The sequence below is a fragment of the Bufo gargarizans genome, chromosome 8, assembly GCF_014858855.1.
Source record: "Bufo gargarizans isolate SCDJY-AF-19 chromosome 8, ASM1485885v1, whole genome shotgun sequence".
In the NCBI taxonomy this organism is placed as follows: domain Eukaryota; kingdom Metazoa; phylum Chordata; class Amphibia; order Anura; family Bufonidae; genus Bufo; species Bufo gargarizans.
The window spans coordinates 151404877-151466035 of NC_058087.1; the positions used below are offsets into that span (position 1 = coordinate 151404877).

General features: G+C 46.2%; 1 protein-coding gene across 1 annotated transcript; it reads left to right on the forward strand.

The window, feature by feature from the left end:
* The first annotated feature begins 27595 nt into the window (after positions 1-27595).
* LITAF (lipopolysaccharide induced TNF factor) lies at positions 27596-56367 on the forward strand. Its single transcript, XM_044304020.1, has 4 exons — positions 27596-27692; positions 49477-49711; positions 54286-54442; positions 55400-56367. Exons 2-4 carry the CDS (start codon positions 49483-49485, stop codon positions 55506-55508), a joined length of 495 nt encoding a protein of 164 aa, XP_044159955.1. The 5' UTR covers positions 27596-27692; positions 49477-49482; the 3' UTR covers positions 55509-56367.
* Positions 56368-61159: the final 4792 nt, after the last annotated feature.

Below are 61159 nucleotides of genomic sequence, written 5' to 3' on the forward strand. Positions count from 1 at the left end.
ACACTTAAAAAATCTGCCTATTTAAGTGTGAAAGGGGCCTAAGGCCTCTTTCACACGAGCGTGACGGATTGGCTCAGGATGCGTTCAGTGAAACTCGCACCATTTCGCAAGCAAGTTCAGTCAGTTTTGTCTGCGATTGCGTTCAGTTGTTCAGTTTTTTTCCGCACAGGTGCAATGCGTTTTGATGCGTTTTTCACGCGCGTGATAAAAACTGAGGGTTTACAAACAACATCTCTTAGCAGCCATCAGTAAAAAACGCATTGCATCCGCACTTGCATCCGTTTTTCACTAAAGCCCTATTCACTTCTATGGGGCCAGGGCTGCATGAAAAATGCAGAATATAGAACATGCTGCGTTTTTCACGCAACGCAGAACTGATGCGCGAAAAAAAACGCTTATGTACACAGACCCATTGAAATTAATGGGTCAGGATAGAGTGTGGGTGCAATGTGTTCACGTCACGCATTCAACCCGCGCGGAAAACTCGCTCGTGTGAAAGGGGCCTAATAGTCCAAACTCCCTTTAAGTGTGAAATCTGTGACCTTGTTTAAAGGGAATGTGTCATCAGAGAATGACATTGTTTAATTCAGATTTTTCTGTAAAACTTTTTTTTTTTTTGCATTTTTGGTGATGTTTTTAATTTTACAGTGTCACTGTCTATAATTAAAAAAATGTATATAATCCTGCAATATCAGATCGGAGAAGGTCCGACTTCCGGCACCCCCACTATCAGCTGGGATCTCTTCACTGTTTACCTGCACGTTGTCGATATAGGATGAAGCAGTTGTAGTTAAACAGCACGGCTGCTGCAATTATGTTGACGGAGTAAAGGTAACAGCGATTGCACGAGTGTCACAGGAGTTGGACCCCCACTGATCAGACACTGATGATCTGTCCTGAGGAAGATGTACATGAAGCAAGCAACTACATGAGCATATCTGTAAAAACCATAGTAATCCTGGAAAACCCCTTAGGCCTCTTTCACACGAGAGTGTCCGGATAAGGCCTCATGCACACGACAGTTTTTTTTCACGGTCCGCAAAAACGGGGTCCGTGGGTCCGTGATCCGTGACCGTTTTTTCGTCCGTGGGTCTTCCTTGATTTTTGGAGGATCCACGGACATGAAAAAAAAGTCGTTTTGGTGTCCGCCTGGCCGTGCGGAGCCAAACGGATCCGTCCTGAATTACAATGCAAGTCAATGGGGACGGATCCGTTTGATGTTGACACAATATGGTGCCATTTCAAACGGATCCGTCCCCATTGACTTTCAATGTAAAGTCTGGAGTTCTTTTATACCATCGGATTGGAGTTTTCTCCAATCCGATGGTATATTTTAACTTGAAGCGTCCCCATCACCATGGGAACGCCTCTATGTTAGAATATACTGTCGGATATGAGCTACTTCGTGAACCTCAGATCCGACAGTATATTCTAACACAGAGGCGTTCCCATGGTGATGGGGACGCTTCAGGTTAGAATACACTACAAACTTTGTACAAGACTGCCCCCTGCTGCCTGGCAGCACCCGAACTCTTACAGGGGGATATGATAGCACAATTAACCCCTTTAGGTGCGGCACCTAAAGGGGTTAATTGTACTATCATATTCCCCTGTAGGAGATCAGGGCTGCCAGGCAGCAGGGGGCAGCCCCCCCCCCCCCTCCCCAGTTTGAAAATTGTTGGTGGCACAGTGTGCCAACCACCATCGGCCCCCCCTCCCTCCCTCTATTGTATTAAATCGTTGGTGGCACAGTGTGCCAACCACCATCGCCCCCCCCCCTCTATAGCAGTAACATTGGTGGCAGTGTGCGGTCTCAACAGTAGAAGATTCATACTTACCGGCTTGCTGCTGCGATGTCTGTGTCCGGCCGGGAGCTCCTCCTACTGGTAAGTGAAAGGTCTGTGCAGCGCATTGCTAAAGAACTGTCACTTACCAGTAGGAGGAGCTCCCGGCCGTTCACAGACATCGCAGCAGCAAGCAGGTAAGTATGAATCTTCTACTGTTGAGACCGCACACTGCCACCAATGTTACTGCTATAGAGGGAGAGGGGGGTGGCGGGGGGGGGGGGGGCGATGGTGGTTGGCACACTGTGCCACCAACGATTTAATACAATAGAGGGAGGGAGGGGGGCCGATGGTGGTTGGCACGCTGTGCCACCAACGATTTAATACAATAGAGGGAGGGAGGGGGGCCGATGGTGGTTGGCACACTGTGCCACCAACGATATTCAAACTGGGGAGGGGGGGGGGGGGGTCTGCCCCCTGCTGCCTGGCAGCCCTGATCTCTTACAGGGGAATATGATAGTACAATAAACCCCTTTAGGTGCCACACCTGAAGGGGTTAATTGTGCTATCATATCCCCCTGTAAGAGATCGGGTGCTGCCAGGCAGCAGGGGGCAGTCTTGTACAAAGTTTGCAGTGTATTCTAACTAGAAGCGTCCCCATCACCATGGGAACGCTTCTGTGTTAGAATATACTGTCGGAAATGAGTTTTCACGAAGTGAAAACTTAGATCAGAAAAAGCTTTTATGCAGACGGATCTTCGGATCCGTCTGTATGAAAGCAACCTACGGCCACGGATCACGGACACGGATGCCAATCTTGTGTGCATCCGTGTTCTTTCACGGACCCATTGACTTGAATGGGCCCGTGAACCGTTGGCCGTGAAAAAAATAGGACAGGTTATATTTTTTTCACGGCCTCGAAACAAGCCGAGTTTTCTACGGCCCCATTGAAAGTCAATGGAGCCGCAGAAAAAAACGGAAAACGGCACAACGGCCACGGGTGCACACAACGGTCGTGTGCATGAGGCCTAAGGCCTCATGCACACGACCGTTGTGTGCATCCGTGGCCGTTGTGCCGTTTTCCGTTTGTTTTCGCGGACCCATTGACTTTCAATGGGTCCGTGGAAAAATCGGAAAATGCACCGTTTTGCAGCCGAGGCCGTGATCCGTGTATCCTGTCCGTCAAAAAAATATGACCTGTCCTATTTTTTTGACGGACAACGGTTCACGGACCCATTCAAGTCAATGGGTCCGTGAAAGAACACGGATGCACACAAGATTGGCATCCGTGTCCGTGATCCGTGGCCGTAGGTTGCTTTCATACAGACGGATCCGAAGATCCGTCTGCATAAAAGCTTTTTCTGATCTAAGTTTTCACTTCGTGAAAACTCATTTCCGACAGTATATTCTAACACAGAAGCGTTCCCATGGTGATGGGGACGCTTCTAGTTAGAATACACTGCAAACTTTGTACAAGACTGCCCCCTGCTGCCTGGCAGCACCCGATCTCTTACAGGGGGATATGATAGCACAATTAACCCCTTCAGGTGTGGCACCTAAAGGGGTTAATTGTACTATCATATTCCCCTGTAAGAGATCAGGGCTGCCAGGCAGCAGGGGGCAGACCCCCCCCCCCTCCCCAGTTTGAATATCGTTGGTGGCACAGTGTGCCAACCACCATTGCCCCCCCCTCCCTCCCTCTATTGTATTAAATCGTTGGTGGCACAGTGTGCCAACCACCATCGGCCCCCCTCCCTCCCTCTATTGTATTAAATCGTTGGTGGCACAGTGTGCCAACCACCATTCGCCCCCCCCCCCGCCCCCCCTCTCCCTCTATAGCAGTAACATTGGTGGCAGTGTGCGGTCTCAACAGTAGAAGATTCATACTTACCTGCTTGCTGCTGCGATGTCTGTGAACGGCCGGGAGCTCCTCCTACTGGTAAGTGACAGTTCTTTAGCAATGCGCCGCACAGACCTTTCACTTACCAGTAGGAGGAGCTCCCGGCCGGACACAGACATCGCAGCAGCAAGCCGGTAAGTATGAATCTTCTACTGTTGAGACCGCACACTGCCACCAATGTTACTGCTATAGAGGGAGGGGGGGGGGGCAATGGTGGTTGGCACACTGTGCCACCAACGATTTAATACAATAGAGGGAGGGAGGGGGGCCGATGGTGGTTGGCACACTGTGCCACCAACGATTTAATACAATAGAGGGAGGGAGGGGGGGCCGATGGTGGTTGGCACACTGTGCCACCAACGATATTCAAACTGGGGAGGGGGGGGGGCTGCCCCCTGCTGCCTGGCAGCCCTGATCTCCTACAGGGGAATATGATAGTACAATTAACCCCTTTAGGTGCCGCACCTAAAGGGGTTAATTGTGCTATCATATCCCCCAGTAAGAGATCGGGTGCTGCCAGGCAGCAGGGGGCAGTCTTGTACAAAGTTTGTAGTGTATTCTAACCTGAAGCGTCCCCATCACCATGGGAACGCCTCTGTGTTAGAATATACTGTCGGATCTGAGGTTCACGAAGTAGCTCATATCCGACAGTATATTCTAACATAGAGGCGTTCCCATGGTGATGGGGACGCTTCAAGTTAAAATATACCATCGGATTGGAGAAAACTCCAATCCGATGGTATAAAAGAACTCCAGACTTTACATTGAAAGTCAATGGGGACGGATCCGTTTGAAATGGCACCATATTGTGTCAACATCAAACGGATCCGTCCCCATTGACTTGCATTGTAATTCAGGACGGATCCGTTTGGCTCCGCACGGCCAGGCGGACACCAAAACGACTTTTTTTTCATGTCCGTGGATCCTCCAAAAATCAAGGAAGACCCACGGACAAAAAAACGGTCACGGATCACGGACCCACGGACCCCGTTTTTGCGGACCGTGAAAAAAAACTGTCGTGTGCATGAGGCCTAAGGGTGCAATGTGTTTTGCACGCGTGTGATAAAAAACTGAATGTGGTACCCAGACCCAAACTTCTTCACAGAAGTTCAGGTTTGGGTTCGGTGTCGTGTAGATTGTATTATTTCCCCTTATAACATGGTTATAAGGGAAAATAATAGCATTCTGAATACAGAATGCATAGTAAAATAGCGCTGGAGGGGTTAAAAAAATAAAATAAATTTTACTAAAGAAGAGATGCCGTCTGCGCAAACAAGTGGATTGTAACCCCTCCAGCGCTATTGTACTATGCATTCTGTATTCAGAATGCTATTATTTTCCCTTATAACCATGTTATAAGGGGAAATAATAATGATCGGGTCTCCATCCCGATCGTCTCCTAGCAACCGTGCGTGAAAATCGCACCGCATCCGCACTTGCTTGCAGATGCTTGCGATTTTCACGCAGCCCCATTCACTTCTATGGGGGCTGCGTTGCGTGATAAACGCAGAAAGAGGAGCATGCTGCGATTTTCACCCAACGCACAAGTGATGCATGAAAATCACTGCTCATGTGAACAGCCCCATAGAAATGAATGGGTCCGGATTCAGTGCAGGTGCAATGCGTTCACATCACGCATTGCACCCGCGTGGAAAACTCGCCCGTGTGAAAGGGGCCTTAAGGGTATGTAGAGAGGCACATTTTCCTGCAGGTCTTTGAGCCAAAGCCAGAAGTGAATATGAAAGGAATTGGAAATATAAAGGAAGGACTTCTACTTCTCCTTCCTGATGGTTCCACTAATGTCTTTCGCTAAAAAAAACTCAAAAACCTCCTCCAAAAATCTTTGTGTGAATCTACCCTTAAAGGGTTGTCCAGCTGTTAATATTGATGACCTATCATCAGAATAGGTCATCAATATCAGATCGGTGGGGGTCCGACACCCAACACCCCTGCCGATCAGCTGTTTGAAAAGGAGGCATCTTGGAAGTGCAGTGTCATACAAGTAGTCGCTCCATTTAAGTGAGTTGCGTGATTGCTTGTACACAGTACACTCCACAGGAGACGAGGCGTAGTGTGAAGACCAGGAAGCGGCGTTTGCATGGACCGCCACGTCCTCGTCTCACAGTTGATCGGCGGGAGTGCCGCAATCAGATATTGATGACCTATCCTGAGGACAATATCAAACAAAAGTTGAGGAGCAGCACCCACGAACCTTATCGACCAAACCGGAATGCACCAGCTCAACCACGACCGCAGATCCTCAGCAGTCCACAGATCAGCAATCAAAAAACGGTCACGGCAGCAGGTTTTGAGAAGAGGAGGTGACAGAGAACCCATCCTTAGACAAAAGAAGCTTAAAGGGAACCTGTCATGTGGATATTTGATTATAATCTAACTAATTATATACAATCATTAACTACTAAAAAGTGCCTTAGATGTATTCACTTACTGGTGTGACAGATGGTTACCTCATAATATACACACAAAGATGCCGCATGCTAATGAGCTAATTGGAGTCCAGCGTGATGTCATTGAGTCCAGCGTATATTTAATTCAGAGCTATAGCCACTCCCCTGCCCACCTGCTGCTGATTCCTATGGAAAATAACTGTCAATCAGCAGCAGGTGGGTGGGGAGAGTCAGGAGCTCATAAATATTCAGGACTCATCATTATCAGCTGGAGCTTTTCAATACAAGGTGTTGGCAGATTGACTGGGTCAATTAAAGAAAGTGACCCAGCATTTTGCTAAGAGAATCAGTCACTTATTTATGTTGCCCTTAGTTAGGACACCATGAAACTGGTGACAGGTTCCCTTTAAGTGGATCTTTACCTTGAAGTCATTACAACGCTTTGGCCTTAATATAGTTCAATGGGAGTGGTATTGAGTAATACACAGGATAGAGCAATATATCGTATATGTCCCATTCAGTATAGAGCCTATATCATGATTTTATACTGTTTTTAATTTGTCACTTATTGTTGTTATATTAATCTCTATAGATGGTGTGTGACATCTGGTGGTCCTTGGAGACATCTGGATTCTGCTGATAACTATAGAGGCGGTAGGAATTATATATGGATGACAGTTGAGACTAATTTTTTACCCCTATGTGTGTGGGTGATAATCCCATAGTGGATTGAGTTCTGCATTTGTAGGATTTTGCCCATATAGATAGTGCGCTTTTGTTTATTCACTCTGCCCTAATAAGCGTATCTCCATGGTTATGAGGACGCTTGATAGCCGATGGGCGGGAGCTGGATAGGGATCATGTGATCTCCATGTGATTGTCACGTGACGGAGATGCATGACGCGATACTGTGTGCTGCTGAGGAGCGGTGCGCACAGCAATGAGCTGTTGGACATGCGCAGCTGAGATAGAGGAACGCCATTATGTAGTCCGGATCTCTCCATGTGGACGCCAGGATGTGTCATCACCTCTTCTTAAGATGTTTTTAGCACATGTAATTACAACTGATTTGAGATTGTGGGAGGTTATGTGAGGGATTGGTTAATCTGATCACATCTAGGTTTTTGGGGGTTGTGGCACCCGGTGGATTGGTCTCCTACAATAAGGAGAGGGGCTATATTCACTATATTAGGATTGATATCATCGTTTGTTATTAGCTTGAAGGTTACCATGTAGCCGAAACGTTGCTGCTTGGCGTGTTTGTGGACACATTCTTTTAAAGTACAAAGAATAAAGATGAAACTGGAGATGCTGCCGTGACCATTGTTTAATTGCTATCCTGAAGACAAGTCATCAATATTAAAAGCTGGACAACCCCTTTAATCTGCTCTTGAACTGAAAAGAAGCTCCTTTACTAATATAGCCAGTGAAGGCCAAAAATGACATCACTGACTTATTTGTGCATCTGTTTCCCCCTGCTTGCTCACATACTCTTCATGGAAAAATGGCCCAACCCCCATTAACAGATCAGCTCAATGATGGACAGCCAAATTTGCTCAATACTAACCCATTAATATTGAATTACTTGATCGGGCTCTGCCATTCCCTCCTGGGTATTGCATCTTTGCCTTTTCTTGGTTGTAGGGCTCTAGAGAAGCAATCAGTAACATATTAGGGAAAGACTACATAATATATGAAGCATTAGTAAAGAGATGAAGTCACTGAGAAATAATCTTTGAGTTTTTTTTTACTTTTGACTATTTTGGAGCTTGTAATTTTGAGTAGAAATAATAAAGGACATGTTTTAGAATCTGCCGCCAATAGATGAACAGGAAATAGTATTAATCGGAAGCCAGTTTAATGTAATAAGTAGGTTTCACATTGCCTATGCGTCTAGTGATGATACCACACCCGCTATACCATATTTATTAGGTGCGCCAAAGTAAACCTATACTATAATTAAGTACTGATCTGCACCAGTAATAAAGGATGGCAACCATGTCCTATATCCTGCCAAATTCATAGTACAATAAGGATCCCGTATCCAGCTGTTGAGTCCCTGCTTGTAGCCTTAGTGTAATAGGGGAGGGGTTCCTAATGGCTTTACCCCTTTCATTCCCTCTACATGCTGAAAATGCCTTAGAGAAAGGTGTTGTCCAAAGTACCCTGAACACTCAGAACATCACTTTGCAATCATTCATCACCCTAACACCTTATGCCAGGGGGCAGCTCTATTTGGTAAGGAGCCAATCCTTAAACGTGGTTGTCCAAAATGTTGATATTGATGGCCTATCCTCAGGATAGCTCATTAATATCTGATCACTGGTGGTCTATCCTCATCCGCATTAGCTGTTTGCAGCGGCCATGGTGCTCTGGTGAGCACTGTGGCTTCTTCCTAGGCCAGTGACTTCACATTCATTGTCACATGGCCAAGAAGCAACTCATTCCCATTCCACTGAATGGGGCTGAGCGTGAGACCAAGAACAGCCACTATACAATGGACGGTGCTGTGCTCGGTGAGCTGCAAGGAGGTTGCTTGGTAAACTGATCGGTGGGGGCGCTGGGTGTCAGATCTCCGCCGAGCTGATATTGATCATTTATCTTCAAGATGCGTGTGTGCGTATATATATATATATATATATATATATATATATATATTGTATTAAACACCCAGAAAACCCATTTAAAGGATGCAATCATGTTTGGTTATGTGGATAACAGCTGTATTAGTCTTCACCTCTCAGCCTTGTGTCTTGCAGGTATAGTTTATAGTATGAGCCCTATCTATCTCATATCTACCTCTAGCTATCTATCTATAAATCTCTAAGCAAAGTAAATTGTTAATGGAGCAATCATCAGGGGGAATAAAATGGCCGCCGTCCTATTAGTACACACAGAACCTGTCCTAATCACACAGGATGACAAGTTACTTCCTGCTCTCTGCTCTACTTGTCCGGGATTATGATCTGATGAGATCAGGTGAATCTCTGCAGGAATGGAGCTCATGAGGAGACATGAAGTACAGAGAAGAGGGTGGGGATGTGGCAAAAGAGCAGCAGCACTTTTATCCAGTCTACATGACCACAGTCTGTCCTGTCCTTCCTCTCTGTACTTTATGTCTCCTCATGAACTCCATTCCCACAGAGATTCTGCTGAAGATCTTATCAGATCATAATCCATGACAAGTAGAGCAGAGAGGTGGCTGAGGCAGCTCTTTAGCTCATCTGAGGGGGTCAAATGTCCATTGCAGCTATGGTGCCTTCTCCGCTCTGGGGCGGCATCCATCTTTAAGGAGAGGTCTTTCCCTGTACATATATGGTACATGTAATTAAGTGGTTAATATGAAAGGGCTAAAACTTCAGAGAACGCGGAAAGTTCACGCCTACTGATATCTGTAAATGTACTGTTTATTCAAACGCTGCTTGTAAATACAGATAAGTTCCATGTGCAACATGTGGTATGCAGACAAGAAGCTAAAGAGATTCCAGAGGTTCCTCCAGTGCTGCTTGTAGGAAAGAAGCTTAGCTAGAAGTGAGGTGGAGGTAGCAGCTTCACCTGCCACACATAAAAGAGCATTTAAAAATAACACATGATGAGGGGGAAGGGTGGCTTGTTACAAATTGTGCATTGAGGCCCAGAACCTTCAAGGACCACATTTAAAACTTATGTTAGCAAATGTAGGGACTGCATGTTCTTAGTTATTAAAAGGGGTTATCCAACCCTTTACGAGTGATGGCATATCCTCAAACACTAGAGCTACTGGAGGTCAGCTAATCGGCGGGGGTGAAGAGTGTCAGACCCCTGCAGATCATATAGGAACCTATCTTTGAGATAAGAGTACTTTCACACTAGCGTTTTTCTTTTCCGGTATTGAGCTCCATCACAGGGGCTCAATACCAGAAAAAACTGATCAGTTTTATCCTAATACATTCTGAATGGAGAGCAATCTGTTCAGGATGCATCAAGATGTCTTCAGTTCAGTCCCTCTTAAGTTTTTTTGGCCGGAGAAAATACCGCAGCATGCTGCAGTTTTCTCTCCGACAAAAAATACTGAACACGAATACGGCATTAATTTCCATTAAATTGCATTAATGCCGATCGGGCCCCAAGTGTTCCGGCAAAACTGATCCGGTTTTGCGGTCTGGATATACTGGATCCGTTTTTCCGGATGACAACTGGAGAGACGGTTCCGGTAATGCTATGCATTTGTAAGATGGATCCGGATCCATCTCACAAATGCATCCGTTTGCGTCCGGAACTGCCTGCTGGAATCCTCTGCTGCAAGTACCTTAAGTCATCACTTATACAGGGTTGGACAAATATCCAATAAAAGGTTTAATTTCAACAATTTTATGTTGTTTTTTTTACAATATTCATATGTAATAGTAAATATCCCATCTCAAAACACAACATATCACGTGTGGGAACTGAAAATGTCATTGCAAACTTGAAACCTAGAGACTTTATCTAATGTCTATTGACGCTGGGTTCAGACCTGAGCGTTCGCGATGGAGCTCTCTGTATGGGCGACTGTACGGGCGTTTGCAATCGCGCATACAGAGACAAGCGAACGCCCATTATCGCGCGTTCCCGCTGAAGTCTATGTACGGGAACGCGCGACAAGACGCCCCAAAGAAGCTCATGTACTTCTTGGGGCGTCGGGCGTTTTACAGCGCGATCGTACGCGCTGTAAAACGCTCAGGTGAGAACCATTCCCATAGGGAATCATTGGTTCTTGCCTGTTGAGCGTTTTACAGCGCGTAGGAACACGCTGTAAAACGCTCAGGTGTGAACCCAGCCTTAATGTCAGGCTTAAAGGATGTGATAGGCCACCCTAAGGCCTAGTTCACACGAACTTATGGCTTTTATAGTTTTTTGCAGTCCGTTTTTCACGGATCCGTTGTTCCGTTTTTGAGTTACGGTGTGTTTCCGTTTCCTTTCCGTTTTTCCGTATGCCATGTACAGTATACAGCAATTATATAGAAAAAATTGGGCTGGGCATAACATTTTCAATAGATGGTTCAGAACGGATACGGAAGACATACGGATGCATTTCCGTATCTGTTCCGTTTATTTGCGGACCCGTTGACTTGAATGGAGCCACGGAACGTGATTTGCGGCCAAATATAGGACATGTTCTATCTTTCAACGGAATTTAAAAACGGAAATACGGAAACGGAATGCATACGGAGTGCATTCCGTTTTTTTTTTGCGGAACCATTGAAATGAATGGTTCCGTATACGGACTGCATACGGAACACAAAAAAACGGCCCGTACACTCGCAAAAAAACGTTTGTGTGAACTAGGCCTAAAACTGTGGATGTCGTAAATTCATTTATTGCTTGGGGTAGAGCATTTCAGAGAACTTGTGCAACTCGGTAGAAGTTCTGGAGACAGGAGTGAGAGATTCGGATTATGGTAGGTGTTAGTCTTAAATCACTTGCAGAGCTTAGAACATGGCTAGGATAGTAGACCAAGAGGAGGGAGTAGATGTAGGGGGTACAGAACTGCGGAGAGCTTTGTGGGTGGGTGTGAGAAGTATAATTGAATTCTATACTGTATGATTACCCAACCAGTGCAGTGACTGGTACAGGGTGGAAGCATCGACGTAATGGTTAGACAAATAGATGAACCTGGCTGCTGCATTCAGGATAGATCAGAGAGGGAAGAGTTTAGTGAGAGGAAGACCAGTTAGCTATGAGTTACAGTAATCAAGATGGGAATAGATCAGGGCAACAATGAGAGTTTTTGTTGTTTCCACAGTAAGAAATAGATGGATTCTAGAGATGTTTTTGAGGTACAGGTGGCTTGAGGGGGCAAGAGATTGAATAAAGGGGTGAAGGAAAGATCCGTGGTAAACATAACATCGAGACAGCCGGCGTGCTGCCTAGGCGTGATGGTAGTGCCACACATTGAGAGGGAGATATCCGACAGAGAGAGAACATAATGTTAGAGATGACGGACAGTCACTGGTGGTCTGAAGTATGGCAGGAGTGAGGTTTTGGGATGAAGTGTGTAGATGGGTGTCATCAGCATAGAGATGGTATTGAAAACCAAATCTTCTGATAGTCTGTCCAATAAGGGCTGAGTAGAGGGAAAAGAGGACAGGACCCAGGACTGAACCTTGAGGAGCCCCAACAGGAAGAGGGAGAGGAGGGGAAGTAGAGTCAGAGAATGATACATTGAAAAAGTGGCCAGAGAGATAGGAAGAAAACCAAGAGAGAACAGTGTCCTTAAAGGGATTCTGTCCCCTCTTTTTACCCTATAGAGATGCGGACATGCACGGCTAGATCGCCGCTAGCATGTCCGCAATATACCTGTCCCATATCTCTGAGTGGTTTTATTGAGTGTCAAAAATGATTTTATAGATATGTCAGCCTGGTAAGGAGCCCAAGGGGCTGCACTAACCGTTCTGGAGCCCAGCCATGGCCCCCTGTGAAGGAGCCCAGCACCGCCTGTATCCACGAATATCCTCCTTGCTCACGTCAGATTGCCGTAATCTCGCGGTGCGCAGTTCCTTCCCTGAGGCTGATGCCAGCACAGGGAAGGAACACTATGCCGGCACTGCACGAGCTCGCAGCAATCTGACTTTGTGAGCAAGGAGGAGATTCGTGGATACAGGCGGTGCTGGGCTCCTTCACAGGGGGCCGTGGCTGGTCTCCAGAACGGTTAGTACAACCCCTTGAGCTCCTTACCAGGCTGATTTACATATATATAAAATCATTTTTTACACTCAATAAAACCACACAGCGCTATGGGACAGGTATATTGCGGAAATGCTAGCGGCGATCTAGCCGTGCATGTCCGCATCTCTATAGGATAAAAAGAGGGGACAGAATCCCTTTAAAAACAATAGATTGAAACATGGTGAGGAGGAGGACATGTCGGTCTACACTGTTAAATGCTGCAGAGAGATGTAAAAGAATAAGTAGAGTAGTAACAGTTGCATTTAGTTGTCAGGGGGTCATTTTTCACTTTGGTGAGGGCAGTTTCTGTAGAGCATTGAGAGCAGGAATCAGATTATAAGGGGTCTAGGAGGGAGTTAACCGACAGATATCAGATGAGGACCAAGCGCTCCAGGAGTTTAGAGATGAAGGGGAGATCAGAGACAGGTCCTGTAGTTAGTTGTGCAGGGTCAGAGATATTTTTTCAGTATCGTGGTTATGACTGGATGTTCGAAAGAAGAAGGGAAGATATCAGAAGAGAGAGATTGTTAGGTAGTTAGTTAGGTAGTGACAGCAGGGGTGAGACACTGGAGGAGATGTGAGGAAAGAGGGTCAGTAGTGCAGCTAGTAGGTCAAGAAGAAGAGAGGAGCCTCAAGATTTCTTCTGACGGTCAATGGTAGAAAAAGAACCAAGGGAGTTGTGGGAAGGAAGGGGATCAATGATGCTTGTAGACGTCCTTGTTTGCATCAGCTTATTATACAGGCCGATGCCAATGTGGGAGAAATGATCGCCACCACAGTCCTTCCCCCCTCATCCAGTTCTACTGATTATCGGCAGCACATCCCCGATTACACAGGCAGATGTGCTGTGATTATCATGCATTGTCCATCCTTATGGAAAATGTCATCCAGCCATCAAGTGAGCGATTTTGAGGTGGGGATTTTACATGTCAATTTATTCTGCAGATTTCCACTGCAGCGCAAAAGTTGAAATCTGCAACATATCTGCAGTTTCAGCACAGAAATCTGCAACCTGCAGGTTTTCAAGCGCTGTGTTTAAATATACCCATAGAGTGTTTTCACGTGCAGGTTTCTAGTGACATTTTTCTGCACCTTTGCTGGGGGGTTTTTGCAGTAAAAATGCCAACTCCAGATTTCGGTTGAAGGTACGCGGCAGTACACACATGCGCTTCTTTGCTATGGCGTTTTTGTTAATAAGCTGCAGTCTTTTGTCTTTCATGCTTCTTTTCAAAAACACAGCATGCTGGAGCTCTAGCGTTTTTTCCCGGCAATTTTGCATTTCCTAATCTATAGTAGAAAAAATGCCAGAAAGAAAACGCCAGTGCTAAGACACTCTGCGGGAGATTTATCAAGGCCAGCGTTTTCAAGGCCGGTTTTGATATCCCCTGATGTGCTTCATTTATGATGAGGTGCATAATTCATCATAAATGAAAGGGATTCTCTGGGATTTTGATACTGATGGCCTCCATTAGCTTTTTGAAGAGGCTGAGGCGCTCTATGAGCACTTAGGCCTCTTCCTAGGACATGGGTTGTCGCATTCATTGGTCACATGGCTTAGGTCAGTGATGGCGAACCGTTTAGAGACCGAGTGCCCAAACGGCAACCCAAAACCCACTTATTTATAGCAAAGTGCCGACATGGTAATTCACCCTGAATACTACAGTCCAGTATAGTGTATCTTCCATGTACTTTATCATTTAGCTATAATAGCCTGCCTACATTCAGTGCGCTGCCTGCGCTGTTCTTAGTGCGCCCTGCGCTGATGAATGGCAGGAAAGGTCTAAGGCATATTGGTACACCATGGACTTATTCCAGGATGTGGGTGCCCACCACTGGTCTAGGTGCAGCTCAGTCACTTAGAAGTGAAGGAGGCTGAGCTGCACTACCAAGCAAAGCCACCATACAATGTACGGCACTGTGCTTGGTAAGCCGGAAGTAGCCTGCGGCACTCAAAGGAGCACTGCTGCCTTCTCAAACAACTGATCAGCCGGGGTCCCGGGTGTCAGACCCCCACCCATCAGATACTGAAATCCTGGAGAAGCCCTTTAACCACTTAAGGACCACAGGCTTTTTTACAAATCGGCACTCCACAACTTTAGCGGTTTATTGCTCGGTCATGCAACTTACCACCCAAATGAATTTTACCTCCTTTTCTTCTCACTAATAGAGCTTTCATTTGGTGGTATTTCATTGCTGCTGACATTTTTACTTTTTTTGTTATTAATCAAAATTTAACGATTTTTTTGCAAAAAAATGTCAATTTTCACTTTCAGTTGTAAAATTTTGCAAAAAAAACGACATCCATATATAAATTTTTCGCTAAATTTATTGTTCTACATGTCTTTGATTAAAAAAAATGTTTGGGTAAAATAAAAATGGTTTGGGTAAAAGTTATAGCGTTTACAAACTATGGTACAAAAATGTGAATTTCCGCTTTTTGAAGCAGCTCTGACTTTCTGAGCACCTGTCATGTTTCCTGAGGTTCTACAATGCCCAAACAGTAGAAAAAACCCACAAATGACCCCATTTCGGAAAGTAGACACCCTGAGGTATTCGCTGATGGGCATAGTGAGTTCATAGAACTTTTAGTTTTTTGTCACAAGTTAGCGGAAAATGATGATTTATTATTATTATTATTATTTTTTTTTTTTTCTTACAAAGTCTCATATTCCACTAACTTGTGACAAAAAATAAAAACTTCCATGAACTCACTATGCCCATCACGAAATACCTTGGGGTGTCTTCTTTCCAAAATGGGGTCACTTGTGGGGTAGTTATACTGCCCTGGCAATTTAGGGGCCCAAATGTGTGCGAAGTAGTTTGAAATCAAAATGTGTAAAAAATGGCCTGTGAAATCCGAAAGGTGCTCTTTGGAATGTGGGCCCCTTTGCCCACCTTGGCAGCAAAAAAGTGTCACACATCTGGTATCGACGTACTCAGGAGAAGTTGGGGAATGTGTTTTGGAGTGTCATTTTACATATACCCATGCTGGGTGAGAGAAATATCTTGGCAAAAGACAACTTTTCCCATTTTTTTATACACAGTTGGCATTTGACCAAGATATTTATATCACCCAGCATGGGTATATGTAAAATGACACCCCAAAACACATTGCCCAACTTCTCCTGAGTACGGCGATACCAGATGTATGACACTTTTTTGCAGCCTAGGTGGGCAAAGGGGCACATATTCCAAAGTGCACCTTTTGGATTTCACCGGCCATTTTTTACAGATTTTGATTTCAAACTACTTCGCACACATTAGGGCCCCTAAATTGCCAGGGCAGTATAACTACCCCACAAGTGACCCCATTTTGGAAAGAAGACACCCCAAGGTATTCCGTGAGGGGCATGGCGAGTTCCTGGAATTATTATTTTTTTGTCACAAGTTAGTGGAATATGAGACTTTGTAAGGGAAAAAAAAAAAATCATCATTTTCCGCTAACTTGTGACAAAAAATTAAAAATTCTAGGAACTCGCCATGCCCCTCACGGAATACCTTGGGGTGTCTTCTTTCCAAAATGGGGTCACTTGTGGGGTAGTTATACTGCCCTGGCATTCTAGGGGCCCTAATGTGTGGTAAGTAGTTTGAAATCAAAATGTGTAAAAAAGGACCTGTGAAATCTGAAAGGTGCTCTTTGGAATATGTGCCCCTTTGCCCACCTAGGCGGCAAAAAAGTGACACACATCTGGTATCGCCGTACTCAGGAGAAGTTGGGGAATGTGTTTTGGGGTGTCATTTTACATATACCCATGCTGGGTGAGATAAATATCTCGGCAAAAGACAACTTTTCCCATTTTTTTATACAAAGTTGGCATTTGACCAAGATATTTATCTCACCCAGCATGGGTATATGTAAAATGACACCCCAAAACACATTGCCCAACTTCTCCTGAGTACGGCGATACCACATGTGTGACACTTTTTTGCAGCCTAGATGCGCAAAGCGGCCCAAATTACTTTTAGGAGGGCATTTTTAGACATTTGGATCCCAGACTTCTTCTCACGCTTTCGGGCCCCTAACATGCCAGGGCAGTATAAATACCCCACATGTGACCCCATTTTGGAAAGAAGACACCCTAAGGTATTCAATGAGGGGCCTGGCGAGTTCCTAAAAATTTTTTTTTTGGCACAAGTTAGCGGAAATAGATTTTTTTTGTATTTTCTCACAAAGTCTCCCTTTCTGCTAACTTGGGACAAAAATTTCAATCTTTCATGGACTCAATATGCCCCTCACGGAATACCTTGGGGTGTCTTCTTTCCGAAATGGGGTCACATGTGGGGTACTTATACTGCCCTGGCATTTTAGGGGCCCTACAGCGTCAGAAGAAGTCTGGAATATAAATGTCTAAAAAAATTTACGCATTTGGATTCCGTGAGGGGTATGGTGAGTTCATGTGAGATTTTATTTTTTGACACAAGTTAGTGGAATATGAGACTTTGTAAGAAAAAACTAAAACAAACAAAAAATTTCCGCTAACTTGTGCCCAAAAAAATGTCTACATGGAGCCTTACAGGGGGGTGATCAATGACAGGGGGGTGATCAGGGAATCTATATGGGGTGATCACCCCCCTGTCATTGATCACACCCCTGTCATTGATCACCCCCCTGTAAGGCTCCATTCAGACATCCGTATGATTTTTTACGGATCCACGGATACATGGATCGGATCCGCAAAACACATGCGGACGTCTGAATGGAGCCTTACAGGGGGGTGATCAATGACAGAGGGGTGATCACCCATATAGACTCCCTGATCACCTTCGTCATTGATCACCCCCCTGTAAGGCTCCATTCAGACGTCCGTATGATTTTTTACGGATCCACGGATACATGGATCGGATCCGCAAAACACATGCGGACGTCTGAATGGAGCCTTACAGGGGGGTGATCAATGACAGAGGGGTGATCACCCATATAGACTCCCTGATCACCTTCGTCATTGATCACCCCCCTGTAAGGCTCCATTCAGACGTCCGTATGATTTTTTACGGATCCACGGATACATGGATCGGATCCGCAAAACACATGCGGACGTCTGAATGGACCCTTACAGGGGGGTGATCAATGACAGAGGGGTGATTACCCATATAGACTCCCTGATCACCTGCGTCATTGATCACCCCCCTGTAAGGCTCCATTCAGACGTCCGCATGTGTTTTGCGGATCCGATCCATGTATCCGTGGATCCGTAAAAAATCATACGGACGTCTGAATGGAGCCTTACAGGGGGGTGATCAATGACAGGGGGTGATCAGGGAGTGTATATGGGGTGATCACCCCCCTGTCACTGATCACCCCCCTGTAAGGCTCCATTCAGACGTCCGTATGTGTTTTGCGGATCCGATCCATGTATCCGTGGATCCGTAAAAATCATACGGACGTCTGAATGGAGCCTTACAGGGGGGTGATCAATGACAGGGGGGTGATCAGGAAGTCTATATGGGTGATCACCCCTCTGTCATTGATCACCCCCCTGTAAGGCTCCATTCAGACGTCCGTATGTGTTTTGCGGATCCGATCCATGTATCCGTGGATCCGTAAAAATCATACGGACGTCTGAATGGAGCCTTACAGGGGGGTGATCAATGACGGAGGTGATCAGGGAGTCTATATGGGTGATCACTCCTCTGTAATTGATCACCCCCCTGTAAGGCTCCATTCAGACGTCCGCATGTGTTTTGCGGATCCGATCCATGTATCAGTGGATCCGTAAAAATCATACGGACGTCTGAATGGAGCCTTACAGGGGGGTGATCAATGACAGGGAAGTGATCAGGAAGTCTATATGCGTGATCACCCCCTTGTCATTGATCACCCCCCTGTAAGGCTCCATTCAGACGTCCGTATGCGTTTTGCGGATCCGATCCATGTATCCGTAAAAATCATACGGACCTCTGAATGGAGCCTTACAGGGGGGTGATCAATGACAGGGGGGTGATCAATGACAGGGGGGTGATCAGGGAGTCTATATGGGCTGATCAGTGGTTTATAAAGGGTTAATAAGTGACGGGGGGGGGGGGGGTGTAGTGTAGTGTAGTGGTGTTTGGTGCTACTTTAGTGAGCTGCCTGAGTCCTCTGGTGGTCGATCCTAACAAAAGGGACCACCAGAGGACCAGGTAGCAGGTATATTAGACGCTGTTATCAAAACAGCGTCTAATATGCCTGTTAGGGGTTAAAAAAATCACATCTCCAGCCTGCCAGCGAGCGATCGCCGCTGGCAGGCTGGAGATCCACTCGCTTACCTCCCGTTCCTGTGAGCGCGCGCGTCCACAGGAAATCTCGGCTCACGCGAGATGACGCCTATTGGCGTTAGCGTAGCCTGGGAGCGCAGCAGAGATGACGCCTTTCGGCGTTAGCGTAGCGCTAAGTGGTTAAGCTCACCCTCCAGCAGTCTGTGCCCGTAGAAACGCTACCTGTGCCTAAATCTACGCTCAATGGTATTTAAAAAGTCACAAACCCGTGTTTTGCAATTTTTTAGGCTACTTTCCCATCAGCGTTGTGCTGTCCAGTTGAGATCCAGCACAGGGTCTCAAATCCGCAGCAGAACGCTTCAGTTTTGTCCCTATTCATTGTCAATGGGGACAAAACTGAACAAACCGGAACGGAGTGCACTTAATGTATGTGCTCCCATGCAGGATACAAAATCACTGCAAGCTGCATTGTTTTTGTGTGCGGCATGGGAGACTGAACAAGTCTGATCCGGCACCAAAAACCATGTAAGTCAATGGTGCCAGATCCGTTTTTTTCTCCTCCTATTGACTTACAATGGTTTTAGTACCGGATCCAGTTTCTTCATTTTTTAAATAATACAATCAGATACGTTCTGAACGGTTGCAGCCGGATGCACGCCTCCTAGGTGCTCTTTTGGAGGGACAGTCCCTCTTTTTGACCCAAGTCCCTCTGTGATCCTTAAATGTCCCTCTTTTTAACCTGGGAAATTAAAGAGGTTGTCCAGTCCCAAAATCTAAATTCTTTTTATGTGCTCCTAACACCCCTCACCATGCATACATATGCCCCCAATACCTGTTTTTCATGTCCTAACTTTCCTTTCCCCCTGGAAGACATCATATTATCCTGGCAGATCTGTTAACTTTCTCCCCTTCTTGTTTTGTTGAATACATAACTTTATTGACACACAAGCCTGGCTGCACTGCACAGAGATGAGTCACAGGCTGGCCACGCCCCCACTCTGGCCTGTCTGCAGCTACTCCTATAACTCCTGTATCTATCTTTTTACATAGAAATGAATCTACTTCTCACTCAGTGTCTAATCCCATCACTGACCGTCTGCAGGCTCTGCCCTCATATGTATCTAACCCTATCATGTGTGATACAGCCTGCTGAGCTATGTATCTAATCCCATCACTGACCGTCTGCAGGCTCTGCCCTCATATGTATCTAACCCTATCCTGTGTGATACAGCCTGCTGAGCTGTGTATCTAATCCCATCACTGACCGTCTGCAGGCTCTGCCCTCACCATCTCCAGAGTGTAATAAACAGCTGGAATCAGCAAGCACATCCAGACACATCTGTATCTAATCCTAACATGTATGTGTGCCTGATACAGAGCCTGTTGTGTGTGATACCGCCTGCTGAAGTGTGTATCTAATCCCATCACTGACCGTCTGCAGGCTCTGCCCTCATATGTATCTAACCCTATCCTGTGTGATACAGCCTGCTGAGCTGTGTATCTAATCCCATCACTGACCGTCTGCAGGCTCTGCCCTCACCATCTCCAGAGTGTAATAAACAGCTGGAATCAGCAAGCACATCCAGACACATCTGTATCTAATCCTAACATGTATGTGTGCCTGATACAGAGCCTGTTGTGTGTGATACCGCCTGCTGAAGTGTGTATCTAATCCCATCACTGACCGTCTGCAGGCTCTGCCCTCATATGTATCTAACCCTATCCTGTGTGATACAGCCTGCTGAGCTGTGTATCTAATCCCATCACTGACCGTCTACAGGCTCTGCCCTCATATGTATCTAATCCTATCCTGTGTGATACAGCCTGCTGAGCTGTGTATCTAATCCCATCACTGACCGTCTGCAGGCTCTGCCCTCACCATCTCCAGAGTGTAATAAACAGCTGGAATCAGCAAGCACATCCAGACACATCTGTATCTAATCCTAACATGTATGTGTGCCTGATACAGAGCCTGTTGTGTGTGATACCGCCTGCTGAAGTGTGTATCTAATCCTATCTTCTATTATATAGCCAGCTAAGCTGTGTATCTAAGCCTATCGTGTATGATCCTGCCTGCTGAGCTGTGTATCTAAACCCTTATGCACACAACCGTATGCATTTTGTGATCCACATTTTTTGCAGTCCCATTGAGTTCTATGAATTTGAGGTCCTCATTTTGAAGACCAGAATAGGACATGTTCTGTCGTTAGTGGAACTGACATACGGATGTAAAAACACACTGATGACGTCCTGTGCTTTCCACATCCGTATGTCAGTTCTGCAAAATATAAAACATGCCCTATTCTGGTCCTCATAATGCAGATCTAAAACCCATAGAACTCAATAGGCCTGCAAAAAAATGTCAAAATTGAACACGGACAGTAACCATATTTAGTGGATTTGCGACTTGCAGACCGCAAAAAACGCATATGGTTCTGTGCATGAGCCCTATCACATACTGAGCTCCCATAACAGTGACCTCCAAAGAGCCCCCATAACAGTGACAACCACAGTGCTCCCTTTTTGCCATCCAATGCCCCTATTATGCTATCCATTGCCACCATTGCCATGCTCCTGTGCCATCCAGTGCCCTTTGTGTGCCATCCAGTGCCACTTGTGTGCCATCCAGTGCCCCCTTTGCCATTTACAGTTCACCTTGTGTGCCATGCAGTGCCCCCTTTGCCATCCACAGTGCCCCTCATGTGCCCCCTTTGCCATCCACAGTGCCCCTCATGTGCCCCCTTTGCCATCCACAGTGCCCCTCATGTGCCCCCTTTGCCATACACAGTGCCCCTCATGTGCCCCCTTTGCCATACACAGTGCCCCTCATGTGCCCCCTTTGCCATACACAGTGTCACTCATGTGCCCCCTTTGCCTTTCACAGTGCCCATTGTGTGCCATCCAGTGCCCCTTTGCCATCCACAGTGCCCCTCATGTGCCCCCTTTGCCATCCATAGTTGAAATGAAATTAAACTGTAGGAAGCAGTTTCTGACGCTTCCCTCACTCGAGATACCGGCGCATGCGCAGTGTAAATTTGTACAGAGCCGGAGCAGAGACCGGCGCATGAGCACTGTAATTGTGCGTACTGTGCCTGCGTTAGAGGAAGAAGACAGAGGCCGGCGCTTCAACTTGCAGAAGGCAGTGACGTCATTAGTGATGATCCGTCTCCTGCTCAAGGCAGGAAGAGAAGAGAGGAAGATAAAAAGACGGACTTCGCCCAGAAGCACCAAAAACCCATCTGGAGGGACCACGTGACCGGGAGGCAGATCTCAAGAACGGCTGCACTCTGGAAGGTAAGTATTTGATCAATAATCTTTCCTCCACAGGTTATTTTTTTTTTTTTTAGCTAAAAATAGGTTAATGCCGGAGAACCCCTTTAATGCTTAAATGTTCATTAAAGGGAACCTGTCACCGGGATTTTGTGTATAGAGCTGAAGACATGGGTTGCTAGATTGCCGCTAGCACATCCGCAATACCCAGTCCCCATAGCTCTGTGTGCTTTTATTGTGTAAAAAAACCCGATTTGATACATATGCAAATGAACCTGAGATGAGTCCTGTACATGAGATGAGTCAGGGACAGGACTCATCTCAGGTTATTGCATATGTATCAAACCATTTTTTTTTACACAATAAAGCACACAGAGCTATGGGGACTGGGTATTGCGGATGTGCTAGTGGCCATCTAGCAACCCATGTCCTCAGCTCTATACACAAAATCCCGGTGACAGGTTCCCTTTAATAAATGTACTAAACAGTCTGTATGGTTTTTACCTGTATATTAGGCCATAACTTCATTATTTGGTGCAATATGGACTTTAAAATATCTATAATCCGATGATTTATGTGTTAATATTTAAAGAGGACCTTTCACTACTGTACAAACTAAAAACTAACTATACCTGTGGGCAGAGCGGCGCCCAGGGGTCCCCCTGCACTTACTAGTAAGTCTGGGCGCCGCTCCGTTCGCCCGGTATAGGCTCCGGTGTCTGTGCTCCCTCTGACTGATTTCTTGTAGGAGGCGTGTCCCTTGCTGTAGTGCTGGCCAATCGCAGCGCACAGCTCATAGCCTGCTGCAATTGTGACTGGGCCAGTAATTATCCTTAGGGCGGAGTTAGAGGCGTGGCCTATTATAAAAAAAACTGCTTCAATGCATTACCTCGTCAGATTTCCTTACCCCACGTGACTTTCAGGAGTGCGCAAGCGCAGTACCACGGCACGGTGCCTCCGCGCAAGCGCAGTACCACGGCATAGGTAAGGTAAAATTACAGTGAGCGTTGACTCATAAACACCGCGCGTGCGCTCTCAGGGTGTCACGGAAGGTGTACAGGAAACAAGACACAATGCAAAATGAATATATGACTCACTGGATCCAAAACTAAGGAATAGAGATGAGCGAACTTCTGTTTTAAGTTCGGCGTCTAAAGTTCGGGGGCGGGTTAGCGGAGAATCCCGATCTGGAACCGGATATGGATTCCGACTTCCGTTGTGGTCCGTGGTAGCGGAATCAATAATCGGCCATTATTGATTCCGCTACCACGGACCACAACGGAAGTCGGAATCCATATCCGGTTCCAGATCGGGATTCTCCGCTAACCCGCCCCCGAACTTTAGACGCCGAACTTAAAACAGAAGTTCGCTCATCTCGGCTAAGGAACAAAAGGGAGACCCCTGCATAAGACCTAGCACTCTCCCTGCTTGCTCAGCCTATGCGAAAATCCCAATGGTGGATGATCGCATATCCACGTACCTCGACTATATACCACCTTAAAGGGCTTCTGTCACCCCACTAAAGTGTTTTTTTTTTTTTTTGGGCTGGTGAAATTAGTTATATTGCGATATATCACAATATAATTCTGTCACTTACTTTGATCCAGCAGTTTCTTCCAAAAACGAAGTTTTATCATATGTAAATTAGGTCTCTAACAGCAAGTAGGGCGGCTACTTGCTGCTAGCTGCTGCAGAAATCCGCCCCCTCGCCGTGTTGATTGACAGGGCCAGCCGGGATCTCCTCCTCCGGCCAGCCCTGTCGGCATTTCAAAAATCGCGCGCCTCTGTGGGTTCGGCGCAGGCGCTCTGAGATGAGGAGGCTCGTCTCCTCAGCACTCCCTCAGTGCGCCTGCGCCGATGACGTCTTCTATTTCGGTGATGTCATCGGCGCAGGCGCACTGAGGGAGTGCTGAGGAGACGAGCCTCCTCATCTCAGAGCGCCTGCGCCGAACCCACAGAGGCGCGCGATTTTTGAAATGCCGACAGGGCTGGCCGGAGGAGGAGATCCCGGCTGGCCCTGTCAATCAACACGGCGAGGGGGCGGATTTCTGCAGCAGCTAGCAGCAAGTAGCCGCCCTACTTGCTGTTAGAGACCGAATTTACATATGATAAAACTTCGTTTTTGGACGAAACTGCTGGATCAAAGTAAGTGACACAATTATATTGTGATATATCGCAATATAACTAATTTCACCAGCCCAAAAAAAAAAAAAACACTTTAGTGGGGTGACAGAAGCCCTTTAACACCCTATAATAGTGAGGGGACACGACCACCGGCTCCCTACACTAGACACAGCACTTAAATTGTAGAAGACTGGAAAATAGGATCAGCATGCACACACACTCCAGGAAGTTGTATAAGCCGCACACTATTGCATTATGAGGAGGAATTTAAAGGGATGCAATCAGTCCAACTACATGACAGCTGAGAGAGGCTAACAAATTCAAAACAAAGAAAACTCAAGGAGGAGATTCTGAAAGGCATCTGTCAGAGCTTCTCAGCTGTCTGGTTGTGACACAGGGGTAGGGAGATCTGACGGTCTTTTGTCTTGTTAAATCTCCTTACCCTCACACTGTGCACGCGCGGATTGTAAAATCTCCTTGCCCTCACTACACAGCGCGCTGCGGTGTCCGTGCGCGGGTCCATGAGTCAACGCTCACTGTAATTTTACCTTACCCATGCCCTGGTACTGCGCTTGCACGGAGGCGCACACCCTCCAGATGTCACGTGGGGTAAGGAAATCTGACGAGGTATGGTTTTTTGACAGAACACCGGCATTTTGCCCAATTTGTCCATTGAAAAGTTGGGAGGTATGCGGTTGTGTTATTATAACGGAAGCGTTTTGCTGTGGTTTCGAGATTGCCTTCCGGATCTCAAAACCGGACAGCAAATTCGCAGCTGTGAACATAGCCTTATACTGGACAAGAGGCATAAAAGAGGAGAGAAATCTCCCCAACTGTGTGAAAAAAAGACACTTGCGCATGTTCTGGCATTTACCAGTAAATTCAGTTTTTTCCTCACAAAATGAAGAATTTGGGCCCTCACTGAAAGTCCTGCACTTGCCTTGCTGTCAGTGTTCCCTCTAAGCTGCGCGGGTGGGCGGCCGCGCAGCAATTATTGTGGCCCCGCTCACAATTTTATAATGCCCGCTCACTCGCTCATGCCTAGTTCGCTAACACTGCTGGCAAAATGCCAGCTCTTGTCGTCACTCGTCAGACTTGTGCGTGACGGCGCCGACGTCCTCCTCGTAGTCTTATGCGGCTCAGCACAGCGGGGCGCCGCCTACATAACGTCAGACGTCACACACACACCGCTGTTCGCGCACTTATTGGCGCTGCAGGATTCGTGGGAGAAGGAAGGGAACTCTGAGGAGCGCGGGCACAGAGTTTGCTGAGGTAGTGGCCGTGTCTGGTCTGAAAGAAATTGATAGACTGTGCTGGGCTGGCGGCGCTGCTGTTGCTGTGGGCTGTAGCCGGGCCAGCGTGAAAAGGGGAGAAAAATACGTTATAAAAAAGTCTGATAAATACCAGTGTGAATGAAGGACTGTTAAAAGGGGTTAATAACTACAGAAGGCCCTTCACAGTAGTTATTAACCACTTCAGCAGTCCCCCATTCACAGTATTTATTAACCACTTCAGCAGTCCCCCATTCAAAGTATTTATTAACCCCTTTCACTAGTCCCCTCTTCAGTGAAGGGGGGACTGCTGAAGTGGTTAATAAATACTGTGAATGGGGGACTGCTGAAGTGGTTAATAAATACTGTGAATGGGGGACTGCTGAAGTGGTTAATAACTACTGTGAATGGGGGACTGCTGAAGTGGTTAATAACTACTGTGAAGGGCCTTCAGTAGTTATTAACCCCTTTTAACAGTCCTTCATTCACACTGGTATTTATCAGACTTTTTTATAACGTATTTTTCTCCCCTTTTCACCCCGGCCCTGCCACAGCCCACAGCAACAGCAGCGCCGCCAGCCCAGCACAGTCTTTCTTTTTTCCCCCTTTAGGTGTTTAGGTGTTACAGCAATCTAATTAAAGTTCTATTTTAACACCTAAAGAGAAAGGAAAAAAATAAAAGCTGCTGTTTCTCTAGATCAGTGTTTCCCAACCAGTGTGCCTCCAGCTGTTGCAAAACTACAACTCCCAGCATGCCTGGACAGCCTTTGGCTGTGCGGGCATGCTGGGAGTTGTAGTTTTGCAACAGCTGGAGGCACACTGGTTGGGAAACGCTGCTCTAGATGACCTTATGTTGATAGTAGTGTTAATAGAGTCTCAATGATTTGTAAAAATAGTGTAGATGCTTTTATAGACCCTTGAGACTCTATTACCACTACTCTCAACATAAGGTCATCTAGAGAAACAGCAGCTTTTTTAAATTATTTTTTTCCTTTAGGTGTTTAGGTATTAGGCCTAGTTCACAGTTCAGTGTTTGGTCAGTGATTTCCATCAGTGATTTGTGAGCCAAAACCAGAAGTGGAGCCTCCATAGACATGAGGTAGAAGGGAAAAATCTGCTCCTGTTCTATGTTTAGAGCTGCACCTGGTTTTGGCTCACAAATCACTGATGGAAATCACTGACCAAACACTGAAGTGTGAACGAGGCCTTAGAGCAATAAAATGAAAATTATGTTTTAACATAAGGGTCAGAAACTGGGTTTTGTTTAGCCTCTTGGTTATTAGTTTTTCTATGTAAGTTCTCTGGATCAAAGATTTTTTTTCCCTGTATGGTTTTTATACGGAGACCAATGTCCAGTGATCACAGAGAGGACTATACTGTATATTGTACGGGATGGTGCAGGGGTTATACTGTATATTGTACGGGATGGTGCAGGGGGTTATACTGTATATTGTACGGGATGGTGCAGGGGTTATACTGTATATTGTACGGGATGGTGCAGGGGGTTATACTGTATATTGTACGGGATGGTGCAGGGGTTATACTGTATATTGTACGGGATGGTGCAGGGATTATACTGTATATTGTACGGGATGGTGCAGGGATTATACTGTATATTGTACGGGATGGCGCTAAGGTTTGTATGCTCTTTGAAGTGACAATTATCTTAGGTTTTCCTATCGCCCACCTTTGATGGCGCTGTGCCCAGCTCTGAGCCGACCCCGCTCAGCAGCTGCCAAGGCTTAGAGGGAACACTGCTTGCTGTATGTAGCCTACACACCAGGTCCAGTTATCATTCAGTAACTGTGGGAAGCTGAGGGCAAGTAATGGCGGCCGCAGGGGCTCAGCACGGACTCCGGGCTGAGGAGTCACGGACTTGCAGTGAGACGCTGTGGACTTTCCCGCCCCGCCCCCGCCCCCGCAGTGACGTAGGCCGCGCCGCTAGGTGTGGTCGGGGGCGCGCTGCTCGCTCCCGGGCGCCGTCCTTCCTCAGTGTAGTAACCGCCCGCTGTACAGGAGGCTCAGTCAGGGAGAAGGACGTCGTCTCTTCCAAGTAAGTTTTTATGGCGAAGTTTACACGGAGCGGTCTGTAGGGTCCGTGGTGGAACTTGTCACAGACTAGTGAGATAAGTAATGGGGGGGAGACTCGGGGGGTCCCGTGTGTGGGGGAGACCCCGAGGACGGCCATATGTGTCCTGCAGTGAGACTGGAGCTCTACAGATTTGCTCTCTGGGCGACAAGTTTGGGAAAACGGCGCAAATGTGTCTCAGCTAAACACAAACTGTCTGGCGCTGTGGAGGGAAGTCTGGGTGTGTTTTGGCATTCAGAGACCTAATTCACACGGCTGAAAATGTGCTCCTTGCGTTTTCTGTGGGCTGGTCCTGTTCACATGTGTCCGTCAGTGCTGGCAGCCAGGGCAGGGAAATAATGGAAACCATTGTAAGTCAGTGTCACGCCAGTGTGAACAGAGCCTGAACATCCTGCACATGTGTTCACACTTCAGCTTTACCTTCCGTCACCCTAAAGTATTTCCGACATCTACCTCCAGACTTCATAGGACCGCCATATAGTGTGGTGTATTACTGTAAGCCTCGGAATGGTATACATACAAAGGTGAGGCGGTCGGTGCCTCGGAATGGATGGTATACATACAAAGGTGTGACAGTCGGTGCCGGCTGTGGGGCGGTCGGTGCCTCGGAATGGATGGTATAGATACAAAGGTGTGACAGTCGGTGCCGGCTGTGGGGCGGTCGGTGCCTCGGAATGGATGGTATAGATACAAAGATGTGACAGTCGGTGCCGGCTGTGGGGCGGTCGGTGCCTCCGAATGGATGGTATACATACAAAGGTGGGGCGGTCGGTGCCTCCGAATGGATGGTATACATACAAAGGTGGGGTGGTCGGTGCCGGTTGTGGGGCGGTCGGTGCCGGCTGCGGGGCGGTCGGTGCCGGCTGCGGGGCGGTCGGTGCCGGCTGCGGGGCGGTCGGTGCCGGCTGTGTGTGGCACATGACAGTCTTTACATAACTTCTGTGTAATGTGATGGAAATGTGAATAATTAAAGGGGTTGTCCGGGGACTGACACTGACCCATCCTCCGGCCGTATGTATTTTGCCCGTCTGATCCGTGAAATACAGACACTACCTGTGTTGCATCTACGTTTTTTGCGGACCCGTTGACTTCTGTGGGTTCCTTGGTGTGCATTTTATGGCCAAGTATAGGACGTGAAGAAAGGGATATGCCGCACTCCTCTGGGCATGGGTACACCACTTACCAGGGGGCTGGACGTCCCTTTCTTCGTGTTTGAAGCTTTCCAGCTATTTTCCGTGCTCCCCGAGGCCAACAAGACGCCAGGTGAGCGGACTACAAGTACCGGACACGTTCTGTCCATCTGCAGGATGCACATGCATGTCTGTTTTACAAAAGGATAGTATTTGTCTGCAATATGCAGACCACCGACCCATTATAGTCAATGGCCCACGGACTGCATTTTGTGGATCCGTGATTTGCAGATGGCGCACGACCGTACCCACTTGGCCGCCAGAAAACAAGGATATCGGCTGTGTGTCCTGCATTTTCCTGTGTTAAAATGCCTATATTTGTTTGCAAAACAGACCAGAATAGGACCTGTTCTATCTTTGTTTGTGGGACGGTGGAGCGGACGTGCGGATGAGGCCCGCACACACAAGGGCCCGACTCCTGGCACCCACATCGATCAGCAGTTCCTTGGCAGTGACATCACCTTCACTGGTCACATGACCGAGGCGCAGGGCGGTCCCATTTAGGGCTTCAACGATTACTCGAGTAACTCAACACAAAAAGATCTTTGATGCAAATTTTCTGCACTGAGGATTTATTTGTGTCATGTGACCATGGAGCGTGAGTGAAGCGCTTGCTATTACTCACGCTCCATGGTCACCCACCGGCCCGCACCCTTCTTCACTGGATCCTGACATGTCGTGGCGATGGCATAGAGTACTGATGCCTGGGGGGGGGGTGATGGCTAGGGACGACCCTGTCAGGAACCTTGCCCTGAAATAAATAGCCCTAGTACGCCCAGCTGCATGTGGTGAAACGTGCATGTAGGGATAGATAGGAGCCGGGCGTACTAGGGCTATTTATTTCTGGGCCAGGTTCCTGACAGGGTCGCCCTTATCAGGACGGGTGCTCTGCTGTTGGGCTGCTACATATATCTAGCTATCAGGGCCAGAGCAGTACCCCCACCTAGGGCGCAATTAGGGATATCTCCCTTTTCCCGGTCATCTTCATCACAACATCACTGTACCCAGGGATAGCTTTCATTTTCTATTTTAGCTTCCTTCCTGGGATCGTGGAGCTCTGGAACCTTCCGGGTTGTGGTAGAACAATTGGTTACCTATAGGTGCCGCCGTGCACCAACCTTTTCCTACTACAAGTTCTATGTAATGTATTGTATATTATATCATTTCAGGGATACCTTATATTAGTAATATGTATTAAAAGTTATGTTTTAGTTTTTACATACTCCATATGATCGCCTCCTCAGGCTTTTTTGTTAAATAATAGGTGATCCAAAACGATTCTCATTTTCTCAAAAATGTCACTTGTCCTATTCACCCTGATAGAGCTCCATCAGGGTGAATAGGATCTCACACTGTCCCTGCTGCCCTGTGCATGGAGCTTACCATGGCGCCAGGGCTTCAATAGTGTCCTGGCTGCCATGGTAACTGATCAGAGCCCCAGGATTGCACTGCTGGGGTTCTGATCGGAGGGGAGAGGGGACCCTGTGGCCACTGCCACCAATGATTAATAGTGGGAGGGGGGGGCGCACTGCGCCACCAATGTTTTTAATACTGGGGTGGGGGGCGCACTGCACCACCAATGAAGATAAATCTCTCATTAATTCATATACAGGAGGCGGGAGCTGGCTGCAGAATCACATAGCCGGCTCCTGACCTCATTATTCATAAAAAAAAAAAAAGTAAGTCAAAACTGATCTGTCTTGACTTACATTGAAAGTCATTGGGGGGACGGATCGGTTTTCAATTGCACCATATTGTGTCAGTAAAAAAAGGATCCATCCCCATTGACTTACATTGTAAGTTTAGACGGATCCGTTTGGCTCCGCATAGTCAGACGGTCACCAAAATGCTGCAAGCTGCGTTTTGGTGACCGTCTAAAAAGCGCAACTGAGGCCAAACGCAGCCAAACTGATGCATTCTGAGCGGATCCTTTTCCATTCAGAATGCATTGGGGCTGAACTGCATTGGGGCAGCCCTGAAACGGATCTCACAAGCGGACCCAGAAACGCCAGTGTGAAAGTAGCCTTAGCCGCAGTGTTTCTGATATTTAAAATAAGGCTGATCGCATACTTCTTACCCTTCAGATGCTGTGGTCAATCTGCGGCCACGGCATCTGCGCAGACCGGAACCGGAAGTTGCACGCTTCCGGTCTGGTAACAGCTTTCTCCGGCTGAGATCAGGGAACCTGTTACCTTGCGCTAATTGACCGAAGCCTCAAGCAGGCTTCAGTCAATTAGATGTATATATCAATACAGGCCACTAGGTGGCAGCCTTGTATTGATATAGTGCAAATGAAGCCTTCAATGATGGCTATTTAGCTATCACTGAATACTATGGGCAATCGAATGATTGCCAGTTATTGTCACACAGGGTGACTTAACCACCTCCGGACCGCCTAACGCACATGTGCGTTCCGGAGGTGGCAGGCTGGCGCACAGTCACGCATATATGCGTCATCTCGCGAGACGCGAGATTTCCTGTGAACGCGCGCACACAGGCGCGCGCGCTCACAGGAACGGAAGGTAAGCTAGTGGATCTCCAGCATGCCAGCGGCGATCGTTCGCTGGCAGGCTGGAGATCTGAATTTTTTAACCCCTAACAGGTATATTAGACGCTGTTTTCATAACAGCGTCTAATATACCTCCTACCTGGTCCTCTGGTGGTCCCTTTTGTTAGGATCGACCACCAGAGGACTCAGGTAGGTCAGTACAGTCGCACCAAACACCACACTACACTACACCCCCCCCCCCCCGTCACTTATTAACCCCTTATAAACCCATGATCACCCCATATAAACTCCCTGATCACCCCCCTGTCATTGATCACCGCACTGTCATTGATCACCCCCCTGTCAGGCTCCGTTCAGACGTCCGTATGATTTTTACGGATCCACGGATACATGGATTGGATCCGCAAAAAGCATACGGACGTCTGAATGGAGCCTTACAGGGGGGTGATCAATGACAGGCGGGTGATCACCCATATACACTCCCTGATCACCCCCTGTCATTGATCACCCCCCTGTCATTGATCACTCCCCTGTAAGGCTCCATTCAGACGTCCGCATGATTTTTACGGATCCATGGATACATGGATCGGATCCGCAAAACACATGCGGACGTCTGAATGGAGCCTTACAGGGGGTGATCAATTACAGGCGGGTGATCACCCATATACACTCCCTGATCACCCCCCTGTCATTGATAACCCCCCTGTAAGGCTCCATTCAGACGTCCGCATGCGTTTTGTGGATCCGATCCATGGATCCGTAAAAAATCATGCGGATGTCTGAATGGAGCCTTACAGGGGGGGTGATCAGTGACAGGGGGGTGATCACCCTGATTACCCTGATCACCCCCTGTCATTGATAACCCCCCTGTAAGGCTCCATTCAGACACCCGCATGTGTTTTGTGGATCCGATCCATGTATCCATGGATCCGTAAAAAATCATGCGGATGTCTGAATGGAGCCTTACAGGGGGGGTGATCAGTGACAGGGGGGTGATCACCCTGATCACCCCCTGTCATTGATCACCCCCCCCCCCCCCCCCCCCCCTGGTAAGGCTCCATTCAGACATTCTTTTTTGGCACAAGTTAGCGGAAATTTTTTGTTTGTTTTTGTTTTTGTTTTTTCTTACTAAGTCTCATATTCCACTAACTTGTGTCAAAAAATAAAATCTCACATGAACTCACCATACCCCTCACGGAATCCAAATGCGTAAACATTTTTAGACATTTATATTCCAGACTTCTTCTCACGCTTTAGGGCCCCTAAAAAGCCAGGGCAGTATAAATACCCCACATGTGACCCCATTTCGGAAAGAAGACACCCCAAGGTATTCCGTGAGGGGCATATTGAGTCCATGAAAGATTGAAATTTTTGTCCTAAGTTAGCGGAAAGTGAGACTTTGTGAGAAAAAAACAAAAAAAATCTATTTCCGCTAACTTATGCAAAAAAATAAAAATTTCTAGGAAGTCGCCAGGCCCCTCATTGAATACCTTGGGGTGTCTTCTTTCCAAAGTGGGGTCACATGTGGGGTATTTATACTGCCCTGGCTTTTTAGGGGCCCGAAAGTGTGAGAAGAAGTCTGGGATCCAAATGTCTAAAAATGCCCTCCTAAAAGGAATTTGGGCCCCTTTGCGCATCTAGGCTGCAAAAAAGTGTGACACATCTGGTATCGCCGTACTCAGGAGAAGTTGGGCAATGTGTTTTGGGGTGTCATTTTACATATACCCATGCTGGGTGAGAAAAATATCTTGGTCAAATGCCAACTTTGTATAAAAAAATGGGAAAAGTTGTCTTTTGCCAAGATATTTCTCTCACCCAGCATGGGTATATGTAAAATGACACCCCAAAACACATTCCCCAACTTCTCCTGAGTACGGCGATACCAGATGTGTGACACTTTTTTGCAGCCAAGGTGGGCAAAGGGGCACATATTCCAAAGTGCACCTTTCGGATTTCACAGGCTATTTTTTACAGATTTTGATTGCAAAGTACTTCTTACACATTTGGGCCCCTAAATTGCCAGGGCAGTATAACTACGCCACAAGTGACCCCATTTTGGAAAGAAGACACCCCAAGGTATTCCGTGAGGGGCATGGCGAGTTCCTAGAATTTTTTATTTTTTGTCACACGTTAGTGGAAAATGATGATTTTTCTTTTTTTTTCTTTTTTCCTTACAAAGTCTCATATTCCACGAACTTGCGACAAAAAATAAAAAATTCTAGGAACTCGCCGTGCCCCTCACGGAATACCTTGGGGTGTCTTCTTTCCAAAATGGGGTCACTTGTGGCGTACTTCTACTGCCCTGGCAATTTAGGGGCCCAAATGTGTGAGAAGTAGTTTGCAATCAAAATGTGTAAAAAATGGCCTGCGAAATCCGAAAGGTGCACTTTGGAATATGTGCCCCTTTGCCCACCTTGGCTGCAAAAAAGTGTCACACATCTGGTATTGCCGTACTCAGGAGAAGTTGGGGAATGTGTTTTGGGGTGTCATTTTACATATACCCATGCTGGGTGAGAAAAATATCTTGGTCAAATGCCAACTTTGTATAAAAAAATGGGAAAAGTTGTCTTTTGCCAAGATATTTCTCTCACCCAACATGGGTATATGTAAAATGACACCCCAAAACACATTTCCCAACTTCTCCTGAGTACGGCAATACCAGATGTGTGACACTTTTTTGCAGCCAAGGTGGGCAAAGGGGCACATATTCCAAAGTGCACCTTTCGGATTTCGCAGGCCATTTTTTACACATTTTGATTGCAAACTACTTCTCACACATTTGGGCCCCTAAATTGCCAGGGCAGTATAACTACGCCACAAGTGACCCCATTTTGGAAAGAAGACACCCCAAGGTATTCCGTGAGGGGCACGGCGAGTTCCTAGAATTTTTTATTTTTTGTCGCAAGTTAGTGGAATATGAGACTTTGTAAGGAAAAAAATAAATAAATAAATAATCATCATTTTCCGCTAACTTGTGACAAAAAATAAAAAGTTCTATGAACTCACTATGCCCATCAGCGAATACCTTAGGGTGTCTACTTTCCGAAATGGGGTCATTTGTGGGGGTTTTCTACTGTTTGGGCATTGTAGAACCTCAGGAATCATGACAGGTGCTCAGAAAGTCAGAGCTGTTTCAAAAAGTGGAAATTCACATTTTTGTACCATAGTTTGTAAATGCTATAACTTTTACCCAAACCATTTTTATTTTTTGCCCAAACATTTTTTTTTTTATCAAACACATGTAGAACAATAAATTTGGCGAAAAATGTATATATGGATGTCATTTTTTTTGCAAAATTTTACAGCTGAAAGTGAAAAATGTCATTTTTTTGCAAAAAAATCGTTACATTTTGATTAATAACAAAAAAGTAAAAATGTCAGCAGCAATAAAATACCACCAAATGAAAGCTCCATTAGTGAGAAGAAAAGGAGGTAAAATTCATTTGGGTGGTAAGTTGCATGACCGAGCAATAAACGGTGAAAGTAGTGTAGTGCCGAAGTGTAAAAAGTGCTCTGGTCATGAAGGGGGTTTCACCTAGCGGGGCTGAAGTGGTTAAAGTAAAAAAAAAATAAGTTTTTACAAAAAAAGTTCAAATCGCCCCCCTTTCCTTAAAATAAAAATACTGAAACGAGTGGTCAATTTTGGACAGAATTGTGACATTTTCTTCCTGCAGCCAACGTCTGAAATCTCTATTTAAGAAAGTTACAAAATACTTCTGTGTAATGGCCGATGGTTAGTGGATGTCACAAGTCGTTCCTCTTAGGGCGGCCGATTCCCAGGCAGACGGCGCACAATCGGAGTGATTAGTCACTTGATGTCTGCAGAGGGTCTCTGATATGTTGTGGTAAAATATTAATGGTTGCAATCAGCTCACATCAAAGTTTGTGTAAGGCCTCTTTCACACTTGCGTTGTCCGGATCCGGCGTGTACTCCACTTGCCGGAATTACACGCCGGATCCGGAAAAACGCAAGTGTACTGAAAGCATTTGAAGACGGATCCGTCTTCAAAATGCTTTCAGTGTTACTATGGCACCCAGGACGCTATTAAAGTCCTGGGTGCCATAGTAGTAGTGGGGAGCGGGGGAGCAGCATACTTACCATCCGTGCGGCTCCCGGGGCGCTCCAGAATGACGTCAGAGCGCCCCATGCGCATGGATCATGTGATCCATGCGATCACGTCATCCATGCGCCTGGGGCGCCCTGACGTCACTCTGGAGCGCCCCGGGAGCCGCACGGACGGTAAGTATGCTGCTCCCCGCTCCCCACTACAGTTTACCATGGCTGCCAGGACTTTAGCGTCCCGGCAGCCATGGTAACCATTGAGAAAAAGCTAAACGTCGCATCCGGCAATGCGCCGAAACGACGTTTAGCTTAAGGCCGGATCCGGATCAATGCCTTTCAATGGGCATTCATTCCGGATCCGGCCTTGCGGCAAGTGTTCCGGATTTTTGGCCGGAGCAAAAAGCGCAGCATGCTGCGCTATTTGCTGCGGCCAAAAAACGTTCCGTTCCAGAACTGAAGACATCCTGATGCATCCTGAAGGACGGACTGTCCATTCAGAATGCATTAGGAAAATCCTGATCAGTATTCTTCCGGCATAGAGCCCCGACGACGGAACTCTATGCCGGAAGACTATAACGCAGGTGTGAAAGGGCCCTAAGGGTACTTTCACACTTGCGTTGCTTGATTCCGGCAGGCAGTACCATTGCCTGAACTGACTGCCTGATCAGGCAAACTGTATGCAAACGGATGTCATTTTTTCTGACTGATCAGGCATTTTTCTGACTGATCAGGATCCTGATCAGTCAGAAAAATGCCTGATCAGTCAGAAAAATGCATTGCAATACCGGATCCGTTTTTCCGGTGTCATCAGGCAAAACGGATCCGTTTTTTGTTTTTTTTTCATTTTTAAAGGTCTGCGCATGCGCAGACCGGAAGGACGGATCCGGCATTCCGGTATTTTGAATGCCGGACCCGGCACTAATATATTCCTATAGAAAAAAATGCGGCATGGATCCGGCATTCAGGCAAGTCTTCAGTTTTTTTCGCCGGAGATAAAACCGTAGCATGCTACGGTTTTCTCTTTTGCCTGATCAGTCAAAACGACTGAACTGAAGACATCCTGATGCAAACTGAACGGATTACACTCCATTCAGAATTCATGGGGATAAAACTGATCAGTTATTTTCCGGTATAGAGCCCCTAGGACAGAACTCTATGCCGGAAAAGAAAAACGCTAGTGTGAAAGTACCCTAAGGAAAAAGGCAAATCATCTTCCATCAGCCGCAGCCAGAGAACCACCCAAATGCTACCATCTTGATTGAATTCTCCTGAGCATCTCCCCCCTCAACCACAACAGATATCAGCCCGGCTCTTGGGCTGGTGTCACTGGCCCCTGTAATGTGCAGGATTTTGTCACCTCTGGTCGACACAGATTTGAGACATTTTTCCAGGAATTCCAGGGACTGTCCAGTTTTCTGGAGTTGCTTTGCTATTACTAAACTTATCAGACCTCTTTGTTTCTTTTGCAAACTCTTTTTGAGTTTAATCTCTTGAAGAGGACCTGTCACCCCTCCTTACATATGATTTAGTGACTACTTGCATCCACCATGTAATAACAATTGTGGAGATGCTATTCCTTTGACTCTGTTTTGCCATTCCTTTATTATTCCTACTAAAAGTTTACGAACAAATTTCTAGCAGTTTGCAATAAAGGTCCAGATGAGTGTTACCGGTTGGGGATGTGTCACTGCACAGTCAGATGTTATCCCTTCAGTGTCAGACTGTGCAGGAGACCCCCCCCCCCACTGGTAATGCCCATCTGGACCTCTATTACTGCTAGCAGGAATAATAAAGGACTGGCCGCATCCAGTCATTGTGACATATCGCTTTACATTGTTCTAGTGCAGGGATCAGTAACATTTGGTACTCCAGCTGCTATTAAACTACAACTCCCAGCATGCAAACATGCTTTTCTTCTAACTCCTATAAAAGTGAATGGAGCATTCTAGGAGTTGTAGTTTCAGAACACCTGTAGTGCGGGAGGTTGCCGATCCCTGTCCTAATGCATGGTGGGGTCCCAGCAGCTGACTCTCCAAGGTCACTAAGTTCTGTCCTCCTAGCAATATGTCGTGATGTTTTGCAGAGAAACGAGGGGTGTCAAGATATTAAAGAGATATCAACGGTTAATGTCTGCAGTACACGTGTAGGACTGCGGCTAATAATGCGTAAGGGAGGTGACGGGCTCCCTTTCATTCATGGGTAACCCCTTTAACGTTTTGATGGGAAACAAGGGATTCAAAGCAACACAAGTTATACAGCAGTGAGCCAATAAATGATATGGGAGATTTATCAAAACTGGTGTATTAGTTACCCATAGCAACCAATCAGATTCCACCTTTCATTTTCCAAAGGAGCTGTAAAAAATGAAAGGTGGAATCTGATTGGTTGCTGTGGGCAACTAAGCCAGTTCAGGAAGGACTTTTCAAGTGTAACCCGTCCAACAACCTTCATGTAAATTCCCAATGACTGGACCGTTGAGCTGAGTGTTATGGACTGACTACCAGATCCAACTTTGTACTGCATGTCATTAAAGGGGTTCTCCAGGAATTAAGAAAATTAAAATACTTACATATTACTTTATTATAAATATATTCCCAAATACCTTTCATTAGTTATAGTGGCTCGTTTATTCTAGGGAGCAATCATTAGGAGAAATAAAATGGCCGCTGTCCTGTTGGTGCACTCAAAACCTGTCCTAATCACACAGCAGGACAAGTTACCAGGTAAAGAGCTGCCTCATCTTCCTCTCTCCTCTACATGTCAGGGATTATGATCCTGAATATAGCTGATAAGATAGATGTTCAGCTGAATCTGTAGGCATTGGATTTATGAGGAGACATGAAGTACAGAGAGGACGGACAGGACAGGCTGTGGTAATGGAGATTGTCTCCCCATGGCCTCCATCCCTACAAAGATTCATCTGAAGATCATATTAAACTGTATTCAGGATCATAATCTCTGACAAGCGGAGTAGGGAGGAGGATGAGGCAGCTCTTTACCTCAGTGTCCTGAAGTAACCTGTCTTGATGTGTGATTTGGACAGGTTTTGTTTACTAATCGGATGACGGCCATTTTATTCTAATGATTGCTCCCCACACAAAACATGCCATTACAACTAGGAATGGACCGATTATAGGATTTACCAATATTATCGGCCGATATTCACGATTTTCAAAGTTATTGGCATCTTACCTTGCCGTTATGACGATAATGCATGCAGCGCTGCTCGCTTATGAGAAAACATGGAGCTTAGTGCGCGCCGCTGTGTTCAGTGGCCAGAGTGTGTAGGGAGGGAGAGAGGGAATCCCTCCCTCCTATGACACGGCCGCCACAGAGCCCAGTAAAATGAGCGGGCTCTGAAGCTGCGCACACCACTACCACCAATTAATGTATGGCTAATATTAAAGCAGGAGGAGGGACAGGGGAGGGTTCACCACTGCTCCGTCTCAGCTGGTGTGCGCGCAGCCTCCACCTCCTCCTGAGTGTCCTCCCCAGAGTCAAGCAGCCAGCGCAGCAGGCTGATCATAGTGCTTGCCTAGACTTCTAGTGTCCAGAGGACCTGCCATTGAAGTATGTTCTACAAGGTCCCTGGTTGTATTAGTGTTTGTATGCATATTGTACCTGATTGCCCTCCACCATCACTTGGTCTTGGTTCCAGAAGTATATACCACAGATCTGTTTCTAGCCATAGACAGGACTGTGTCCCAGAGAAGGGAGCACATTTCCAATCCTTGTTTGCTCTGTGGCATACAGTAGATGAGTGGACCAATATGGCGCTGGTGCAATGCCCGGATGTCTGTACCAGGCGCTGTGTGTGAAGACGCCGTGGTTTTCAGATATTCCAGGCGTGCACATCCTGTCTGAGTAGCGCCCACTCGCTTGGTTTAACCTCAAAACTATATAGTGTTAACCATAACTTTTATATATCTTTTGGTAGCATTTTTTTCCCCCTAAACCACTTATTCTGTTCATAAAAGGCTAACTCCTGGTAAATTCCCCATTCATGCCGACATCATGGAAGGAGGTCTCGTCTCTCGCCCCTCAGATGGCGTGCAGTCAGTGGTAGTACCACTAGTTGTACAGAATATGGTGCTGTGTGTTGCTGTTGTCTTTCTGGCCAAATTATAATTTTTTTTTATTTGTTTGTCATTGTAGCCCTATGAGGGATTGTTTTTTTGCGGGACAAATTGTATTTTTAGTGACACCATTTTGGCGTGTGTATGTAGAACTTATATTAAAGGGGTTTTCCGAGATTTATTTTTTATGATGACCTAGTCAATATGATTACTGCAATACCAAATATGTATAGCTTTATGCTTTAATTAATTTTATTTTTTTTATATTTTTTTGTATATTTAATACAATATTTTTTTTTAACTTCAGCTTAATTTTATTATTCAGTTCCACTAGGGACATTACTGTTCTAATACCTTGTATAGCATTGCATTATAGCCTATCACAGGCTGTCTCTCATAGTCATGGCAGGCCTGGGAGCGGTTTTCCTCCCTTTGAATGGAAAGATAGATGTGCGTCTGTGTGCCTCTCCATTCAACTCTATGGCGGCAGTGTGCACGCGTGTCCACTGTTTCATTAAAATAGGGAAACGCAGACCCCCATTCTAGTTATGGCTCTAGCAGTTGGACCCCTGAAGATCACATGCCCTGTGGATAAGGAACAGCCCTTTCAGGCACCGCCCTTATTATCATATGTGTTGTGTATTGAGGTTTTTTCTGCACTGCTGAGTATATACTGGAAGAGGCCTCTTCTGTAAACTGATGACATCTTTCTCCCAGAAACAAAATTCGTGGAAAAATGTTGCACAACGTGTTTAGTCGTGTGTTTCTTTTTACTCTTTGTGTGTGAAAATCTGCATTTAGTATTGAATAATTGCAAATGTTTTCTTCAGAAGTGAGTCAGCGTTGCAGAGAGGACATAGGGCTTCTTCCTACAGGACTCCTGTCATGAGAGTGACCCTTCTCCACCATGCTGACCAGCTGGGAGGGCTTCCTATGGAGGGACACTACATGGACTCCCCTGACATGTCTGTGTTAGTAATCTCTTGTATAAATAAACTATAGAGTGTTTTTTCATAGAACTCGGTGTTGTGACGTTCCTCTTATTATTCCTGGAAATGTTTGAATTTATTGACAACTGGGTGTTGCCATTCCTCCTATTAATGGGGTCTGTTCCTACAAAGTCTGACACTGCCAGCACACATTGCAGTGTTATCTCCCTGGGCGGTGCCGTCCGCCGCCGCCTCCCTGGGCAAAAACATTTTAAAATTGGAATCCAAAGTCGGCTTTTGTACCAAGGAACCAGCCAGTACCAAAGCTGACTTTGGATTCCTATTTTAAAATGTTTTTAAATACGCAGATGGGAATAACAGTCATTCACTGAAGCCTCGAGCAACTTTGGCTGAGATGAAGTTTTGCTACATGGAGCCCATACATTTTAATGCTATACGGAAATGGCAAAATCAACAAATTGGGGTCCTTTATCAAACAGGTGTAAAGTAGAACTGGCTTAGTTGCCCATAGCAACCAATCAGATTCCACCTTTCATTTTTTTATAGCTCCTTTGGAAAATGAAAGAAGGCATCTGATTGATTGCTATGGGCAACTAAGCCAGTTCTACTTTACACCAGTTTGAGAATTGACCCCAAAAGTTTTTAACACATCAATTTCGGATTTATGATCCGAAGCTCGATTCGCTCCATATTTGCTTTTCTAGTCTTTAAAGGTGACCTTTCACCACTCCTGACATGTCTGTTTTAATAGCGTCATACATTCCCCATGTACTAACAGTTCTGGAGCATCTGTTCTTATGTCTCTATGTTGTGCCATTCCTTTATTATTACTACTAGAAGTTATGAATGAATTGCGATTAGCCTTCAGTAAGAGTACAGGGGAGGGGTGTACCTGCGCAGTCTCACTGTATCTAGTCAGTGCAGCCATTCTCAGACTGTGCAGGTACACCCCAAACTTGTTACCTCCCTCTGTGCCCTTACTGCAGACTGCTAGCAATTCATTCATAACTTCTAGTAGAAATAGTAAAGGAATGGCACAACATACAGACATAAGAATAGAGGCTCCAGAATTGTTATTACATGGGTAATGCATGAAGCTATTAAAACAGACATGTCAGGACTAGGTCCTCTAGGAAAGGTCCTCTTTAACCACTTCCCGACCGCTGTACGCAGATATGCGTCCGGGAGGTGGTTGCTTTACTCCTCCTGGACGCATATACGCGTCATCTCGCGAGACGCGAGATTTCCTGTGAACGCGCACAGGCGCGCGCGCTCACAGGAACGGAAGGTAAGCGAGTAGATCTCCAGCCTGCCAGCGGCGATCGTTCGCTGGCAGGCTGGAGATGTGATTTTTTTAACCCCTAACAGGTATATTAGACGCTGTTTTGATAACAGCGTCTAATATACCTGCTACCTGGTCCTCTGGTGGTCCCTTTTGTTTGGATCGACCACCAGAGGACACAGGTAGCTGTGCAAAGTACCAGAAAACACTACACTACACCCCCCCCCCCCTGTCACTTTTTAACCCCTTATGCACCACTGATCACCCCATATAGACTCCCTGATCACCCCCCTGTCAGGCTCCGTTCAGACGGCCGTATTATTTTTATGGATCCACTGATACATGGATCGGATCCGCAAAACACATGCGGACGTCTGAATGGAGCCTTACAGGGGGGTGATCAATGACAAGGGGGTGATCACGCACATAAACTTCCTGATCACTTCCCTGTCATTGATCACCCCCCTGTCATTGATCACCCCCCTGTAAGGCTCCATTCAGAGGTCCGCATGTGTTTTGCGGATCCGATCCATGTATCAGTGGATCCGTAAAAATCATACGGACGTCTGAATGGAGCCTTACAGGGGGGTGATCAGGGAGTCTATATGGGTGATCACCCCTCTGTCATTGATCACCCCCCCCCTGTAAGGCTCCATTCAGAGGTCCGCATGTGTTTTGCGGATCCGTAAAAATCATACGGACGTCTGAATGGAGCCTTACAGGGGGGTGATCAGGGAGTCTATATGGGTGATCACCCCCCCCCCCCTGTAAGGCTCCATTCAGAGGTCCGCATGTGTTTTGCGGATCCGATCCATGTATCAGTGGATCCGTAAAAAATCATACGGACGTCTGAATGGAGCATTACAGGGGGGTGATCAATGACAGGGGGGTTATCACCCCATATAGACTCCCTGATCACCCCCCTGTCATTGATCACCCCCTGTAAGGCTCCATTCAGAAATTTTTTTGGCCCAAGTTAGCGGAAATTTTTTGTTTTGTTTTTTCTTACTAAGTCTCATATTCCACTAACTTGTGTCAAAAAATAAAATCTCACATGGACTCACCATACCCCTCACGGAATCCAAATGCGTAAACATTTTTTAGACATTTATATTCCAGACTTCTTCTCACGCTTTAGGGCCCTAAAATGCCAGGGCAGTGTAAATACCCCACATGTGACCCCATTTCGGAAAGAAGACACCCCAAGGTATTCCGTGAGGGGCATATTGAGTCCATGAAAGATTGAAATTTTTGTCCCAAGTTAGCGGAAAGGGAGACTTTGTGAGAAAATACAAAAAAAAAAACAATTTCCGCTAACTTGTGGCAAAAAAAAATAATTCTAGGAACTCGCCATGCCCCTCACGGAATACCTTGGGGTGTCTTCTTTCCAAAGTGGGGTCACATGTGGGGTATTTATACTGCCCTGGCATGTTAGGGGCCCGAAAGCGTGAGAAGAAGTCTGGGATCCAAATGTCTAAAAATGCCCTCCTAAAAGGAATTTGGGCCACTTTGCGCATCTAGGCTGCAAAAAAGTGTGACACATCTGGTATCGCCGTACTCAGGAGAAGTTGGGGAATGTGTTTTGGGGTGTCATTTTACATATACCCATGCTGGGTGAGAGAAATATCTTGGTCAAATGCCAACTTTGTATAAAAAAAATGGGAAAAGTTGTCTTTTGCAGAGATATTTCTCTCACCCAGCATGGGTATATGTAAAATGACACCCCAAAACACATTCCCCAACTTCTCCTGAGTACGGCGATACCAGATGTGTCACACTTTTTTGCAGCCAAGGTGGGCAAAGGGGCACATATTCCAAAGTGCACCTTTCGGATTTCGCAGGCCATTTTTTACACATTTTGATTGCAAAGTACTTCTCACACATTTGGGCCCCTAAATTGCCAGGGCAGTATAACTACGCCACAAGTGACCCCATTTTGGAAAGAAGACACCCCAAGGTATTCCGTGAGGGGCATGGCGAGTTCCTAGAATTTTTTATTTTTTGTCGCAAGTTAGTGGAATATGAGACTTTGTAAGGAAAAAAAAATAATAAAAAAAATCATCATTTTCCGCTAACTTGTGACAAAAAATTAAAAATTCTATGAACTCACTATGCCCATCAGCGAATACCTTAGGGTGTCTACTTTCCGAAATGGGGTCATTTGTGGGGGTTTTCTACTGTTTGGGCATTGTAGAACCTCAGGAATCATGACAGGTGCTCAGAAAGTCAGAGCTGCTTCAAAAAGCGGAAATTCTAATTTTTGTACCATAGTTTGTAAACGCTATAACTTTTACCCAAACATTTTTTTTTTATCAAAGACATGTAGAACTATAAATTTAGCGAAAAATTTATATATGGATGTCGTTTTTTTTGCAAAATTTTACAGCTGAAAGTAAAAAATGTCATTTTTTTGCAAAAAAATCGTTACATTTTGATTAATAACAAAAAAAGTAAAAATGCCAGCAGCAATGAAATACCACCAAATGAAAGCTCTATTAGTGAGAAGAAAAGGAGGTAAAATTCATTTGGGTGGTAAGTTGCATGACCGAGCGATAAACGGTGAAAGTAGTGTAGTGCAGAAGTGTAAAAAGTGCTCTGGTCATGAAGGGGGTTTCAGCTAGCGGGGCTGAAGTGGTTAAAGGGGTTCTTTCACTTTAGCAAGTGGCATTTATCATGTAGAGAAAGTTAATACAAGGCACTTACTAATGTATTGTGATTTATCTTTATTGCTTCCTTTGCTGGCTGGATTAATTTTTCCTTCACATTATAGACTGCTCGTTTACATGGTTACAACCACCCTGAAATTCAACAGTGGTCGGGCTTGCACACTATAGGAAAAAGTGCCTCTCTGGTGGCCAGGACCATGGGAGTGCTCATAGGCCCACACTTTTTCCTATAGTGTGCAAGCATGGCCACCGCTGCTGGATTACAGGGTGATCATAACCATGGTTGAGTGCAATACCAAGCACAGCCACTATACAATGTACGGCGCTGTGAGAAGGCAGCAGAGCTGAATGGTGGGGGGTTCCGGGTTTCGGACTCCACCAATCAGATACTGATGACGTATCCAGAGGATAGGTCGTCAGTAAAAGAAAAATCCAGGAAACCACGATCAGGATTGCGTGCAGAAAATCAGCACCGTAGGTCATGTACAATGTATTCTATGAGAATTATCAATGCAGACTCTGCGGATTCTTTCCGCGCAGATTTTGACCAGATCTATATGTGTAATACAGGTCCACAGGGTACATTCACATCTGTGTTCGTGGCCTCCATCACAGATTTTATCAAGAATAATTAAAGAAGTCCTGTATGCAGAACCTTTTTCCTCCTAAATGTAAATCAAACTGATCCTATTCTAGTCAATGTTCTCCGTTCCTGTCAGTAATGCACCGAATCCGGCACTTCCAATAATGGAGCAGAACAACGGAAATAAAGAACGCTGATGTGAAGGAGGCCTTAGTTCACTGTCGCTCCAGGCCTGGATGTATGACTGTGACGCATAAGCAGATGGTTGTTATCTTGGCAGGATGTACCGCTCTGAGGTTACTCCCGGGATGAAAGATTGTCAGCACAGTTGAACTTTTTCCCCTGACTTGTCATTCGCAGCATTTACAAGAAATTTCGGCAGCTAATGTCCGTTCCAGATGCTGCAAATGTTTCTCCATTAGTTGCCAATGTAAACATCTGCCTTGTAAGCAAAGCAGCCCCCCTGTTGTGTCCTGTCCGAAATTATTTCTAATGGGGAGGACAAATGGGAAGCAAACAGCTCTGCGTCTTGTCTGCTGGAGATTAACATTTGTCTGAAGCTCTGCTTTCTGGGAAGCTGTTCAGGCCTAGGCACTACAACAGTGGAGCTCTCCTAATCCAAAAAATGTTATTAGAAAGGTACATGATGGAATATACTACATTTTCTATTCAGTAATCCATGAAATCCCATTACTCTATAGAAATGATGGCATGTTAAGGTACCCTTGGGGGCCTAAAAATAAAAAGTAAAAAAAAATAAAAAATTATATATACAGTACAGACCAAAAGTTTGGACACACCTTCTCATTCAAAGAGTTTTCTTTATTTTCATGACTATGAAAATTGTAGATTCACACTGAAGGCATCAAAACTATGAATTAACATGTGGAATGCCGTAACAGGGAAAAAAAAATCTTAAGTGGCCAGTTCACCTTTCTTTTGTTGCTTCACCTTCCAAAATACATTTGATTAAGAAGTGATCAAAAAGTGGTAGACACTCCAAAAGTGCCACACAAAAATGAGCCCTCATGCAGCTATGTAGACATAACTAGAAAAACAAATTATGGGGTCAGAATATGGCAATGGAAAGAAAAAGCGAAATCTATAAAACTGTCTATTTTTTTTTTTTTTTCCTTTTCCACCACATTGTATGCAATATAAGATGGTGCCATTAGAAAGTACAACTTGTCCTGCTAAAATAACAAAAAAATAAGCCCTCATATGAATATTTGAATGGAAAAATGGCTCCAAGGCGGCAGGGAGAGAGAAGCACAAAAACAGAAAAGCGCCATGTCAGGAAAGGGTTTTTCCAAGACTTTAATACTGATGACCCAACCTCCAGATAGGTCATCAGTTTCTGATCAGTGGGGGTCTGACAGTCAGGACCCACCAGCTGTTTGAGAAGGCACTGGGGCTTACAGTAGTGCCGCAGCCTTCTCTCAGCTTTTCCTAGGACATGTGGCATCATGTACATCGGTCACGTAGCCTAGTTTCCGCTCAGCCCCGTAGAAGTGAATGTGGCTGAGCTACAATACCAAGCACAGCCACTATACAATGTACGGCGCTGTGCTTGGTGAGCTGAGAGAAGGCTGCGGTGCTCACAGTGCCTTCTCAAAGAGCTGATCAGCAGGGTCCTCCCCGATCAGATACTGATGACTAGGGATGAGCGATTCGCATAACATTTGTTTCAATACTGTACGGACCGAGCGCTTTGTACAGTATTAGAATGTATTGGCTCCGATGAGCCAAAGTTATTACTTTGCGAAGTCTCGCAAGGCTTCAGGTAATAACTTCATAAATTGATTTCTACTGTAAAAAAAAAAAAACATTTCCTGAACTCTGGTTCGGTTCCAAGGTACCACTGTGCTTTGGGAACTTGGAAGCTGTTCTACAGCAGAATAAGGCTACATTCACACACCCGCATGAATGGGTCCGCATCCGTTTCGCAATTTTGTGGAACAGGTGCGGACCCATTAATTTCAATGTGTGCTGTCCACACCCGTAATCCTGTTCCACGGCCTCGCAAAAATATAGTGTGTCCTATTCTTGTCAATAATTGCGTACAAGCATAGTAGGCATTTTCTATATAGTGCCGGCCATGTGTGGTCTGCAAATTGCGGAACAGACGGCCGGTATCTGGGTTTAAAAAAAAAAAAAAAAAAAAAAGCTTTTGACTGGATTTGTTATATAGCATATCAGAAGTCCTGTTGGGACCCCCACTAATGTGAAAAAGGGGTCCCTGTTCTCTAGCTGAATTTTCACACCCTCTATCAATAGATGTGAACCAGGGCCCATGTAGATGGGCCAAAGATTGGGACGGTCATTGGGAAGAAAGGGGTATTCTGATAATTGGCCTCTGTAAAGGTGTTGCCACCTGACAGATGAGCGCTTCTCTCGTACAGCACCAGAAAGCCTCATTAGTTGGCACACATCGCTCTGTGTAAACAGGTATGTACTTCCGCAAATAAGGGACTGTATAGGAATGACCAATTGTATTCATCCCCATACATCACAGATCACTGCTGCCATCAGGAACGAACTTCCCCCATTCCTGACCAGTTTCTGCTCTGGGTCTGATTGCTGCAGGTTATAGGTACTAGATTTTTGGAGATGGGATACAGGGATTTATTCTGATTTGGAGTCAGGGAAGGAATGTTTCTCCTTTTAACTACCTAACTGTTTTGCCCAAGTCCAGTTCGGGCAGTGGGAAAAGTAGTTAACTGTTCACGGGCAGAAATTGGAGGGGGGAGGGCTGCTTTAGGTGCTGCTTTCTCCCGAATGGTACCAGCTAGAAACATGCAACTGGTCTTGTTTTAAAGCTAAAGTCCAAGCAACAGAGGAGAAATAACTGTTAGAAATTAAGTCGGGAATAATCCCAGGTAAAACCTGCTTTTACTTTTACTTTCAGCTGCATTCACTGCATCCCGATTTCTATCAGTGATATCTTCCCCTGTACTGAACATATTGCTGTCATACTGGTATTGTCTGAAAGTTTGGAATGTCAGCTTTCAAACAATACAAAGCTCTAGCTGGTACAAAACCAGAGATATGAACAGATAAAGCAGGCTTTAAGAAGGCTTAGAAGTTTGGAAGCAAATCTTGAAATTTTTTAGAAAATTTCCAAAACCCACTTTTTAAGGACCAGTTCAGGTCTAAAGTCTCTTTGTGAAGCATACATAATAGAAACCACCCAAAAATGACCCCCATTTTAGAAACTACACCCCTCGAGGTATTAAAAACTGTTTATCAAACTTTGTTAACTGTTTAGGTGTTCCACAAGAATTAAAGGAAAATGGAGATTAAATTTAAGATTTTTTTTTTCTATTTTAATTAATTTATTCCAGTAACAAAGCAAGGGTAAACAGCCAAACAAAACTCAATAATTATGGCCCTGATTCTGTAGTTTACAGAAACGCCCCATATGTGGTCGTAAACTGCTGTACGGGCACACGGCAGGGCGCAGAAGCAAAGGAATGCCATATGGTTTTTGGAGGGCCATGTCACATTTGAAGAACCCCTGTTGCACCCCTAGAGTAGTAACTCAAAAAAATTACCCCATTTTGGAAACTACGGATAAGGTGGCAGTTTTGTTGGTACTATTTTAGGGTACATATGATTTTTGGTTGCTCTGTATTACACTTTTTGTGAGGCAAGGTGCTGTTTTGGCACCATTTTTATTTTTTGTTATTTGCAATGTTCATCTGACAGGTTAGATCATGAGCGATTTTTATAGAGCAGGTTGTTGCGGATGCGACAATACCAAATATGACTACTTTGTTTTGGTTGTTTCCGTTTTACATAATAAAGCATTTAAAAAAAAAAATATTTTTAGTGTCTCCATATTCTGAAATCCATATTATTTTTATTTTTGGGGGACTGTCTTTTCTAGGGTCTAATTTTTTGCAGGGACAGATGACTGTTTTATTGGTACAATTTTGGAGTGTGTGTGTGACTTTTTGATCGCTTGGTATTAAACTTTTTGTGATGTAAGGTGACAGTGCAATTTTTTATTTTTTTTTAACTGTGTTCACCTGAGGGGTTAGGTCATGTTATATTGTTATACAGCAGGTGATTACGGACGTGGCGATACCTTATATGTATACTTTTTATTTATTAAAGTTTCACACAATAACAGCATTTTTTGAAACAAAGAAAATCATGTTTTAGTTCCACCGCTTAGGACAGACCCACGGACGAAAAAACGGTCACGGACCAACGGAACCCCGTTTTGCGGACCGTGAAAAAATACTGTTGTGTGCATGAGGCCTTAAAATGATCTAATTAATCAGTAGAACATCCAGTGTGAATTGATAGAAAGCAGGGTTTTTATTAATTTTATGCTGTAGAAATGTAGAATAAATCTGAAGCAATTCTGCCTTATGTTTTCCTTCATGAATGAAATATGTTTTTTTTCTTCCATGTGTTGCAGAGCACAATGCAGCCGGCAGGGAATTACCAGCCAATTCCAGGTGAATATGTGGTTCCCTCTGCACCGCCTTCCTATGCAGAGGCCACGTATGGCCATCAGCCGTATCCTCAACCTCCTCAGCCGTATCCTCCACCTCCTCAGCCGTATCCTCCTCAGCCAGGGATGGAAGCCAAACCTCTGAACCCTGTGCCTCCTTATGTGGTCCAGCCAATGCCAATGCCTATGCAGACTCCAGGTACCTTTTCGATATTTGGTTATAGATCTTCTTTTCCGCCATTATATTTGTGTATCAGAAGTTTGGGTTTTCTGGAATGTAGTCAATGTTGTTAATGGTACACTGTGCTAATTTATGCAGTCTCTGGGGTTTCAGTGTGTGAGGGGGTTGTTTGTTCACAATTTCAAGAAGTCTCCTGCAAACAACATGCAATCAGTGTGTAATGAAGAGTAATGTATAGTAAAAAATAATGTTCACACATGCCCCATGGAGTCAGTCTGCATAGCTGGATCCCTCATACAACGGGCACTAGTGACTGGTGGTCCCGATTGACTTATAATGGTGTCTGTTAGGTACTGCTGTGGTGTCTCCCAATTTGACAAGAAAATAGCGCTGAATACAGTGTAACGCTTCCTGTCCTAAGCGGTGGAATCTGCGGCAGAAGCTCCTGACTGAACCTGACGCAGATGTCAACTTAGCTGTGTACAACTTTCTAATATGCCAGTGTTTTAAAGTTTTTTTTATTTTTTTTTATGTTTCTTAACTAATGACCTATCCTCGGGATTGGTCATTAGTATCTGATCGATGGGGGTCTGACACCTGGGCCCCCGCAGATCAGCTGTTTGAGGAAGCTGTGGTGTTCACCAGAGCTCCGTGACCTCCTCACAGCTCACCAAGCTGCTTACATTGTACAGCGGCTGTAATTGGTAGTGCAGCTCAGCCGCATTCAGTTGAATGGGAGTGAGCTGGGCTTAGACCACGTGACCGATGAACGTGACTTCATTCTAGTCTAGGCTTAGCTGCGGCACTCCTCTGATCACAGCTGCCTTCTCAAAAAGCTGATCAGCAGGGCTTCCATGATGTCTGACCCAGGACCCCTGCCAATCGGATACTGATGACTTATCAGGGGATAGGTCATCAGTATAAAAAAAAATAAAAAAAACCTGGTGGATGTTTCCATGGCTTACATTCAGAGGCTGAAATCCTGTGCAGATCTAGTCAGCTGCACACATATCTGATGCTAAATGTATCAGTCTGTGGACCAGGCTGTCTGGTTTGGGTCACAGACGTTTCCTAGTCTGGACATATGGGAGCTCATTTACAAACATTTTTGGATTCAAAATTATTGCAAGACCCTCTTTTGTGACTTTTTTTAATTGCCTTTGTTTTTACACTGTGCTCACCGCTTGGGAATGATGGGGTGTGGAGGGAGCCGGGACATTGGGCCGACAGTTACTTCTTTTTTATGCCTGGAAACAAGTGTAAAAGCAGAGTGAAAACTACTCGTCATAAATTGGCAGAATCCTCCGGCCACGCAGAGGGTAAATGAACACCAGAGTAAAAAGCCGCCCTCTGTAAATGATCCACATGGTTATCAGCTGAAATCAGGACCTGGTCTTTAAAGGCTCTTGGTGTAAGCAAGGACGGTCTCATCCACAGATACATATTCGATTAACATTGGCTGAACCCGCTGATCATTTAATATGTAGGGCGGATGTTTATAATTTACCCTGATAGATGTGGGGTGAAAAACGGGCAGGGCTGGTGCATAATTTACATTAGGGATTATTTGCTTAAAACCAGGAAACTGCTTTAATTTGTGAACAAACATCCTCCACAGCGGTGTCAGCTGTAATAATAGCAAATATTAAAAAGAGAGCTGGCAGCTAGATGTATACTCCTCCTTTGTGTAGGTTGTTGTAGGATGTGGGCACAATACACAGGTCAGGGGTACTCAACTGGCGGACGACAGTCCGAGTCTGGACCGTGGTGGCCAGCTGTCCGGACCTTTACTCTCAACCGTATCTGTGTACTTGGGGAACAGATCCAGTTGAATAAACTAGTGAAGCAGGAAGCCATCGACTCTCTGCTTCACTGTTCACCTGCCACCAGTGATTCAGTGCTGGTAAGGCTACTTTCACACTAGCGCTTGATCGGATCCGTTCTGAACGGATCCGATTATATTAATGCAGACGGAGGCTCCGTTCAGTACGGATCCGTCTGCATTAATAACTTAGAAAATTTTCTAAGTGCGCAAGATGCCTGAGCGGATCCGTTCAGACTTTCAATGTAAAGTCAATGGGGGACGGATCCGCTTGGAAGATTGAGCCATATGGTGACCTCTTCAAGCGGATCCGTTCCCATTGACTTACATTGTAAGTCTGAACGGATCCGCTCACCTCCGCACGGCCAGGCGGACAGCTGAACGCTGCAAGCAGCGTTCAGCTGTCCGCCTGTCCGTGCGGAGGCGAGCGGAGCGGAGGCTGAACGCCGCCAGACTGATGCAGTCTGAGCGGATCCGCTCCATTCAGACTGCATCAGGGCTGGACGGAGGTGTTCGGGTCCGCTCGTGAGCTCCTTCAAACGGAGCTCACGAGCGGACCGACGAACGCTAGTGTGAAACTAGCCTAAGCGTGATGCGATGATGTCGTCATGCCTGCTGCACTGAACCACAAGCAGCACAGAGAGGGGGTCTGCTCCACACTGTGCGGTCTGTGGCAGGCATTAGAATATCATCGCATCTTGCCTGCCATCGCTGATGAAGAAGCAGCGAATCAATGATGGGGAAGGTGAGTATATAAAGTGGAGGCAATGTGGGGCATCATTCTTTGGGGGTTAGAAGAGGATCATACTGCATGGGGACATTAAAGGGAACCTGTCATCAACTGTATGCTGACTTCACTAAGGGCAGCATAAAATAGTGACAGACATGCTGATTTCAGCGCTGTGTGACCCATGAGCTAAAAGTAAGTGGTTGCTGAGAACCAGCATCATAATCATTGCAGCCCAGGCCTTGAGAAGAGTCAAATCTACTTGAGAAGAGTCCTGGTTATTCATAATCTCCTGCTCTCCCTGCCCATCTGCTGATGATAGGCAGTTCTCTCCTAGAGAGAAAGGGAGAAAACTAGGTAGAAGACTGTCAGTCATCAGCAGGTGGGCAAGGAAAGCAGGAATTCATGAATAACCAGGACTCTTCTCAGGTGGCCGTGACTCTTTTCCAGGCCCAGTCTGCTACAATTGTGATGTTGGTTCTCGGCAACCACTTACTTCTAACTTTTAAATGACCGCTGAAATCACCTCACCTGTCTCTACTTTATGCTGCTGTTAGTATGGGCAGCATAAAGTTGATGACGGGTTCCCTTTTAAGGGTACTTTCACACTAGCAGCAGGACGCATCCGACAGGCTGTTCAACCTGTCGGATCCGTCCTGCCGCTATTTTGCCGGACCGCCGCTCCATCCCCATTGACTATAATGGGGACGGGGGCAGAGCTACGGCAGTGCACGGCGAAAGGCCGTCGGACTAAAAGTACTACATGTCCGACTTTAGTCCGGTGGCCTCTCACCGCGCACTGCCGTACTGTGCTGGAGCTCTGCCCCATCCTCATTATAGTCAATGGGGGCGGAGCCGCAGTCCGGTGGCACGGCGAAATAGCAGCAGGACGGATCCGACAGGGTGAACAGCCTGTCGGATCTGTCCTGCCGCTAGTGCGAAAGCAGCCTTGGCAAGGCATCATATTATGAAGAGTCACTAAGGGGGAATCGTATTGTGAGGGGAAGCACCAAAGGGGCATCATATTGTGAGGAGGCACTAAGGTGGCATCATACTCAATGGGGGCACGAAGAAGGCGGCATGCTGTGAGAGGAGGCACTAAAGGGGCTATCATACTGTGAAGGGAGGTACTAAGAGGACATCAAATTCTGCGAGGAGGCATCATACTCTGTGGGGGATGCTAAAAGGCATCATTGATGGCACTAAAAGTACATTCTTATTGTGTTGGGGCCCTAGGAGCATTGGGTGGGATTAAAGGTATTGCTATTTTTCAGAAGATAAAAATAGCCGTAGAGCAGTACACACCAATGTTGTCCCTCCTTAAAAAAATGTTTTTGCACCTCAGACCTTCACTCAGAGGCAGACCCAGGTATGTGGACCTTTACAAAAAGTACTTGAGTACCCCTGGCATAGGTAGTTTACGCACTGGAATTCATTATATCACTCCATCACAGCCAACCAGGACCTGCTCTGACCTTACAACAGTGCCATTCCCAGATGGGTCCTTCTGGTTTGCCCAAGTCTCTGCTTGAGACAGTTTTGTCTCTTGTGCAGAAGGGTTTTGGAACCATCTGCCTGAAGAAGGGTTCTCCGAAAACCCCAAAAGGTGACATAGTGTGAGACAATAAAGTCTTTAGTATTGTACACCTCCTGCTCATGTTCTGTCCAAGGTGCAGGTGCTGATTTGCTTGTAGTAAGTAATATATTGATTTTCATTTGTTGGCTTATTAAAGATTTGCATATCTCACTGGTTTCTGTGTATTATCAAACTGGATTTTCTGCAGTCTGTGCTTTACCTATATATGATGAGGTCAGACTCATTATCATAGAAGACTTCCTATACAAGTATGATTTCAATTGAACTGGGGGTCCTCCTGTAGGTAGTAGTAGTTCTTTCCATGGCCTAAATATTCACCGAAAAATCCATAAAGGGTGAAATGCGCTGCAAAAATTTTCATTGCAAAAACTGCAGTGGACAAAATATATGCTAATTCATCATTTGCGGATGTAGGCTTGTATCTAACGTATATCTATGTATTTCAGTTACAGTTCAGACTGTGTACGTTCAGCAGCCGGTCAGATTCCATGATCGTCCCGTCCAAATTTGCTGTCCACGCTGTAACACCTTAACGACCACGCGCATTGACCATACGTCTGGAGCTTTGGCTTGGTTATCTTGTGGCGGATTGTGTATTCTTGGGTGAGTTCAGTCGATTTCTTGATGCGCTATGAAATGTAGGGTTAGAAAAACATGGCTGCTTTCTTCCAGAAACAGCACCTCCCCTCACCGCTATGTGAATCTTAAAAATAAATGTTATGGGAGTAAAAAAAACTGAAAATCGCCCGGGGCTGAAAGGGTTAAATTGTTAGACACTTGCTTATTAATTCCGCCTTGTAATATGCTGTGCATGTTGGCAGGAATTTTTAGCTTTATTCCATTTACATAATCTTTTTAACGATGAATACATTAAAATGATAATTCTGCTTGTTCTGTGAGACTAACCTTTAAAGGAATAAACTCAGACTTGACGTAGTGACAGTCTGTAAGAAACACTGGGAAGTGCGGGTGACACGTAAGGTAAAAAGTGCTTGTTAGGCTACATTCACTCGCCCGTGCCACAAATTGCGGGCCCGCAAAACACGGATGCCGCCTGTGTGCGTTCTGCAATTTGCTAAACGGAATGGACGGCCCATTATAGAAATGCCTATTCCTGTCTGCAAATCGGAGAAGAATAGGACATGTTGTAGTCCTTTTTTTTTCTTTGCAGGGCAACGGATGCGGACAGCACAGTTCTGTCCGCATCTTTTGCAGCCCTATTGAAGTGAACTGGTCAGCATCCAAGCCGCAAAAAAATGCAGCTCGGAGGCGGACAAAAACGACGTTCGTGTCAATGTAGCCTGTTCATTTAAAAAATCAGGAAGATATTAATGTATGAGCCGGTCCCCCCGCGCGCGCAGTATCCATCCACCCCCCCCCAATTACCTTGGGTATCTTAGATGTCCCAGAGGTCATACCCCACTGATCAGATTGATCTGAATTTCATCTCCACAAGAGGGCCAGAACGTCACTTCACATCACATTTGCTCATTTGGTTCTTTTGACAGTCATTTATCTTTGCCTTTTCACTGATGTGTGCATTTTCCATTATTTTTACAGGTGTGGATTTGGTTGCTGCCTCATCCCTTTCTGTATCGATTCTTTGAAAGATGTGGATCATTACTGCTCCAACTGCCAGGCTTTAATCGGCTCCTACAAACGGATTTGAGCAAGACTTCTTAGAAGATTGCCTGTTTTACATTTTTATATCTAGAACTATGCAGGTTTTAGCCTGTATATAGTGGAGCACACGTTGCCATACCGTCTGTTTATTTTATTTGGAACTATGTGTTGTTTGGACCCAACATATGGAACTTATGGGAGCTGCCCTGGGTCTGTATATGGCAGGGGACGATATTCAGCTTTCTCATACTATGGAAAACCTTTTCTTTATCTTTCATAGTCTTACACACCACCAGGTGTCCTCCAAGAGGACCTAGACCTCGTTTTAGATACTGAAGTACTTAAACTGTACAGGCCTTAGAAGGTACAAGGAGTCAGAAGAGCGCCCTGACTACGGCTGCTGAAGAGCCAAGTGCTGCCATAGCGGAGATCAGGACCACAGCACACTCGCTTCATGGGATACTTTATTATGGAACTTTACTCATCGACAGCTGTATTACATATTCAGCTGTAACGTGTGTTGCACTGTGGAATATACATTATTACACCAAATGTATGTCCTGTTCTACCACTGAAGTGACAAAGCACATAACCACTCTGTTCTAGCATGGTTTCTGCATTATGGCAGTTCATGGTGGTTCTCTCCATGGCTTATTCCCCCCCCCCCCCCCCACATCAGTTAATACTGTCAGGCTTCAGCTATACACCGTCCAGGTCAATGTAAGAATATTGGCAATATTGCCCTCACTGAAATGGTCTAGGAAGGTGACCCTCAGTATGACATTAAAGGGGTTGGCCACCTTCTGGTTATTGTTGACCAATGTGTTTGTATGATTATCATATGCCACTTACTGATATAGTCTTTGTTGAAATTATGCACCATTTTCTATATTTCATAAGGTATTCTCCCACCAAGTCTTTTGTGCTGTCCACACAGAGGTCCTGTCAATAAGATGGCTGCTGATGGAGGGTCATGTGACCAGGCAAATCACCTCCATGTGATGCCTCTTCTGTTCAAATGCACTGCACCTGCCATCTGCACTTGTTCTGCTGAGAGTTTAGTGTAAGTGCAGTGTATTTGAATGGAGAAGACATCACGTGGATGTGATTTGTCTGGTCACATGACCCTCCATCAGCGGCCATCTTATGGACAGGATCTCTGTGTGGACAGCACAAAAGACTTGGCAAACAAGGGAGAATACCTTATGAAATATAGAAAATGGTGCATCATGTCTACAAAGATTATATTAGTAAGTGCCATATAATCATCTCACAAACACATTGGGCACAAGCAGCCAGAAAGTGGTCAACCCCTTTAATGTAATATTAAATATAGAAACAAAAATGTATATTTAACTGCCAGTTCAGCAGGTTTAAGTACAACAAGGAGTCTGTTCTTCATCTGCTGGTTTGTCCCATTCCAGGTTGGGAGCTGCTTGTGAGCGCTGAATGATATCTCCGTCCCTGCTCTTCCACACTTCTAAGATCACATGCACATGCTGCAAAGATTCAGCACCAGACTGGGAAGGAGGTTTTTTCACTGACTTTATGGAGTGCTTTGGGCGTCCACACCATGCGCTGTCCGTTGCAGATTATGCTGTGGATTTCCAAAGTTTTAATTCATGCAGAACGATGTGCAGATTTCTTACACATTGTGTGAAACCAGACCTGGGCCTGTTTCACGCCTGTGTCCGTGACGATGAGGCAGGGCGGTCAGTGCTTCATCTGTGAACGTGCCTGTTAAAGATCCGTCCATGTGTCTTTTTTTTGCCCTGTGTGTCATCCATATTCCATGTGCTAGGTTGAAAAAGGGATTGCCAGACCATCATCTGCAAATGGTTGTAAAAACCACCAACAGCGCATGGATGTCATCCGTGTTCAGTGAGTAGTATTCATGGACCCATAGACTTCAGTGTGCAGCAGGGTGCAAAATAGTGCAAGTGTCTTTTTCACGAGCAAGGATATGTGAATAAACGCTTTAAGGGTCCATTCACACGTCCTGTTTTTTTTCATCCTGAAAAACGGTCCGTTTTTTGCGGATCCGTTGTTCCTGAAAATGTTTCCGTATGTCATCCGTTTTTTGCGGATCCGCAAAAAACGGAAACATGTATACATTTCAATAATCAAATAAAGTTGTTTGGATTTCTTTGAAAAAAAATTGAAAAAAAAAAAAAAAAAAAAAAAAATTTGTTGTGTTTCCAGGAACGGAATCCGCAAAAAACGGATGACATACGATTGACTTTGTATTGTACCAGGATCCGATTTTTCAGGACAAGAATAGGACATGTTTTATATTTAAACGGACATGCGGAACGGAACAACGGAAACGGACAGCACACATTGTGCTGTCCGATTTTTTCCAGGACCCATTGAAAATGAATGGGTCCAGATCTGGTCCTGATCTGTTCCTGAAAAAACGGAACAGATCAGGAAAGAAAAAACGGACGTGTGAATGGACCCTAATATCAATGGATATGAGCAGCAGACGTATGTGATTTACGGTGATTAGTGTAATTTATGGCAATATACGGGCTGCTTTATAGTTGGTACTTTCTCGCCCAATTTCCTTGGGGGACACAGAAGACCTTGGGTATAGCTCATCTCCATAGGAGGCGTGACACTAAGTGAAAACTGTTAAGCCCCTCCTCCACAGCTATACCCTCAGCCTGGAGAGAGAGACTGCCAGTTTTTTGCTTAGTGTCCAAGGAGGCAAGACACTCCCTGCTCTGCAGGGCTGTTTTTCTCTATGCCCCCCTTCCGTGGGCGGCATGTTGCGCTCCTCGGCTGCGGTTCTGGCCAGCTACATGTTCCCCTTCTAGGCGAACCCTTGCCAGCTTCCGGGATACGGCGCTGACCAAAGGTAGGCGCCCCGTCTATGGCGGAACGTCGCCTTTCCAGTTACAGGCTGGCCATGTGCATGGCCCCCTTCTTAGGCGGAGTGCTACATTCACCGGATCGGTGCTGCCAATGTGCTCGCCCCCCTTTCATAGGCGGAATGCTGCGCTCTCACTGGATTTAATGCCGGACTGGTGCATGACCCCCTTCTGGGGCAGAATAATTGCACTCTCACCGGATACGGTGCTGGCCATGTGCACGACCCCCCTTCTTGAGGAGCGCGGCACTCTCGCTGGATTCCTGCCGGCCATGTGCACGACCCCCCTTCTTGCGGAGCGCGGCACTCTCGCTGGATTCCTGCCGGCCATGTGGGTAACCCCCTTCTATGGCGGTACGCTGCACTCTCTCTGGGTTCGCTGTCGGCCATGGGTATGAAACATGTGCACGTCCCCATTCCATAAGCGGAACGCTGCACTCTCACTGGATTCGCTGCCGGCCTTGTGCATGACTCCCTTCCATAAGCGGTAGACTGCACTCTCATTGGTTTCGCTGCCGGCCTTGAGCATGCCTCCTTCTCTCAGGCGGCATACATACTCTTCCTGGCTGGGGTTGTTCTCTCGCGGTAGGTTGCTGGCCACGTGCTTGACCCCCTTCCATGGCGGGGTGCTTGCACTCTCACCGGATCCGCTGCCAGCCATATGCATGGCCCCCCCCCCCCCTCCTTGGGCGGTGTACCGCACTCTCGCTGGCTTTGCTGCCGGCGTGGGCATGCCTCCTCTCCTCAGGCGACATACATGCACCTTCACTGACGGTGTTTGTTCTGGCGCCAGTACGTTGCTGGCCATGTGCATGGCCCCATCCGTGGCGGGGTGCTCGCGCTCTCCTGGGATGCGATGCTGCCGTGTGCGGTTCATTGCACCCTCACCGAATACGTTGCTGACCAGGAGCATGGCCCTCTAAACATGGGTGCGCTGCTTGCACTCCTTTTGGAAACGGCGCTGGCCTTGGGCATGACCACTTCCCATTCCATGGGCGGTATTTTGCGCGCTCATGAGATTCACGGCTGTCCTTCTGTATGCTGTACTGGACGTTCCCCTTTCATTGGCGAACTACTCGTTGCACTCTCACAAAATTCGGTATTGGGTGGATTATTGCACAATCATTTGGTGCTAGGATAATCCTGTGCATACCCTTCCCCCTTCACTAGGTCCTTTTGGTGCGGGCCTTTGCACTCTTGCCGTCTGCAGAGTTTGCCAGGTGCCTTCTCTCCCCTTTTCCGGGCGGACTGCTTGCGTTCCATAGCATGCCCCCCTGTACTAGCCTTGTGCATAACTCCCTTTCGGGTTGCACTTGCACTTCCATGGATACTGTGGGATGCTGTGGCTGTGCGCTCTGTGCATTGTTTGGGCCGTGTTTGCCTTCTCCTCCAGTGGGTGGGTTGGCCTTCTCGCTGCCTGCGGTTTCCTAGTACGTATGCCTCCCTTCCTCCTGCGACATACTTTTTTTCTCTTGGGGTGAGGCTGATTGTCGCTAGCTTTGCACTCTTTTCTGAGGAGGTCATTCTGTCCACCTGTATGAGCCTAAGGTGTTGTCCAACACACAACAATTGAATGCCCAATGTATTCTCCGCTGTATACCTTGTATATGGGTAGACGGGCTCTGCTGGCTTGCTACTGCACCGAGCTGGGTGGCACTCATTCTCTGGTATGGTCCCGTTGTGACTGCACCAGCCATGTTCATCGGCCCTTCCACCCTGGGAGTGTTCGGGGTCCCTTGATGCGTACCCGTTCGTCCTCCCGTGACATTGCTTCCCCGCGCAAGCCGTCGGGGTCGAGAGTGTTGTCTTTGGCGCCTTCTGCACTTAAATCTGATCTGCTACCAGGAACTGACCGCTCCTCTCGGGTAGGTCACCCAACTTCTCTTGGGTGCTCGTCTATCCAGGTCTGAGGGACCTCCACTTTGGGTTCTTCAGGGTATTCGCCTTTTGCGAGGCGATGTGCAGGTCGTCTCACAGGGTAGCCGATATTCGGCTTTTGGACTGTCCTGTGGCTTCCCTGTTTGCCATTCCTCCTTTCGGTTTGGAGGGTGTTATGCCGGCCTCTGTCTCGGCTGCTTTTCCTCGCCGGCTCGGTTTTTTTGGCTTCCTCTCTGAGTTTGTCACTCCGAGGTGGCTTCTGCACCGGCCAGGCCTCAGAGGCTGTTTCGTCATTGCCCCCTCCCCCCCCGGGGGTGAGCATGGTTGTTCACTTGGATGTTTTCTGGCGTTACTTGTGGTCTCGTACCGTCTCCCTCGTTTTCGCTGGCAGTACTAGCTGTGTGCCTGTTGCCGGGCCTATTGCATTCTGTCCTCCCGCTGGGTGCAGATTGCCTTTCCATTCTGGGCATATGGTCCTGCTGGACTTACCTTTTCGGTAACTTGGGAGGACTACCCTTCGGTCACGTTTGTCCTTTGCTCCCACCAGGTCTGTAGAACTCCTTCCTGTGGTGGCTACGTCGACTTGGACTTGGCCTGGCCTGGCCTGTCTTGTCCTGGCATCTGTTGGCTGCTGGGCGGACCCTTCCGGTTTCTTCCGTCTGTCCTTCTGCTCCCCCACTCCGGTTGGATACGGGACTATGTTGTTCAGGGGCCGACGAGACAGTTTTTTTCCGACCCTTGGGCCATGTTACTGGTCTGCGCCTGGTCACATTGGGTTTTCTCCCGCTTGCCAAGCGATTCCTGCGAGCGCGCTAGTGTTCGCTCCCGACTGTGCTTCGTCCAGGTTCGGTTGTCGGACTTGGGGTTCTTGCCTGGGTTTGTGGTGAGCGGGGCATTCCCCCACTCTGCTTTTCTCTACCTTTTGGTTCTGTCTTTCTCTAGTCCGG

Excerpts from the sequence above, each read along its gene's own strand:
- LITAF (XM_044304020.1), top strand. The coding sequence starts at position 49,483 with ATGCAGCCGGCAGGGAATTACCAGCCAATTCCAGGTGAATATGTGGTT. Across the intron at positions 49,712-54,285 it reads AATGCCTATGCAGACTCCAG|TTACAGTTCAGACTGTGTAC; the intron begins GTACCTTTTCGA and ends TATGTATTTCAG. Across the intron at positions 54,443-55,399 it reads GGCGGATTGTGTATTCTTGG|GTGTGGATTTGGTTGCTGCC; the intron begins GTGAGTTCAGTC and ends TTATTTTTACAG.